General features: G+C 41.7%; 3 protein-coding genes across 5 annotated transcripts in view; all 3 read right to left on the reverse strand.

Moving 5' to 3' along the window:
• Window positions 1–8279: 8279 nt before the first annotated feature.
• On the reverse strand, window positions 8280–10412 carry LOC101834565 (protein CTLA-2-beta). The gene is made up of 5 exons (XM_040756230.1): window positions 10319–10412; window positions 9474–9588; window positions 9056–9178; window positions 8837–8947; window positions 8280–8456 (listed from the first exon to the last, which is right to left on the reverse strand). Exons 2-4 carry the CDS (start codon window positions 9558–9560, stop codon window positions 8858–8860), a joined length of 300 nt encoding a protein of 99 aa, XP_040612164.1. The 5' UTR covers window positions 9561–9588; window positions 10319–10412; the 3' UTR covers window positions 8280–8456; window positions 8837–8857.
• A 10605-nt stretch (window positions 10413–21017) lies between these two features.
• On the reverse strand, window positions 21018–22995 carry LOC121143793 (cathepsin J-like). Of its 2 annotated transcripts, none has more exons than XM_040756231.1 (5): window positions 22608–22995; window positions 22136–22258; window positions 21970–22026; window positions 21722–21862; window positions 21018–21393 (listed from the first exon to the last, which is right to left on the reverse strand). In XM_040756231.1, exons 1-5 carry the CDS (start codon window positions 22719–22721, stop codon window positions 21388–21390), a joined length of 441 nt encoding a protein of 146 aa, XP_040612165.1. In that variant the 5' UTR covers window positions 22722–22995; the 3' UTR covers window positions 21018–21387. The 2 variants fall into 2 exon arrangements, with proteins under 2 accessions (XP_040612165.1, XP_040612167.1); XM_040756233.1 differs by having other exon boundaries at window positions 21018–21396.
• Window positions 22996–70730: 47735 nt separating this feature from the next.
• LOC101843782 (cathepsin J) overlaps window positions 70731–72089 on the reverse strand; it is a 4083-nt gene continuing 2724 nt past the window's right edge. For both annotated transcript variants that reach the window (XM_005078428.1, XM_005078429.1), the window contains exons 6-7: window positions 71911–72028; window positions 70731–71085 (exon numbers count right to left, since the gene is read on the reverse strand). In XM_005078428.1, coding sequence (XP_005078485.1) covers window positions 70983–71085; window positions 71911–72028 — 221 coding nt within the window. In that variant the 3' untranslated portion in view covers window positions 70731–70982. The remainder of the gene's footprint in view (window positions 71086–71910; window positions 72029–72089) is intronic.

The following is a 72089-nucleotide window of genomic DNA, read 5'->3' on the forward strand; positions in this document are numbered from 1 at the left end:
TGTGCCAGTTCATTGTTTGAAAAATCTTCATTCATCAACCAATAAGAGAAACATGCAGTAATAGCATACAGAAGGGCAGTCCCCATAATCTTCCCTTTTCTGTCTAAATAAAAAGGAAGGTCTTATCTTTAACATAGTAAATGTCTATATCACAAAACTGGCATCAAACGAGAATTATAGTAAAAATATTTAGTTCATTTCCATTTGGTAAAATTTAAAGAAAATACTCTACCATGTATCTCATTTATGTGAGACTAAAGTTTTATCTCTAATTTATCTTTTATCATAACTAAGAAAAGCAACTATAATTATCTGTCTTCAACTCCGTCAAAGTGCCCAGAAGGATATACTATAAACTCCAGAATTGACATTGAAATCTTGCTGCATGGACTGTCACCCACAATTCCTCTGTAATGCCAGAGCATTGATCTTCAGCCTATTAGCCCAGAGTGTCTTACAGATTTTGGAAGGATCATGCTGCCCCTTGGAAGTTTAGCAGTCACTTTCCTATGGTTCCTGTGTGTCCAGTTTACACCGCATACAGTTAAGCAGCCCAGGAAAGAGCAGGTTCTTGTTCAAATGGCTATCCCTGCCCCACTGAAGACAAACTCCATGACGAGATTCTGTGATGCCCATCATCATCTCTTATGTAGTTTGTGCTGCCAGGAGCAAATGTGTCTCATTGTCATGAAAAGCTCTAAGTTAACAAACTATTTTAAATGCCATATTCTGTAATCTTTGAAAGTTTTTGAAAAATAATTATCCATCTGAAATATATCTCTGAGTATCTAGAAAAACTAACACAACTATGTTTTGACTATTAAGATGACTATTTATAATCTGTACATTACATTTTCAAATGAGTAACATACTCACAATACCTAGATAAGAGTAGAAATATACAAATGACAAAATTAACATTAAACTTGTGTCACTAAACAGAAATCCATACCAACGCAAGGTACTCATTTCTATATTATGTTTCCCTATATTTTCAGAAAGGAATTGACTGTGATCAACCATTTATAATCAACCCAGTTTAAATGACAACAAACATTTATAAACAATATTTGAGTATTTGGGTGATAGGGGAAGTCCTTCTGTGTATTTGTTGTCCTATTGGTTGATACATAGAGCGCAGTTGGCCAATAAGAAAGTAGAATATGCGGGACTAGGAGTTGAAGAGGACTCTGGGAAATGTAGTCAAGAGTAGAGTGTCACCATGTGATCCTGGGAGGAGAGGGTGCAAGTCTGGTGATCTTGGTAAGATAAGACCTTGTAAAAATATGTATTAGTAATTACAGGTTAATAATTAAGTCAGGGCTATCCATTAGGAAGCTATAGCAAATGGCCAACTACTTCAAAATTAATATAGTGTCTTGTGTATTATTTGTAGGCTGAGATAACAGAGGGACCCAGGCAGCTGGCACGAAGAATACATGTTATAATTGGGTACTGTTCTCTTCAAACTGTGTCCTATTTTGGAGAGCTGTCAATCCCATGGAGATCTTCAGAATACTCATATCCATTGTCTAATCTTGGCTGTTGTGGTCTGTGAGGCTGCATTGTCTCAGTTGTACTGGATGTTAGATCACCTGGACCATTACTTGATCAAACCATAACCTGGAGGGAACCGATAGGTTCCCATCTTCTGTGGAACAAAACCAGAATCTCTTTTTCAAAGCAACATGCCCTTAGATTCAAACTTTGAAGTCAAGATACCTTGAATATATATATTTGGCTCAGCAGCTTCTGGAAGCAAATCTCGTTCTGTAGCCAAAAAAAGGTTGGAGAATAATACATAATCCAGACTCTCTATTTTCAAACATTAAGTGGATTATATTACTCTAGTTTTCTAAGGACATTATATTATTGTCTTAAAATTACTATTCCAATCTATGACCATCTTTCTCCAGGGATTCAGAGATGGTTCAACATTTGATAATTCATCCATGTAACCCAACATACAAACAAACTGAAAAAGAAAACCCACATGATTACTTCATTAGATGCTGAAAAATCCTTTGATAAGATGCAACACCCCTTCATAATAAGGGTCCTGGAGAGATCACGAATAATAGGAACATATCTGAGCATAATAAAAACAATACACAGTCATCCAACAGCCAACATCAAACTAAATGGAGGGAAACTCAACGTGATTCCTCTAAACTAGGAACAAGACAATGCTGTCCACTCTTTCTATACTTCTTTAATATTGTACTTGGAGTTATAGCTAGAGCAAAAAGACAACAAAAGGAGATCATGGCTTACAAATTGGAAAAAAAGAAGTTAAACTTTCACTATTTGTAGATGATATGAAGTTTACATATGATAGTGACCCAAAAAAGACTACTAGGGAAGTCCTAGAGCTGAGAAACCCTTTCAAAAAAGTGGCAGGTTATAAGATTAATCCAAAAACTCAAAAGTCCTAAGATATACATAAGATAAAAGGCTGAGAAAGAAATCAGAGAAACATCAGTCTTTACAATTGCCACTAACAACATAAAATACCTTGGGGTAACACTAACCAAACAACTGAAAGACCTGTATAACAAGAACTTTGAGTCTGTAAAGAAAGAAATCAAAGAGGATACCAGAAAATGGACAGATATCCCGTGCTCTGGGAAAGGTAGGATCAATATAGTAAAAACTGCAATCTTGCCAAAAGCAATCGACGGATCGACAGATTCAATGCAAATCCCAACAAAATCCCAGCAATATTTTTGACAGACCTTTCAAGATTATTTCTCAACTTTATATGGAAAAGCAAAAGATCCAGGGTAAACAAAACAGCCCTGTATAATAAAGGAACTTCTGGAGGCATCACCATCCCTCACTTCAAGCTCTATTATAGAGCTATAGTCCTGAAAACAGCTTGGTATTGGCACACAAAATAGACAGGTATACCAATGGAATTGAATTGGAAACCCTGCTCTGGACACACACACCTATGAACAACTGATTTTTGATAGAGAAGCTAAATTTATTCAATGGAAATAAGAAAGCCTCTTCAGCAAATCACGCTGGCATAACTGGATGCTGATGTGTAGAAGACTGCAGATAGATCCCTTTCTATGTGCATGCACAAAACTTAAGTCCAAGTGGATTAAAGACCACAACATAAATCCAGCCACACTGAACTTCTTACAAGAGAAAGTAGGAAGTACCCTCAAAAGAAAAGATACAGGAGACTGCTTCCTGAACATAACACCAGTAGCACAGACACTCAGATAGACAATTAATAAAAGGGACCTCTTGAAATTGAGAAGCTTCTGTAATGCAAAGAATACAGTCAATAAGACAAAACAGCAGCCCACAGAATGGGCAAAGATATTCACTAACCCCACACCTGACAGAGGGATGATTTCCAAAATAAACAAAGAATTCATGTAGAGAGTGTCAAAAAAACAAAAGGATCCAATTAAAAAGAGGGTACAGAACTACACAGAGAATTCTCAATAGATGAATCTAAAATGGCTGAAAGACACTTAAATAATTTTTAAAGTCCTTACCCATGAGAAACAGGCAAATCAACTCTGAGATATCATCTTTCTCCTGTCAGAATGACTGAAATCAAATCACCAATGACAGTTTATGCCTGAGAGGATGTGGAGAAAGGGGATCACTCCTCCACTGCTGGTGCAAACTTGTACAGCCAGTTTGAAAATCAGTATGGAATTTCCTCAGGAAAATGAGAATCAGTCTACCACAAGATTGAGCAATTTGACTCTTAGACATACACCCCAATGTTGCACATTCATACAACCAGGAAATATGTTCAGTGATGTTAAACATTTTTTGTAAGAGCCAGAACCTGTAAGGAAAACCTAGATGTCCCTCAACTGAACAATGCATGAAGAAAATGTACATTTATAGAATGTACTACTAAGTAGCAAAAAAATCCAATTGAATATTGAATTCACCTCCAAATAGATGGAACTAGAAGAAACCATCCCAAGTGAGGCAATCCAGTCTCCAGAAGAAAAACATGATATGTACTCACTCACATATGGATTTTAGACATACAGCAAAGGGTTAAATGTCTACAGTCTACACTGCCAGAAAAAAGGAGGACCCTAAAAGAGACAAAAATAGTTCCCGGGAGAAGAGGAAAGGGACAAGATCTCCTGAGGTAATTGGGAGTATGGGGCAAAGAGAGAGGGGCTTAGGAGACAGAGAAGGGAAGAAGAGAAGGGGAGAAGAGGATATGAAGGAGAAGGAAGATTGAGTCAGGGGAATAGTAGAGGATAGCGAGAGAGAGAGAGAGAGAGAGAGAGAGAGAGAGAGAGAGAGAGAGAGAGAGAGAGAGAGAGATCATAATACAGGGAACCATTATGGATGTAAAGAGGAATCTATTACTAGGGAAATGTCCAGAGATCTACAAGTATGACTAAGCAATAGTAGAGAGGGTACCTTAAATTTCCTTCTCCAATAGTGAGATTGATGACTACCTTATATGCCGTCCTAGAGACTTCACCCAGTATCTGGTGGAAGGAGCAGCAGACACCCACAGCGAAAAGCTGAGGTGACCTCCTGGAATCCAGTTACAGAGAGGGAGCAGTGATGGGAAAAAAGGTCAAGACCAGGCCAGAGCAACCCACAGAAACAGCTGACCTGAGTAAGGGGAAGCTCATGGACTCCAGACTGCTAGCTATGAAAACAGCATTGGAGTGACCCAGACCTCTTGAGCACAGAAGTCAGTTTGGAGGTTTGGGCAATCTATGTAGATCAGTATTTATCCCTAGTACATGAATTGATTTTGGTAGTCTACATCACACAGAGGTATAACATCTCAGTCTAGGCACAGGGGGATGTTCTAGACCTTGTTATAAATGATATGGTAGACTTTGAAAATACCCCATGGAAAGCGTCACCCTCTCTAGGGAGCAGAAAATGTATAGGATAGGGTGTTGGTGGGGTCAGGGGAGGAGGGGAGGAAGAGGGACCTTAAATTGAAATGTCAAACATACTTGTTTCTAATTTAAGTAAAAAATATCAGATAGAAAAATAAAAGAACTACACACACACACACACACACTGACACGTAATAACAAACAATAAAAAATGGACCATGAGTTACGCATAGAGAAGGGGTGGATATGTGGAAATACATGGAGTAAGGAAATGGGAGAGGGAAATGGTATAATTCTCTTATAATCTCAAAACTTGAAAAACAAATATAGCTTTAAATAGCAAATGAGCTATTTACCTAGGAAGGTTTGTCTGTAGTGATATCTTGCTTGTGCAAGTAAAGCCTGCCAGGAGATCAGAGAATGGAGCTTGCCACTAGGAAACCATAGATGTCTGGAGGTTTGTACAGACAGACAGGAAGTGAGATAGCTTCGCAGAAACAGGATATAAGCAGGGAGAAACAGGAAGTTCATGTCTTGTCTGCTCAGATACTAAGGAGGTAAGGTGTGGTTGTGGTTTACTCTTCTCTGGTCTCTTGGCATTTTCCTATGTATCTGACTCTGGGGTTTTGCTACATAGACCATTTAAAAGCTGCATTTACATTTGTCTACACTTAAAAATGAAGCTCAATATCCTTATCAACAAGGGAAATGCAAATTCAAACTTCTCCCAGAGTTTCTGCACCAGAGTTAGAGAATCAGGCAATGAAAGCTTACGCAGAGTCATAGTCTCCTGCCAATAGGGGTGAGGACCACTCTGGACACTGGCAATTCTATGTGCAGGATTATCAAGAAACAAAGTTAAAACTGAAATCCAGCTATACCTCTGCTGAACATGACATGAGAGGCTATTTTAACATACCGGAGACATTCATGAACCTGTGTTTAGTGCTGCACCATTAACAACAGCTAAGACATGGGACCAGCATAGACACCCACCAGATGATGAATGGAAAGAGAAAACACAGTGTATTTACTCAATATACTTTCCTTCAGAAGTGAAGAAAAATGGCCTGATGACATTGGTAGGAAACACGTGGAAAAGGAGACTACTATGTTAAACAAATGAAACCATGGTATTAAAGACAAACAGTATGGGCATTATGATGTGTCAAACCTGGATATAAATATGTCTTGTCTTCTCAGGGTGGCATGGGTGTGTCATTAAATGAGGAGCGGAACACTGAAATAGAAGAAAGCCGTCATAAGTTTAGGAGACCAAGAATGTGATTTGTTGAGGATGAATAATTCATGCTTAGGCCGTAAAAGTAAAGACAGGTTACTAAATACCCTTCAGTAGGACAGAGGGCTGGGCAATAGCTGGTGTCCAGCCTATTTTGCAATGTATCAGGGGCCAAGGTGTAGGGGGTGATCTCCATTTTGGAGGATGTATTTGTGCCATGGTTTTCTGACAGGGACCTGGTGCCATGATGAAAGCAGGGTGGACTGACTCATGTACAGTTTTGGGAAGTCAGCATAAACACCTGTGCATATACGTCAGTTATATAGTGTACATATATAAGGGACATTTCTGTTCTATATATATAGGAGGGCAATCATGATGGATAACCTTCAGTCACAGAGAGGAACTGTAACAGTTGTGATGCTGTTGATTACTGCTACTGTTTGAATGTGAGCTACATCCCACTGCCTCTGGTTTGTGTTTTGATGGTGATGAGGCAGGAAGACACTGAACAGGAACAGAGTGACTGTGGGCACCCCAGGCATTAGTATAGGAGAGGTAGCAGAAAATACATGACAGGACACCCCTAGTCTGCCTTCAAATGCCCTACAAACACTTGGCTATTTTCACCTAGTAAATGCTTTGCCTTCTTGGTAACTATCTATGTGTGTTTGCAATGTTCATTGTAGAGACTTACGACACTGGAAATGTCAGTGTCTCCCTTACAGACTCAAATGCATGCCTGTAACAATGGTCAAGTCAGTGTGGGTTGATTGTGGAACCTTCATGGAGTCCCCAGGATCCCTGCACAGAAGGCTAATGCAGATATATTAAGCTACACAAAATATCCTATGATATTTCATTGAGGGAGAAATCGCTTTCGTGAGAAGCCAAGAAAGCCAAGTACCAAAGATCCACACGCTGCTCTCTGGGCTGCAACTGGACCCCAAAGAGAAAGCTTCTCCTCCCCTAGCTCATTTGTATCCCCATGCATTCTACATATTGTGAACACACCCAAATGGGCATGGTCAGCACTTCAATAGGCAATGCACTTAAGATACCAAAGTGGCAAGCTTTGCCCAAAGGTGTCTGAAAACCAGGTGGTGTAATTTGTGAACGACTGGGTATATAGGAATGAAAATCCCCAAATTTGGTGAATCACAGATTCCAAGAGACTCTGGGGTGAGGCACATGTTGCTTAGCTCAGAGCTTCTGCAGCCAGCCATTGAGAGGCCTCTCATGCACTGTGAAGGTGAAGTCTAACTTCAGTGGAGGTGCTGAGACCAGAGTCATGGCACACCCACCAAAGAAGGCTAAAGCTGACCATTTGGCAAGAGCCAGCCTCAGAGAGTCTGTCAGTTCTCCAGGGACCACATCTGAGTCATTCGCTTGTCTCTGTCAGCCATGGAATTCAGAATATGCTGCTTTTTCTGGCTGGTTATTGTTTTGCTTAGAACTTATTATGCCTTGCTATGGACCCGTAGTTCCATTTTGGATATGAAATTTAACTCCGTTCATTTGTGTGTTGTAAGTCTGTGATGCTCTGTTACTGTTAATTTCACAGATAGTCATAGTTGTTGGACTTCCTTAAATTTGAGGGAAGAAAATGGATTTTGGAGATTTGAGCCCTCCTGAAACTATGATGACTTCTAAGGTTAGGCTGAATGCAGTTGATGCAAGAGACAGTCATTACCTTTTTGCATGAGTGGGCTATGCTGGGTTCTTATAGAGTCACTTGAGCATAGCCTACACCTCTGTGATGCTATACCTCCTCCCTTAGATGGCCTCTAAGTGGTCACAGCACAGATACTACAGGGCACTGATGAGTTCATATGAAATGAGATTCATAGCACAGGATTAGGAAAGTGGACAGAAGGTGCCATCTCTGCACTGAATCCTTTCCAGTCACCAATTATGCTTGGTGAATTCATGTGATTTAACAAGTTGGCATCCCAGGAAATTCCCTGTCAACTTTCAGATCATTGTGGAAATTAGGCATGTGAGCCCCCAGAAACAGCTGAACCAGTGTTGGGAACCTGACCCTATAATGAGAGATTTGTGTACTCCTTCTTCTAAAACACCATCTCACAATCATGCATACCTCAAGCAGAAGGTTTTAATGACATAGTATCTTACTGAAACAATAACAGACAGGAGAAAACATTAATTTTAAGACACAGTGGTAAAAAAATGTAGTGATTTATTAGTGAGAATATGACTGATAATTCACATCACAGTGTTGGCATTCAGTGAATTCACCTTTTTATTCCACAAAGTGATGGAGAGGACCTCTCCTGCTCCTTCTTTCCCCCAGTCCATTCTCCTTAGCACCATGCTGCTCACATCTTGGACAGAAGCTCCTGAGGCAAAGAAAGAGTGATTGCGTTACTCCTAGGCTGTCCTGTTGTTCCCAGTCATGCACCTCCCATTTTTCCCAGCTGGAAGAAAAGCACATATCACATGGATTAGAAAGACTGCAGCACAGTAACTTTGTCACAGTATGTTCCCTGGAGCCCTTTTCCTTCATGGTCACCATATGTAATGCCAAACTACAATACCCCAATCAAAGAGAGAAGGTTGTCATCCCCAACCCGATATAAACTCTCTCCACACTTCATAGATCAGAGCACTTAATCAAACAGTGAACTGCCAGTTGTTCTGAAGATGATGTCAGTGAGTACTTCAGTTCCTTCCTGTCTTCCTGTGTGCAGGTAATGGCAGGGATGAGATGTTGTCATACCTAATCCATCGCCAGTGTGACTTAGCGGTTCTCTTCTAAATTCTCAAATTTAGGTGGCTCCTCTGTATACTTCATCCTTCCACAGCAAATTTTATTTGATTCTTCGTTTGTCTTCACAGAAAAACAACAACAACAACAACAAAACATTATAAAGCAAGAGACTAAGTGTAAAGATCTCGAGTGAAGTAACAAAGAATTAACAATCCATGTCTCACTCACCATGTCACTAAATTGATTGAGGCCCATAGAGTAGCTGACCTTGCCCTGCTCATATTCCGCATTGTGCTCGTCAATTTTTTTCTTATTCGCCTCCCACAGTGCCCTTCTGTATCCTTCTTCATCCTGGAGATGAGTGCAACAGAAAGTAATTTCTTCATATTAACTCCACACATGAGCTGACCAACAGTATTGTAGTGACAGGTAAAGAGGAGGCATGGAGGGGAAATCTCAGGTCACTATAGCCAGGCAAACTCCACACCTAGAGGGTCTGCAGGGCTTGTCTCCCTGAATTCATAGTGTATGTCTTAAGTCAGTCCTCGGTAGTGGCTGGCCTCTGGGACCACATTTATGTGAACGGACTCCTAACAGCAAGGGACATCCTCCCTGAAATCCTCTGGACAGTGCCCATGTTACCAACCTGGCTGTAGGTTTTTTCAAATTTCCTCTTCCATTCCTCCCATTCAGCATCCAAACTTGGATCACGTGATGGAGCAACTGAGGCCATTCTCAAGGAGTAAGACGGTATCAAAAACCTAGGGAACAAGGAATTGTCCAATAACAGTGGTCACCCCACTGTTGTGTGTGTACCCATATAAATGTACATATACTAAATATAATATTTATTTAATCTGACACTTCAGCCTTCTTCCAACACATTGCCACTAGGAATGAACATCATAAATCCTCCTCAATTAATGCGAAGCCCTCCATGGCAGATAACACACAGACAGAAGAAAATGCAGGGTGTATGGGAAACATGGGCACAGCCCGCAGCGACTACAGTCTAATGTCAGCGTGTTTATGAAGCCCGTGTGGGTTGTCTTATGTAGATATTCTGTGTCAGAGGCTGTGAGTGAAGCCTCAGCTTTGCTTTCTGAAATTCCAGCTGACTCTCTAAGAACCTGATGTGTTTCCTTGAGAGAGAAACAGCAGGGCCATCCAGGTCAGCTGTACTCAGTCTGAGTTTGCTTTCCTCCCTACAAACAAACCCTTACTTCAAAGCAAAACACGTAATGAACAATTTTTTAATTGATGCCAGAAGTTTTAAAGAATCAGGAAGGGCATCTCTGATAGTATGAGGAACAAAAGGTGGGGGAGTCAATGATGTAATTCTATTATTTTCTTAAAACATTAAAAACAAAACCAAAGAAACAAGAAAACAAAGTCAACAAAACCTAGAGAAAAGAGAAGCCCCAGGTAACCAGAACAAAGCTGTGAGGATGCTCATGGAGCAAGAGTCAGGCGGATAGAGGGTCTGTGTACCTTGCTTGTCTCTGCTCTCCTGGAGTGCAGCAGCTTCTGTTCAAGGCAGAAACCAGGACTGTGCTCTCAGGGCTACTTAAGAGCTATTTGTAGAAGACTCTAGTGGTGCATTAGCAGAGCAGCCTGTGGCTCCACCCTTTCATTCCCGGAACAATGGTTAGCCCTCCCTAAAGCCTCAGCCTGTCCAATAGAGTAGAGCCATAAGCTAACTTAACTAGTAAGGCAATGCAAGCAGGAAAACATGACACTGGAGAGCAGCCAGACCCTCACCCCAGCTGAGTCATAAAGGCTGTGGCTTTTATGAGAATTCCAAGACTCACAGATGTCCTCTTTTGCACAATTGACAGTCTTGAGAAATAACAAGAATTGTGGGAGAAGAACCCTCTGGGGACAGTTAGTGTGAGCCACAGTCCTACCTCAGGTTGCACATTCATGTGGAGAACATAGGCTACCCTAAGAACCGTGAACGTGCAGCTGATAGCACATTTGAAGAATCAAGCAATGTGGGCATGTCTGTGGCTACCTTGCCTGAAACTCAGCCTATGACAGTCAGCAGCATCTATAGAGAGGATAAAATAACCAGCAGGAAACAGAGGTGTCCGAAGCACTAGACCTCAGTGTCTCAGCCTATGACAAAAGGAGCATCTTCAGTGTGGATGAAATCATCAGAAGAAAACAAGAGATCTTAGAGATGCATGTCATCCAGCCTGACCATCAGTGTCCAGACTTGGGTTTTACAGCTTTAGAAAAAGTATTAGAGTTGCTCAAAAATAAAACAAACAAAACAACAACAAAAAAACAATCCTCATGTGTGCAAAAAAAGTAGATTACAGGGTTCCACTGGAGACAGAAAATTGCTGTGTGAATGGACCTTTCTGTCCAGCATTATCCCACCATCCTTTACCATAGAGGCTTATATTAATTATAAACTCTGTGTCCAATTGTTCAGGTTTCTTATTGCCTAGCTCTCTCTTAATTATTAACCCATATCTACCAATCTATGCATCTCCACATGGTCTTGGCTTACTGAGGAGTGTCCTGGCACCCTCCCTTCCCGATAGTTATGTGGAGTCTCTTTTAAGACCCCACTCTCTGCATTCTTCTTCCCAGACTTCTTCTGATCTGGTAGTCCTGCCTATTCTTACTGCATGGCTACATACATCCCATCCATCCACTGGCTGAAACAGATTTATTCATCAGCCAGTAAGAGAAGCATATATATCTACAGCATGCAAAAGTCCCATCAGTGCAGACTTCACCATTCCAATGACCAGCACAGCTGGGCATATGATTACAGAGCAGATGTAGCAAAAATCAGAAAAGATGATTTAGGTGTGGCTAAAAAATACAAAGAATGTAAATCTGGCTTGCTTCTATTTTAATATATCACATGAAAAGTTTTTTTTAAAAAAAAGTAGATTCATTCCCATTTCCCTTTGAGTTTTCCAAGGTTTTATTGTGCACTTGTCAAACAGGTAATTGACATTTAAGGGTGTTTATGTAGAGTTGGATGTGTGTGCCTTCCCCTCACTCATGGCGGATTGCCAGTGGCCAAGTCAGAGGAGTACCAGATGGCAATTGAGATCAGGGGGACCGGCCCACCAGGGAACAAAACTCTTAATGGATGAATCCCAGAAAGGCATGGTCCTGAGAGCCTCAACTAATGTTGTGTCTTTGCATGTTGGTTGCTGCTATCTTTCTCTGTTATCTGGCATGGTGGGAATGGGTGTGAAGAGATTACCCCATTGCCTGTAATATAGTGTGTTTATCTCAAGGAAATATCCCATTCTATGGGACATTTTTACCTGTGGATTATGATAAAGATGATTTCCTCCTATGCTGTACTGTTAAACTGATGCAATGATTTTAATCAACGATAATGTTAGTTTAAATGGGATTTTGTTTGTTGAGGGTCTTTCATAAATATAGTAAGGAGTTAGGTTAGCATTCAGTTTGGTGGAAAAGGTAATATAGGTAAAGGTGAGATAAAGTGTTGCCACTGCCCATGATAAAGCAGGGGCTGGAAAGGATATAAAGCAAAGCCAGGAAGTGTCATGCAGCTAGAACACATGGCTTTTTTTTTGAGGAGATGTATAGACTATGACTTAGGTTCCTGATTAAGAAAAACAATGGATTTAACAGCTGAGTAATACTCCATCATTTAAATGTATCACATTTTCTTTATCCATTCTTTGGTTGAGGGGCTTCTAGGTTGCTTTCAGTTTCTGGTTATTCTGAATAATGCTGCTATGAACATAGTTGTGTCCTTATGATATGGTTGAGTAACATTTGGATATTTGCCCAAGAGTGGCATAGCCAGGTCTTGAGGTAGATTGATCCCCAATTTTCTGAGAAACCATCAAACTGATTCCCAAAGTGACTGTACAATTTGCATTCCCACCAGGAGTGGAGGAGTATTCTGATTGCACCACATCCTCTCCAACACATGCTGTAGTCAGCTTTTTTTTTCCTGGCAGGTGTGAGATGGTATCTCAGAGTCACTTTGTTTTGCATTTCCCTGATGACTAAGAATGATGAGAAATTCCCTTCAAGTCTTTCAGTGATTTGAGATTCTTCTGTTGAGAATTCCCTATTTAGATGTGTACCCCATATTTAAAAAATTGAATTATTTGGTAGTTTGATTCTAATTTCTTGAGTTCTTTATATACTTTGGAGATCAGACCTCTGTCAGATGTGGGATTGGTGAAGATCTTTTCCCATTCTGTAGGCAGCTGATTTGTATTATTGACCTTGATTTTTGCCTTATAGAAGCTTTTCTATCATGGAAATATTAAGCTACACAAAGTAGGGATGTGTAGAGTGCCACCTTCCCGCCAGCCTGGTTCCAGAGCTGCATCAGTCCCAAATAAACACACAGGAGGCTATATTAATTATGAAGCTGTTGGCCTTTGCTTGTTTCTTACTGGCTATCTCCGACTTAAGTATTTATCTCATCCAATCTAAGTATTTCTCTTACTGGAGAAACGGTCCAGACCTCTTACTTCAATGACAGCTACATGATGTCTGCCTGTGTCTCTCTTTTCCAGAATCCTCCTCAACTCCTAATCCCACCTATCTTGCTTCCCTATTGGCCAACAGTGCTTTATTGACATATACACAGGCCTTCTCATTCAGGGATGTCCTATGATATTTTATTGAGAGAGAAGTTACTTACATGAGAAGACAAAAAAGGCAAGAGCCAAAGGTCTGCTCACTACTCTCTACTACTCAACTGGAACCCAAAGCAAGCGCTACTCCTCCCCCCAGCAATTTTATCCCCCTGCTCCAATACTTTCTAAGTACCTGTGGTCATGCCCAAATGGGCGCAGTCAGCACAATGGGTTGGTAAGATCTCTCCCTACACTTTTCAGTTTTAGGAGGTCCTATTTATTACTTGTTGCTCTAAGTGTATTTGATGCTGGTGTTATACTCAGGAAGTAGTCTCCTGAGCCAAAGAGTTCAAAGCTACTTCCCATTTCTGTTCCACCAAGTTCAGTGTAACTGGATTTATGCTGAGTTCTTTGATCCTCTTGGACTTGAGTTTTGTGCATGGCAATAGATGTGGATCTATTTGCATTCTTCTGCATGTCAACATCCAGTTATGGTAGCATCATTACTTAAAGATGTTTTCCACTGTGTAATTTTGACTTCTTCACCAAAAATAAGGTGTTCATAACTGTGTGGATTTATGTCTGTGTCTTTAGTTTCATTCCATTGAGCCATGCATCTCTTTTTATGCCAATTCAATCTTTATTTACAATGACCTCATGAAATTCCCAGGCAAATGGATGGAACTAGAGAAAATCGTTCTTAGTGAGGTAATTTATACCCATAAAGACAAACACGGTATATTATTAATTCATAAATGGATATTGGGAATGAATTATAGGGTAAGCAACCTACAATCCACAGCTCTTGAGAGCCTAGATAACAAGGAGTGCTAAATAAGATGCGATGCATAAGAAATGCATAGAGATTTCCTGGGTACATTTGAGGTGGAGGAGGGGGTTGGAGGAATGCAAGTTTGAGGGAACAGGATGGGTCTGGGAGGTGTGTTGGTGTAGTACATTGCAGAAGAGTAATGAAAGAGATATGTTGATGAGGTGTCCATTGTAATTATCTGTCTTCAACTCCATCAAAGACCCCAGAAGGATATAATATAAAATCTAGAATTGACATTGACATCTTGCTGCCTGAACAGTCACCCACGATTCCTCTGTTATGTTGGGGCATCAATCTTCAGCCCATTGGCCCAGAGTGTCTGGCAGATTTTTTCAATGAAGCAGAAACCTTGAAGGATCATGATGCCCCTTGGAAGTTTAGCAGTCACTTTCCTGTGGGTCCTGTGTGTCCAGTTTACAAAGCATACAGTTAAGCAGTCCATGAAAAAGCACTTTCTTGTCCAAATGGCTATCCCTGCCACATTGAATGCAAACTCCATAATGAGTTCCTTCGATACCCATCATCCTCTCTGATGTAATTGGTGCTGCCAGGAGTAGATGTGTCTCATTATCATAAAAAGCTCTAAGTTAACAAACCATTTTAAATGCCATATTCTGTAGGTCTTTGAAAGGTTTTGAAGAATACCTATCCATCTGAAATATATCTCTGCATATCTAGAAAAACTAACATAACTGTGTTTTGACTATTAAGACGACTATTTATAATCTGTACATTACATTTTCAAATGAGCAGCACACACATAATACCTAGATAGGAATAGAAATATACAAATGACAAAATTGACCTTAAACTTGTGTCAATAAACAGAAATCTATACCATTGCAAAGTATTCATTTCTATATTATGTTTCCATCCCCTTTTTCTAGAAAGGTATTGATTGTGATAATCAACCATTTATAATCTACCCTGTTTAAATTCAAACAAACATTTATAAACGGTATTTTGGAATTTGGGTGCTATTCTCTCCAAACTTCTTCCTGGTGTTGGGGGGGTGATGTCAATCCCATGGGGATCCTGAGAAAACCCAGAACCATGACCAAATCTTGGCCTTTGTGGTTTGTGAGGCTGCATTGTCTCAGCTGTTCTGGATGTTGGATCTCCTGGGCCATTGTATTAGGAGGTCTTGCCTGAACGGAATCCATATGCTCCCATCTTCGGTGGAAACAAAACAAGAATCTCTTCCAAAGCAACATATCCTTAGATTCAAATTTTGAAGTCAAGATAACACATATATGTTATGATACCTCTTTCCTGCCAGGCTGTTCCCACAGCCACCTTGCCCCATAGAATCACACAGAAGCTGTAGTAGTCATAAAGCTGTTGGCCATTGGCTTGTGTTTCTTATTGGCTCACTCTGTCTTAACTCTTAAGCCATCTCTTTTAACCTAAGTATTTCCATGTGCTCTTGCTGTGCCCAAGTTGCAAAGATCCCAGAAACCACCAGGAAGACAGACCCACCAAACTGTAAAAGCAAGGTTTTAATTGTTTATCTACCCATGACAGGGACCCTGTCTAATAAGCTGACACAGCAGCTTCCAGAGGGAGTGAAGTTTCATGTCTACTGTTCAGTTTTAAATCAAAAGTTACAGGATTACATCAGTAGGTATGGGTTGGTTTCTGATTGGTTGACATTTGGGAAAAATCAGGAGAATTGCTCAAAGTCATATTTTGGCATGAAATACCTGTGTACCAGGTATTCTCGTTGGTCAGTGCTGAGAAGGAACGTTCTGTGGTTTCTATGGCATGGTTTGTTACTTGCAAGTGGCCTGTTGTACACAGTTACCAACAGTTTTTAGAACCATATCCTGAAGTCTAGAGGGGAAGTTTTGGTCCCCCCTGGATTTTCTTTTGTAGCCATACAGTTCCCAGGAACCAAATATCTAGGAGGCTGTGGGAGGGAGGTCTAGAGTTTCCTTTGTTCAGTTTTGGCCCTAGACTCTGGGAGGCCAGAGGATCTGGAGTTTCCTAGTGTCAGAGGCTTAAATGTCTTTTCTGTAGCCTGTCATGGCTGCTAAAGCAGGGGGCAGAGTGAGGGTCTGGTCCCTTTATTTTTAAATTATTGGAAATGAAGCCTTTGAGTTTAGTTTACCCCTTTCAGTTCTATCTTACAGTGGTAGCCAGACCTGCATCTCCTTTGCCTGCTACATGATGACTGCTCAGCATCTCTCAGAGAAGACAGTGATTTCCTGTTTTTCCCTACTTATATCCCGAGTCTGCCCAGCAATGTCACTTTCTGCCTGTCTGTATAGATCTCCAGACCTCTATGGTCAGCTAGTGGCAGTTTCTGACTGGCTATGTCACTTCCTGGGATCACAAGACAACTTCTCTCTGCCTACACCTCTCAGAATCCTCCTTGTCTCCTAGTCCTACCTATCATCCTGCCTGGCCAGTCAGTGTTTTATTCATTGACCAATAAGACAAGCATATACATAGAAGAACATTCCCCATCATATGTTTGCATGTATGTATGTATGTGTGTGTATGTATGCATGTATGCATGTATGCATGTATGTATGTATGCATGTATGTATGTATGTATGTATGTATGTGTGTGTATGTATGTATGTATGTGTGTGTATGTATGTATGTGTGTGTGTGTATGTATGTATGTATGTGTGTATGCATGTATGTATGTATGTGTGTGTATGTATGTATATATGTATGTATGTATGTGTATGTATGTATGTATGTGTGTGTATGTATGTATATATGTATGTATGTGTATGTATGTATGTATGTATGTGTGTGTGTGTATGTATGTATATATGTGTATGTATGTATGTATGTATGTGTATATGTATGTATGTATGTGTATGTATGTATGTATATATGTTCAGCTTAGCAACTTCTCCAATCAAATCTCTTTCTGCAATCAAAAAAATCAAAGAAAACACAATAATATACATAATCCAAACTTTTTTCCAACTTTACTTGACTTATATCACTCTATTTCATTGTCTTTAAATTACTCTTCTAATCTGTGACTTTCTCCTTTTTCCTCCATCTCTCTCTCAAGGATATGTACATTTTTAAACACACTGTGACTGGTTCAGAGGTGGTTTTTTTTGTCTGAATCTGTCCATATTGTGTGTCCAAAATCCCTTTATGTCCAGCAGAATTTTTTTAAATGTTAAGCGAGCATGGCTAGAACTAATGTGGTTGCCTGCCTGTTCGGCTTTCAACCTGGCCGGGCAGCAAAAGGCATTATGGCCAACTCCCCCATGCTATGCTGCTATCATGTAGTGTGCAACTGGTCCATATTGTTTTTTTTTCTTTTTGTATGAGTAAAAGCTGAATCTTCTACCCAGTGCATTGTGTGGCCCAGAAATATTTCTGTGTACCTTTTTAGCAGGAGACCTCCGTGCTCTCCTGCCTGTGCGTACCTATCAGACGTGATGGGGCTGCTTGCTTGGGTGGGGAGTGCTGAGGTGCTGGGCACACTTTCAGATACTTTACTCCTGACCATAAGTGGGCATACAAGCACCTGGACCCACAGTGCGTGGTGGGCCACCGTGGGCTCGCTGTGGTCATTGTGTTAGGCTCAAAAGTGTTCCAGAGCCAGAATGCAGAAGGAGATTTTCTCCTTCTATCTCAGTCCCACTGGCCCAGTTTTCTCTCCACCCACTGGTCCCACAGTTGCTTAATGAATAGCCACTCTGTGACTTACTATCAGTTACAATTGTTTAGCCAATGGCTCAGGCTTCCTACTGGCTAGCTCTCTCTTAACCTGGAGTCTGAACATTTTTTCAAGCACTTTTGTGTCTTTCAGCCTTCATTGAGACGTTTAGTGTTATTCCAATGGTCCACCTTCACACGCTGGTTGGGGTTTTTCCATTGCCTCTTTTAATATCTTCCTTGGCTCTGCATGTTTACTATTTTGATTATTGTGTGTCTTGGAGGATTTAATCTCTGGACCTGTCTTTTTTTGTTGTTCTATAAGGTTCTTGTACCTTTACAGGAACCTCCTTCTTTGGAATTTGGAATTTTTCTTCTTTGTTTTTATTGAAAACATTTTCTATGCTTTTGGCTAGGGTTTCTCCTCCTTCTTCTGCTCCTATTACTCTTTTTTTTTTAGTTTCCCACATTGCATGGATATTTTTTGTATGAATGTTTTTAGATTTAATGTTTTTTTTTGACTGAGGTGTCCATTTCTTCTACCTTGTCGTCACTGTCTGAGATTGTCCCTTCCAAATCTTACACTCTGTGGCTGGGACTTAACCTGTGAGGGTTTTGTTTGACTTCTTAAATTTTTCATTTCATGTTGTATCTCATTTTAGGTTTTCCTTAGTGATTGTATTTCTACTTTCACATCTTGAACTATTGTCAGCATTTCAATGCACTACTTTTGTTTGTTTTTGTGTGTGTGCATTTTCACAGACTTCTGTTTTGGACCAAGGGGAGAACAGCTCCCGTGATCTGCTCCAGAGCTGCTAAAAAGAAAACCTCAGGAGAGTGGGTTTAAGAAATTTTTTTTATCTGGGAGTAATTAGAAATAAGTCTCTATCTATCTGACAGGTAAGTAATGAAACACAAGCACTTTCTGATGGTAACGTCTCATTTACTCCATCTTAATCAATCCTCTCTGAATTCTCTCCGCTTCCACACTGCTGCGTAGTTTTTTCTTACAGTTCCTGATGACCTCTAAAACAGCCTCCACTACTTACAGCTCTGCCCACTTCCTTTCTCCTCTGTCCAATTCTCCTCTTGCTCTTCTATGCCTAGAGTTCAATGAAATGCATCGCTCCACATACCCAAATGTGCGTAACACAGCGAAAGAGGTGCTAAGAGAAAAGTTCATCAGACCATGCGCCTTCCTAATGAAATTGTAGATAAAATTTAAATGTCCTTGTGAAAATCAGATGTAAAGTAATTGAGAGCACAGACTAAAGTACTATAGTGTGTTCATGGTGAAATCACCCTTCAGATTTCATATCACACTGTGTATCTTAGAGGGTTTCGGGATTGAATCCCACACAGCACAACACTACGCACTGCAATGGAGAGGCCCCCTGCTCTTTCTTCTTCTATTTCCCCCCTTGTCCAGCCTTGTCACCATCACATTGGTCACATCTTGGGGTCGAGGGAAATTCAAGACTTGTGAGTCATAGGACATATTCTTACTACCCAATAAACAGCAAGAATCCCATCATGTCCCATAAATACTATTTACTGTTTTCATTTTAATGATTATGTATTATAATCATTAATATACTGATTCATTTTAATGATATATATCAGTAGGCATGGTAAAAGAACTGGTATTGAGGAATGCTGAGAATAAGAGAGCATTCCCCAGAGAAGAGCTCAACAATTGGCCATCCTATACCAAAGGTCAGACCTGAAAACTTGGATACAATCAGCATTATATAGACTAAGCATGTTGTTTTTATGTAATTTGGAATACATGTAATAACATTTTTAATGAAAAATCAAGCTATGAATTGGAAGAGAGTAGGGAGAGGTATATCAGCATATTTGTATGGAGGGAAGGGAATGGGGAAATAATGTAATTATTGTTGTGCCCAAATTCTGAACCTCCCAAATCACCAAGAGACCCAACCCAATTCAAAAGCAAAGAGTCTTTAATTAATTAACGAATTAACTGTAGTAACTCAGGTCCCCCTTCCACAGCAGGTGGAGCAATAAGGACCTGGTGGGTCCGTGTGGCAGGGAATTTATTAGGGTAGAGCAAGGGGAGTGTCTGGGGTCTGCAACAGTTTCAGGATTGGTGCACTTCCAGGCTTGGGAGACCTGCCCTATGTTGAGTGGTCAACTGTACCTACAGGTAGGTTGCTATAGCCTATAGGCCCTCCCAGGGTGGTTGCTATGCTCTACACTCCACTGTTACCATAAAGCTCAGTCCAGAGCCCGCCAGCTAACTTCTGATTGGTTCCTTGCCACATGGAGGATGTCTGGCTTCCCAGTGACTGGGGCAAGGTCGGGCAAGGTCAGAAGCTCAGCACATCTTGCTGAGTCAGAGGCCTACCTCTTACTGGGTCTTTTCTACAGCCTGTTACGGCTGCCAAAACAGGGGGCTGGGTGAGGCTCTGGTCCCTTCAATTATAATCTCAAGAACTAAAAGATGTAGAAAAACAAATTTACGTCACTATTACTGGTGCATGATTTTCAGAAAATGCATGCATGGTTTAAAAACTAAGGATTTTTGATCAGTATGTGTTCTTTGAAAACACAGCTGCAATAAATGTCTGGAACTTATTCTAGTATTGTAGCTCAGCACTATGCTCCCGAGACCTCTGCCCTATGCACTAGTGGTTGCTTCTTTGTTCTTCTGAGCCTGTCCTACGTGGGAGATTTTCAGTTTTCTTTCCCATACACCCACTGATGCCATTTGAGTTGTTCTCCGTTTGAAGGTGAATAAAGTCTTTTAGTATTTTCTTAAAAAAAAAAAAAAGCAAAAGAGGTTCACAGTACCACAGAATAAGGGGCCATCTCTTTGCACTAGATGCAAGCAATTTTCACTTGTCAAATTCATGCGGGTTAAAACCATTGAATTCCAGAGATTTTCAAATAGACTTTTCAGATCAATGCTGACAGAGGGCCCCCGAAGGCCTAGAAAGAAAGCTTAATCAAGGATGCAATGCTGACTCCATGGTGATCAGACCCACTAACACTCCCTCCTAGAACACCAACCCACAGTCAGCTATTCCTGCAAGCAGAATTATGTGTTAACCACATAAAAATTCACTTCCACGCAAATGGAAAGAAACCAGAATACTGCATTTTAAGTGGAGCTTTATTTTGAGGACATAGCTTTGTGTATTCTCTTTTTAAAAGTTAAGTCTAAAAATCATTCTGAGAAACATTAATACAAAGGAGTTGAGAGCATGGGTTAAAGTATCTGTAAGGGGTTTTGTTTTGTTTTAGGGTGAACATGCCTTGGAGTTCACACCACACTGTGGCTCTTAAGGTATTTGATTGTTGGATCCTACGATGGGGAGCCCCCTTGCTGTTTCTGCTCCTCTTCCCCCAGTTCAGACATTCTTTTTTTCCCACCATCATGCATCTCCCATCTTGGGGCAGACGTCTCTGAGACAAAGGTGTAGTGGTTTCTCCACTGGTTGACTAACTTTATGTTGCCATCCATGTTACTTCTACTGAAATAAAAGCACATGTTGCATTAATCAGGAAGAATGCAGAAAGGTGGTTTTGTCATAATTACCCCCCTCCGCCCCCTCAACATCTGTCCTGCAAGGGCACTAGCCGTGTTTAAAGCTCAGCAAGCTGTACATTTACCCTGAGCAAGAAGAAAAAGTTTGTCACCTACAACCAAACATCGACTCTAGCCACAATCCACCGAGCAGAACACACTTAGGCTAGCGGTGAACTATGAGTTGTTCCACAGCTGACATGAGTGAGAACTTCATTTCGTTCTTTGCTTCCCAGAGGGCAGTTGAGTGTGGGAATATGACGCCCTCATACCTGATTCTGTACAGGAGCACCTTTCCCTGCCAAACCCTCAAATTTAGGGGCTTCATCCGTTGGCTGTGCTTCAGTGGTTTCCTCCTCTCCAAACATGGGGAACAAAAGTTTATCCATAATATTCTTGAATTCACTGTCGTTCTTCATGGGGAAAGAAAAAAAGCAAACAGAACATTGAAAACCATCAGACTAACTGTGAAAATGTGAAGCGAAGAGATATGGAGCTAAGCCATCTAAGCCACACTCACCAAATCATCAAAGTCGTCCATTTCTAAGTTGAAGCCGCCGTCATTCTGGTCGTTTTCCTTTTTGTAGAGTTGAATAAAGCAAAATGAGATGTTGAAAACCAAAGGGCTAACTGTGAAAATGTGAAGCGAAGAAACACGGAGCTAAAGCCGCCTAACCCGCACTCACCAAGTCATCAGCGTCTTCCGTTTCTGCTTGGACGCTGTCACTGTTTTTGCCGTTTTTCTTGTTGTAGAGTTCAACTTTCTTCATAAATTCCTCCCATAGTTCTCTTCTGAATCCTTCGTTGTTCTAGAAATAACGTAAGTGACAGCATTTCCTTCATGTTAACTACACACACACACACGCACGCACGCACGCACGCACGCACGCACGCACGCACGCACGCACGCACGCACGCTGACTAAGTAGGCTTGCTGGGACAGATAAAAGGGGAGTCCCGGAGTCTCAGAACACTATAGTTACCCACTCTCCACACCCCACATTTCAGCAATGCAGGCCACCTCGTGTTCCATAGCATACAACTTCAAGAAGTTCCTTGGCGGCAGCTGATCCCTATGGCCTAACTTATGCTTCAATACTCCCATCAGCAACGACTAGTCCTTCTGAGATCCCTTTGGGAAGCTCCCGTGTTACTAACCTGCTGGTTTTCTATTGGCTGCTCTTGCTGTTCTGCACCCAGGCTGGGATCAGAGGACTTAGAGGCTGACACCACCGCCAAGCCCAGGATGACCAGGAAGACAGCAGGAGCCATGTCTCAAGCACCTGGAGGAAAAAGGGGAGAAATCCTAGTCTGCACACGTCAAAGTTACTACAGTGTTTCCTTCTTTACTGAGAAATCAGAGCGGCCAACGGTTGGGGATTCCAAGCATTTATCTAAGCAATATGTAATAGGCTAAAAGGCACGGTTTGTTTGAAGAAAACATGCGGATGTATTTGTAGGGCCACCAACATGAGTAGCTTGCTCATGGCTCTGGGGATGGAAATAGTAAGTAACGTGAGCTTCAGTTATCAGACAGATGTCCGTGTACCCCATGATTCCAAAAGCTATAGCTGTAACTAAGGACGTAAGGCAGAGGAGTAGGTCTAGAACTTTTGGGAGTAAAAGAACTTCAAGAACTGAGGGACACTGGATTCCTTCCAGCATATTATATAGTAGGAGTTACCCTAGGTCTTGGACCCTGTCCCCTCTTGAATAATAACAGTGAAGCCTCTCCTTTCCAGTGGACGTAGGGAAGATAACATCTACCCATCCCTCTGACACACATTGTCACTGCGCCTCCGGGGTCTCTGCTCACTGCCTCAAAGAGGAAGGGGTCCACAGGGTCATGCCACTAGAAACCAGAACCACTAGTGTTGAGCGGAGTGACGAGAAAGGGCTTCACAGGGTCATGCCCCTAGAAGCCAGAGCAAGTGGAGGAGGGCAGAGAGAGTACTCGCAAGATACTCAGCTCCAGATGCTCCTGTCTTCCATTGAACTCTCCCCCCGGCCCCCGCCCCCGCCAGGATATGCCAGGTCAGGGGCACACTGCTCGGTGTTCCCTCTGAGCAGGCAGGAAGAGACCCGAGGTTTTGACTCGGTTTGATATGGAAACAGTGATCTCAGCTGAATGGGAAGCGCTGGGCATGGCTGCCATTGTGCAGGGGACCAACTGTCATGCCCTGAGACCAGGCTCGCACTTGTACTCCTGGGGATCCAGCACGAAGTTGGACGCCCGAGGGGCCTGGTTGGCTCTTTCATTCCTCCGCCCATCTTCCTCTGCTTCTCTACCAAAGGCTCCAGAGGGTAAGATTTTCTCATTCTTAATAGATCTGCCTCATTCTCCGGGGAGTCTCTCCAGGACTCTCCTCCAGTTCCCAGCCTGCTTTGGCAGAGCCAGGGCCTCACCTGAAGTGTCCAACGCTGCAATTGTGGAACTCCACTGACTCTGCTCTTCACTGGTTTCCTGGGGATCCAGAATCTATCCCTGCTGCGCGCTATTCCGTCTTTAAATCCCTACTCTCTGGCTGTGAAGCCCCACCCAACAATCCTAACTTCTTTATGGTTGGGAGTGCTGGTGACAGCATTGGGCCTCAGGCTCTATCACTCCAGGTGTTAACAGAAATCTGATTTCACCCTGTCCTGGAGGATGGAGTGATGGGTTGTCACAGTGGACTAAGGGAGGTGTGGGGGGATGTGCAAAGCCCCCCTTTTTAGGCTTTTATTTATTTATTTTTATATTTTATTTTTAAATTTAAATTAGAAACAAGGTTGCTTCACATGTCAATTCTAGGTCCCTCTCCGTTTCGCTCCCCTCCTCCTATGCCCTCCTTCAAAGGCCCCCTTTAAAAGACAGTAGGGAATGAAGCCTTGAAGCCTGGGATCCTTTAGTACCCTGTAGTTGTGCTTTCTTTAAGAAAAAAAGTGTTTCCAGGTCATTTTGAAGTATATTCAAGTTTATATTCGGTATATTCAAGTTTAATGTCTCCTGGTGGGAATACTTCCCCAGTGTCTGGGTTGAATCCGGGCGGGTTTAAAAAAATAGTTAGGGGAGAGGCTGGAAGCATGACTCTGCAGTTAAGAGCACTCGCTGGTCTTGCAGAAGACCCAAGTTCAGCTCCCCTGACCCACCTGGGGCTCCCAACAATCTTTTAACTCCAGTTCCAGGGAATCCAATACTCTCTTCTTATATCACTGGACACGAGGCATAAAAAATAGTGCAGGTAAATGCACATATACCCAAAACAACATTAAATAAAAAATTTTAAGACAAGGGAATAGTTAGATGAAGGCTGCCTTGAGACAGAGAGGAGACAGCCAAGGGCAAACCCTCGGGTGAGACAGGATGAAAGGACCGGATGAAGGTCTCCTATGATGCCTCCCCCAGTTATGCAACCTGCCTAGTCTCCTTGCTCAGAGATGCTCCAACCTCTCGTTTATTTAGCAACCGATTCTTATTGTAGCAACCAATTAATGATATACGATTTAGTCGCTAAAAGGTTGTGTTAATAAGTGGGAAAGAGTAAGTGAGAAATAAGGAAAATTTTTTCAGTTGCTGTATGGAAACCCACCTTGAGATTTATTTATGTTTAATACACTTCATGAACCCCAATGAGATAAAGAGATCTCAAGAATGTTTTAGGTAGAAGAGAACACAGGTACATAATGATAAATACTGACTACTACAATCCAGGTCTTAAAAACGGAGGTCACCAGGAGAACAAGGTCCACCAAATCAACTAAGCAGGGCTCACATGGCCTCACAGAGACCAAAGAGGCAAGCATAGGGCTCGCGTGGGTCTGTATCAAGTGCTCTGCATATGTTCTGGCTGTTAGCTTGGTGTTTTTGTGGGACTCCTATGAGCGAGAGCAGGTGTATCTCCGACTCTTTTCCCCCTATTGGGTTGCCTTGTCCAGCCTCAATGAGACAGTTTTTGCCTTGTCTTATGGTATCTTGTTTTGTCCTGTTTGGATGTCATCTCTCTGAGGCCTGCTCTTCTCTGAAGAGGAAACAGAGGGATTGGATCTGGGGGAGAGGAGAGGTAGGGGGAAGCAGGGAGGAGTGAAGGGGGGAAACTGTGACCAGAATGTATTGTATGCGAGAAGAATCTATTCTCAATATAAAAAAAGGGTTCAGAAATGTCCCAAATCATTAGGATTTTTCTCACTAACATAAAACACACGTTTGTTACAGAAATCTTTTCCAGTAAAAAGAATCTTGCCATCTCCGCAACAATATTTTTTTAAAGATTTATTTATTACATATACAGTGTTCTGCCTATATGCCAGAAGAGGGCACCAGATTGAATTGTAGATGGTTGTGAGCCACCATGTGGTTGCTGGGAATCGAACTCAGGACCTCTGGAAGAGCAGTCAGTGCTCTTAACCTCTGAGCCATCTCTCCAGCCCCCTCTGCAACAATATTTTAACAACTATTTTCTTTTACTTATTCCATCGAGATGAAATAATAATTTACGCATTTTTGTACATACCGTGATTTACAGTTTTATCTGATTGAGATTCATTTGACCACCACCCAGAAGCACCATGTGACCTGCCACTCTTTTCATTGAGTGGCATATAAAATAAATGAAAGTCCCATTTTAACTATTCTAGCTTTGGTACCCAGTGGCACTGGCCCTGTAGAAAAGCCATTCAAAAAGATAAATCATGGGCCTGCAAGATAAATCTTGAAAGGTGAACACATCTTCCAGGAAGCCTGGTGGCTTGAATTTAAGGGACTCAATAGTGGTGGGAGAAAACTGACTCCTGTATGTTGTACTTTAACCTCCATACACACACCTTCCCCCCAAATTTAAAATACATGAACAACAAAAATATAATGTTCCTTAAATGGAAAAAATTGGGTCCCCATATCATGTGTTCAACTTTGTTACTTTTTAAGGATGTATAGTATTTATCACCTAGTGTAGTGATTTGAATGAGATGTCCCCATGTTCTTGGATACCTACATGTTTGGTCTTCAGTTGGTGACACTGTTTGGGTAGGTTTAGGAGACCTGGCGTTGCTAGGGGAAATGCGTCGCTGAGTGTGGGCTTTGAGCATTGAAAAGCTACGCCCTTGTTTCTGGTGCTCTCTCTGCTTCTTGTTTGTGTTTTGAGATGTGAGCTGTCAGCCACGGCCCCAGATGTCATGTCTGCTACCCGCTGCCATGCTGCCCCCCTTATTATGAACGCTAATCCTCTAGAATCATAATCCATAAATAAACCATTACTTCTCCAAAATGCCCTGGTAATGTTGTTTTATTACAGCAATAGAATACTAACTTATACACATAGAGACATCAACTGTTTTTCTGTACATTGTGTCATGGATATGTTTCCCCAGCAAGTGGGCAAAGGAGATACAATACTTGTCTCCCCTACACTGCTAAATGTGGACAAAGCCTAAATTTGACCCACAGAATTTGTAATGCAAGGAAAGCAGTTATGGATGTTCAAACAAGAGAGAATGAACCATTACTGTTGCTATAAGTCATTGCGATGCCTGTTTATATAGAAAAGAATCTAATAAATTGTACTCAGCTCATCATCTTAGTTTAGACCTCTAAATCTTGTGCTAAGCCCATCTGTGCAAGTCTTTGTAGCATCCTGTTTCAGCCAACAAAGCTATTAAGTCAGCTTAGCACGGACATCCACCATTACTATCTGATAGTCCTCTCTGATCAGGAGATTTTTTTTTTCTCTACCAATGCCCCAGGTTATGTCTCCTCCTACGGCCAACAGCAAAATTCCTGTAAGTCTGTTTAGTCAGAATCCCTTTCACCCTGGTGCTTCTTAGCAGTTTTCTGTCTACTGGGCCTCCATCTGCCCCTTGCTATGAAACTACTTGCATAACCACATAGACGTGACAACTAGCACCCTCTTGCTCTCATGCCTCTCACACGGGGCTCTACGCAAACGACTCCTATAGTTGTAGCCTAGTCCTTAGCACAGTTTCCCTAGTCATTTTAATAAGTAATTAATTCTTTGGTTCCTAGATATGCCTTAACAAGCAACCATGCCCTTATTTCTCTTAAACACTTGTCTCCTACCCTTTCCTTTTCCCCGTGCCTCACTAGAATAGCAGACATTCTAATCAAAGGAAGACGCACGTTCTTGGGGATCCCGAGTCCTCAATCCTAGAATGTTAGGATCATGGTCTACTTCTTCTGATGTATCACGATCTGAGAACTAAGTTGGAAAAAGCAAATGTTGAATGACAGATGGAGGGTGGACAGTGAAGACACTGAAAGTGAGGCCAGTTGGTCCAATGCTTTGTGTTTGTTCTGTGGAAAGGAGAACAAGAGTCTATTCTTCTCCATGAAGCCCCAATAGCAGATCAAAGAAATTATCACAATTAAGTTTAGAGTAGTAAAACACGGAATGTATTTGGGTTCATTAATAGAACTTAGGTGAAGGTCTATTTGCCAGAGAATCAGTGACTCCAAGTGGCCATTGCCACTGAAAAATCCCACAGCATCCTGGATAACTGTCTTGGAATATTCCTTTAAAGTGTTTGAAGATGTGTCTCTACAATAGGTTTAATAAATAGCTGAATGGTCAATAGATAGTCAGGAGATGGTTAGGCAAGACTTCTGAGGAGAGAAAGGTATCGGGGAAGAAGAGAGGTGGAGCTCTCATCTGAATACAGAGGGCGCAAGCCAGGCAAGAGGAGAGGCAAACGCCATGAGCCACATGGCAGCATGTAGATGAATAGAAATAGTTTAATTTAAGTTATAAGGGATAATTAGAAACAAGTTTAAGCTATAGGAAGTGCTTTCATAATTAATAATAAGTCTCAGTGCAGTGTCATTTTTTTTTTGTGAGCTGGTGGCCCAAAGAAAAATCTGTCTATAGATAAGCTACAAAAACTGCATCTCTGGAATCTCCTCTACAACTTGGGGAATAAGAGCTATTTACAAGGTTCATAATGTTTCTGAAACTTACAAGATTCACGAGACCCTTCTCCAAAGGTTCTAAAACATATAATCAGCTCAAGTTGCAAGCTTGTTCTATAATTAGTGGATATCTGATCTTATTTTTCTAATAAATTTAATTTAAATTAGAAGCAATCTTATTTTACATATCAATCCTAGTTCCTTCTCCCTCCCAACCTCCCATACCCCCCACCGATCCCCCATCCCATCTGCCATTCACCCCCCAGGGAGGGTGAGACCTTCCATGAGGTCATCAAAATCTGTCCCCCATCTATCTAGGCTAAGAGAGTATCCCTCCATGGGGAATGGAATCCCAAAGTCCATTTGTGCACAAGGGATACATCCTAGTTCATGTGGAAATACATGGATTATTAGAAAATGGGTGAATAATTAAGACTGAGCAAGCCAATAAGAAGCCCAAGTCACCAGTCAACAGCTATAATTAATACAGTGTTTGTATGTTCCTTTGGGATTGATGCAGGTCTATGGCCAGGCTGGCTGGAAGAATGCTTGTTACAAGTCTCTTTCATTATTCTCTATCACTCCTCCCCAGATATAACCCAATCAATCATGTTCCCATCCCCACCCACCCTCTGTCCAGTTAAGAAATCTCTTTTATGTCTCCTTCCCAGTGAGTTTTGGGCATCTCCCCATGAACCATCCTTCTTACCTAGTCTCTCTGGGTCTGTAGATTATAGCATAGTTATCCTTTATTTTACAGCTAATATAAGCTTATGAGTGAGGCCATATCTTATTTGTCTTTCTCAGTCTGGGTTGCTTTACTCAGGATGATTTTTTTCTAGTTTTATCATTTGCCTTTAATTTTCCTGGTGTCCTTGTTTTTAAGAGCTTAGTAATACTCCATTGTAAAATGTACCACATTTTCTGATCAATTCCTCATTTGAGGGACATGTAGGTTGTCTTCAGGATCTGGTTATTACAAATAAAGCTGCTATGAACATAGTTGAGCAAGTGTCCTTGTGTTGTGATTGAGCATCCTTTAGGTATATGCCCAAGAGTGATATCATTGGATCTTGTTGTAGATTGATTCCCAGTTTAGAAAAAAGCTTAACCCATGCAGCAGTCTCCTTTGCTCACATAGCTGAGCACACCAATGTTTCTCACATTTTCAAACATCACACTGAATGTCATCATATATATATCTTCATGACAATAGACAAATGTTGTCATAAATTGGTTTCTTGAACTGCAACATCTTTCTGAAGAAAAGAGACACTCCCAAGCCAAACGACCACATGACATGTGATACCCATTTGCCAACATTTACAAAGTCACTAATTTCAACAAAGTAGCTGGATATATCCAAAATTAACTCACAAAAATCAGTAGCCTTCCTATATGCAAATGACAAGAAGGTTGAGAAAAGAAATCAGGGAAATAGTACCTTATAAAATAACTTCAAATAATATAAAATATCTTGGGGATAATTCTAACAAGGCAAGTGAAAGACTTGTGTAATAAAAACTTCAAATCTTTAAAGAAAGAAATTGATTATTTAGGATATAAAGTAGGTTTACAGATCAGAAGAGATCAATTGCAGACTCAATGATTTTCAAAGATTGCTTGGAGACATTTCCTATCTAAGGCCCACTATTGGAGTAGAAAAAAATAAGAACTGAATAATTTGGCCAAGACCCAAGAAGGGTACAAGGACATAAATAGTCCAAGAGAATTATCAAGTGAAGCTGAAAGAGACTTGGCTTTGGTGCAAAAGAAAATACAAGAAGCACCCATGGATCGTGTGGACAGAAAGCTTAGCTGCATTCTTGATGGAGCTGTCTTCTCTACATAGGTTTCTTTTCTTGGTTGATGGATAAAGCACTGTGGCCAGTGAGGCAGGATGATAGGTGGGACTGGGAGACAAGGAGGATTCTGGGAAGTGTAGGCAGAGAGGAGTCATCATGTGATCCCAGGAAGTGATATAACTAGCCAGAAACTGACACTAGCTAACCATAGAGGTCTGGAGGTCTGTGCAGACAGGGAGAAAGAGACATAGCTTGGCAGAAAGAAAATATAAGCAGGAACAAACAAGAAATCATGTCTTTTCTCTGCAGAGATGTAGCAGGCAAAAGAGCTGCAAGTCCAGCATTCTAGTCCAGCATTTCCGGTAGGCAAAGTCCATGTGGAAATACTTAGATTGATAGAAATGAGTTAATAATTAAGGCAGAGCTATCCAATAAGCAACCATAGCCAACAGCCAACAGTTCCATAATTAATATATCATCTGTGTGCTTCTTTAGGGCAGAGAAGGGCATAGGAGCCTGCTGGGCCAAGAAAACCTCACGTTACACATTCTGGGTATATTACCCTCTAGGCAATCCCCTTCAGAGATTTTGATGCAGAGGGAAAATATTATATTGGAATGGACATGTCTTCCACAGAACCAGAATAAAAATTAAAATCATATAGAAAAGTTTTCTGATTTGATTTTAAAAGGTAAATTAAGACTTTGTCTACTGACAGGAATGGACCCAGCAGAAATTATAGTTAGTACCTTTAACTAATGAGGAAATTTCCTTTTTATGGAAAGATAGTGAATATTGGCAAAGAGCTTGCAGTAACTTTTTGGGAACCATTAGCAACAACTATCTCAAAAGTGAGATAATAAAATTAATAAAGTAAACCATTTGGATTCTTCCATGCTTTGTAAGGAAAACACCAATCTCTGGAGCCCCTACATTCTACATTGATGCAAACAAATCAAGCAAGGCAGGATATAAATTGTGAAATATAAGTAAAGTAATTCAAAGCCCTTACAACTCTATACAAAAGTCATAATTCTATTTCATTCTCATGGTACTAGTGGATTTTACAAAAACTCTCAATATAGTTACTGACTCTTAGTACACAGGAAGAGGTTGTTTTTCACATTGGAACCACTGAATTTATTCCTGATTAGACAGAATTAACTTTGTTATTTATATAATTTCAGAAAGCAATCAGGAATAGGAATCATCATATATATGTAAAACACACATCAGATCCCAAATGGGTATGCCAGGCCCTCTAGCACACATAATGATGAAATCAGTTGGTTATTAATAGGAAGTGTAAAGACTTTCAATAAAAAATACTATGTCAATATCAAAGGTTTAAAAAAGGATTTTTCTATAACTTGACAACAAGCCAAAGAAATCATAAAAAATTCCCCTACTTCTTTGTCTATAGCCAAATTCCCTTACCTGCAAGAAGTAACCCTAAGGTTATGCAAAGAATTGAAATTTGACAAATAGATGCATTTAATTTTACAGAATTTGGAAAATTAAGGTATGTACACCATACAATAGATACATTTTCGGGATTTCAATGGGCAACTGCTTTGAGTTCTGAATGGCTGATTCTCTAATTATACACCTAATTAGAAGTCATGACCATCATGGGGATACCTGCACAAATTAAGACTGACAATGCTCCTGCATATGCCTCTAGTAAAATGAGACAGAGTTTTGCATATTATAATATAAAGCATATTAAATGTGTATCACACAAGCCTACAGGAAGGATAGGTGGAAGCTGAAAGATCTAATCACACTCTAAAAGAAATGCTTAATAAACAGGTAGGAGGAAGATTGTATAATGCCTTATTAACCTTAAATTTAAATTTTTCTTAGTGTTAGTGAGAAAGGAAAAACAGCTGCAGAGAGACATCGAAAAATAGAAAAAGCTTCTGAGTTAAATCACCCTGTGTTCTTCAAAGATGTATTGACCAAAGACGTAACACATATCTACATTGGGGAAGAGTTTTTGCTTTTGTTTCCATGGGAGAAGAAAAGCTATGGATATCATCAAAATTAATTGAGATTTCATTCAAACAGGAAGAACCTCTTAATAAGGAGAAATGATAGCTCATCCACTGTGGGAACACCAGACCTTGAGCAGAGACCCACTTCCCCTTCTGCCTGGGAGTAGGCAGCTGTAAGACAATGTTTAGTAAAAGCATGTTTACTAAAAATGATACAATAAGTTCCTGGCCACTTCCCCTTCTGCCTGGGAGTAGGCAGCTGTAAGACAATGTTTAGTAAAAACATGTTTACTAAAAATGATACAATAAGTTCCTGGGAAAGGCCTTCCCACGGAAACCGCCCTGACCTCGACCTTGTCCAGAGACTAACTGCACCTTCAAAAACCCACACACATCCACCTCTGGGTCAGAGCAGAACCAGCCAAGGGAGAGGAGAGAGCAGAAGTTTCTCTGGTGGGAGCTTTTCTTAGGAAGTTTTTCGTGAACCTTTTTGGAGCCTGTTTAAAGTTCTCTTTATGTCGTTGAACGAGTCTCTGTGTTGTCAATCCCCGACACCCTCCGCACGTTCTCGGACACAGGCCACGCAGCAGACGTGACAATTGGAGGTCCCACTGAGATCGTGAAAGCGAGGTAAGTGGACGGGGTTAAGAAACTATGGGGAATAGTTCCGGGAAGCTAGAATCATTGCAGTATCAACTAAAAAAGTTACTTAAAGAACATGGGACTGCAGTCAAGTCTAAAACCCTAGAAGGCTTTCTAAAATCGATCGAACGAGCCAGTCCATGGTTCATTACTGGGGGAAGCTTAAATATTCCAGATTGGGAGGAGGTTCGCCGTGATCTTCATAGACTTTTACGAAAAGAGGGATCTGAGTCCTTGCCCCCTACGACATTCTCCTTATGGAGATTAGTGAGGGGAGCACTTTTGACAGATAAGGTTCGTCACCGCCAGGTAGTTCAGGACACAAAAGAGGCTTTTTAGAGTTACAAGAGACTGAGACTCAAGCCTCCTTGAGTTCAGGGGCAGAGAGTGATGATGAAGAGACCGTGATTGAAACTAGAGGCTCCATTGTTAGTGAGGATGAGGAGGAGTCTCTTAGTAACAACAAAAAACGGGTAGACATCTCCGGGCACGACCCAAAAGAAGGACTCCGGTCAGAATCGGTTATATCCTTCTCTATCAGACCTAGAAAATGGAAGTAGCTCAGACTCAGACTCGTCACAGTCTGAAAAGGAACGGTTACTTGCTGAGATCGCGGCCCTTAAAAAAGAACTAAAAAAGATTCTAATTAAGGAAAGACAGGACAGGGAGAGAAACTCTTCCCCATACTCTGAAAAAGGGACTCCTCCTATGAGATAACCCAGTCCTTCTTGGACCTGGAGGGAAGACCCAGAGGAGGGGTCCAATGCTGCCCGGTGGTGGCCCCGGTAATGGAAGTTCCAGACCCGAACAATTCTCGACAGGTCATTCGGCGCCATGACCCTTTAAGTTTCAAAGATATAAAACAACTGAAAGAGGCAACTTTAAATTATGGAGCACAGGCTCCCTTTACACTTTCCTTAATGGAATCTTTTGTGTCTCTTAATTTGACACCTGGCGATTGGCAGCAGCTTTGCAGAGCAGCTCTGTCGGGGGGAGATTATTTGATTTGGAGAGGTGAGTTTCAGGAAAGATGCAGCCAGACAGCCCAAAGGAATGCACAGGCCGGACAGCCCCAGAGAAATGTGGAGATGCTTACCGGGAGTGGTCAATATGCCACCATTCAGCAACAAATGCAATATGACATCGCAGTCTATGCCCAAGTGGCAGCAGCGGCCCAAGGGGCTTGGAAAGCATTGCCTTCCAAGGAAGGAGGGGATCATCTGTCCAAAATCCTTCAAGGACCTTCCGAACCTTTTCAAGACTTCGTGAGACCGTCTCAGTCAGGTAGCAGAAAGAATATTTGGGGGCATTGGGCCTGCGATGCCAGTCATCAAGCAGATGGCATTTGAAAATGCAAATAAGTATTGTAAGGAAGCCCTTCGCCCCTATCGCAATAAAAGTCTAAATGACTATATCCGGATCTGTAGGGACATTGATGGGAACTTCATCCAGGGCCAAGTGTTAGCTGCTGCTATTAGGCCCCAAGTGGGGAAAGAAAGACCTACTCTGGGAGGGAGAAAAACATGTTTTAGCTGCGGTAGGGAGGGACACTTCCGTAGAGAGTGCCCTCAAAATAGTACTACGGGTCTCAAGAGACCTGGTTTATGCCCCCATTGTCGAAGGGGATATCATTGGGCCAATAACTGCTACTCTAAAACTGACAGGGAGGGAAATTTCCTTTCTGTTAATAATAATCAGGGAAACGGGAGGAGGGCCCCGCCCCAGGGCCCCAAAACCAATGTGTACCGGGCAATGACCCCTGCTCTGGGCAGTGGCAGGACTCATTTTCTCCCCCAGAGCAACCCCTTCATATCTCAGACCTCCTTAGAGCCACCTCGGGGAGTGCAGGATTGGACCTCGCTCCCTCTGCCCGGGCAATCCTAACACCGGAAATGGGGATCCAGGCCCTCCCTACTGGGGTGCATGGGCCATTGCCCCCAGGCACAGTCGGACTACTTTTGGGACGGTCCAGTACTATTCTTCGAGGCATCCAGGTACACCCCGGTGTTATAGACCAGGATAGTGAGGGGGAGATTAAAATAATGACATCAGTGGGCAGTGGGGTTGTTGCCATCCCTGCAGGAGAACGGATTGCTCAGATACTCCTTCTCCCTACAGCTCCTTGTGAGGCTAGAAAAATTAAAGAGAAAAGGGGCAACCAAGGTTTTGGAAGTACCGGCCCGGCAGCATTTTGGGTAGCCACTATGGAGAACCGCCCCCAGCTTACATTAAAGATAGAAGGCAAGTCCTTTGGGGCGTCTTAGATTCTGGGGCAGATTTTTCTGTCCTCTCAGATAAATTCTGGCCCCCCCGCCTGGCCGAAAGAGGAAGGGACAGTGACCCTCCAGGGAATAGGACAGGCTGTGCCCCAAAAAAGCCTCAGAATCCTAAAGTGGCAAGACTCTGAGGGCCACACAGGGCTTTTCCAGCCATATGTTTTGCCTGGCCTCCCTATTAACCTCTGGGGACGGGACCTCATGCAAGAAATGGGAGTGGTCCTCACCACTCAGGCACCCAAGTCCAAAAGCAGGGGCCCCCAGATGACGCAAGGGAGGGGCTGGAGCCCGGGGAGGGAACTAGGTAAACTAGAACAGGGAGAAGTTTGCCCTGTGGCATCCCTCCCTTTGGAGACCAGGGCCCCAGGGGATAGGAAGGGTTTTGGTCATTTTTGAGGGAACCTGAGAGATCTAAAAGGCTGGCCAGTAAGGCTATGCGGATGTGTTAAAAGGGGTACCAAGCTAGGGGTACCGGATTAAATCTCCAGGCCTTCGCCTGACACCAAGGTCAGGAAAGTAAGGGGACCCTGAGAGATTGCCCTCAGATGGGGGGTGGATTGGATTAAATCTCCAGGCCTTCACCTGACACCAAGGTCAGGAAAGAAAGGGGAACCTGAGAGATCACCCTCAGTTGGAGGATGGATTAAAAGTGAGTAAATTGAAAATTGGTAACGGTTAATAAAGGAGGTACTGGTATTAAGTAAAAGAAAAAGAAAAAGACAAAGGTATATGGAATGGAAAATTTTGTTTATATTTAAGTTCTATTTTGTGAGTCATCTCTAAAAACTTTTGGCCAAAAGCCTGGCCTCTCCACCTTGCATCTACAGAATTACAAGGAGTAGGTACGGCTGTACCCCATGACTGTAGCTCAAATGGAGGAATGATAAAAACATATAGAACTTTTTAACCTTTTAGTTCAAGGATTGGCTGGAGTTGTTCTTTTACATAGATTTCAATTAAGGGAGTTTCATTGCAACAGACTAATCATGACCTAGGGAAAAAGGATGACTGAAAGATGCATGTATGTTCTGAATGTATGGTGTGGCCACACCGGTATGTATGAAATGTGATTGTGAATGCGTGAGTGTGAACTGCTTATATGATTAAAAGGATACTTAAATCCCTTCAAAAATAGTTAAGAAGCTACCTAGATTGCTTTAAATATAGCCAAAGGAACATCCAGCCAGTCTGTTAATGTTTTAACAGAAAATTTAAGATGCAAATGAGGCCTTGTCAGCTAGTGAGAGCTCTACAGGTTAGATTGGGAAAGACTGCTCACAGACTTCAAATAATTTTCAAAAGTTATTTAGTAAGCCCAATTTACCTAGATAGTTAACCAAGGAGGGTAGACAAATCCTTCTACTGTTATGGTCCAGCTTCAACAGTTCAAAAAAGAAAACTTTTTTAGAAAATAAAAAAGGGGGAATAATGCCCCCAGTCCCCACATGACTCATCAAATAATACACTCCTCATTTAAAAATTTTATAATGTGAATGCCAGTGAGCTTCAGACAGATTCTGGCATGATGGAACTTGAGCAACCATTGCTCAGGTCAAATGGAGACATCCATACACTAGACAGTGGAGAAGACCCTAATTTGGGGTCGAGGGCATGTTTGTGTTTTCTTGCAGGAAAAGAATAAAGCTTCGGCAACTGTCAGACCATTTAGTGAGATGCATGGAGCAGAGAAAAACTGGACCTGAGACCATGGGAGCCTACCTAAGCCAGTTTGAGTGAGATCTCCTAAATCAGTGTTCCTGATCCTTGATGTCATTGAATCTACAGCCCAAGAAAGAAAGAAAACAGTCGGTTCGAGATTTCCAGTTTCTCAACAGACCTGCTGCATCAACCTTCCGGACCCATGAGTTTTCATCATGAAGCTAACAGAGAAAAAAGGACCCATTTAAAGCATTTGGACATTGGTATGGACTATGATGAGTGGCAAAAGCCTCTTTTCAGTATTTGAACAGGACATGGTCACTTGATGGTTCCTGTTTCTGGAATCACGACTAGGCCAGTGTATTTTTCTGGAGAAATGCAACTTGTCCTAATGCGACAACTATTGTTCATATTTTTCGTAATGCTACATGTGTAACATCAATGATTGTGCCCAATGTATCTGTGCAAGTGCACTTTCTAAATGCTTTCCTGAGCAGATCTTAAAACGATTGGAAACTTTATCAAATTGTAAATGTAAATCACATGCGGGTTACCCTTGTAACAGACGAAGGCTGGTAGAATGTTATGGCCCAGATCTGGTGATGGGTATGGTAATGGAGAGGCGCTATGTCAATGGGGGTCCTGGAAATGGTGGCAGTGGCGGTAGGCATTCTGGCTTTATGCCAAGCTCAAATGTGCCTTGTTCCAGAGACAAGAGATCCGTAACCAAGTATTGCTTAGCTTAGCCCATGGCAATCCCGATAGCCATGAAGGTTGGTTACAGATGATTTAAGGTTGGGGTATCTCCAATGACGGGCAACCTGTGGGGAAGACCCCTCCCACCTAAAACAGGGGTTCAAGGTCCCCCAAAGACGGGAAAGGGAGGGTGACCCTACTTGACCTAAGCCAGGAGTGCCTCATTTGAAAATAAAAAGGGGTGAATTGTGGGAACACCAGACCTTGAGCAGAGACCCACTTCCCCTTCTGCCTGGGAGTAGGCAGCTGTAAGACAATGTTTAGTAAAAGCATGTTTACTAAAAACGATACAATAAGTTCCTGGCCACTTCCCCTTCTGCCTGGGAGTAGGCAGCTGTAAGACAATGTTTAGTAAAAACATGTTTACTAAAAATGATACAATAAGTTCCTGGGAAAGGCCTTCCCACGGAAACCGCCCTGACCTCGACCTTGTCCAGAGACTAACTGCACCTTCAAAAACCCACACACATCCACCTCTGGGTCAGAGCAGAACCAGCCAAGGGAGAGGAGAGAGCAGAAGTTTCTCTGGTGGGAGCTTTTCTTAGGAAGTTTTTCGTGAACCTTTTTGGAGCCTGTTTAAAGTTCTCTTTATGTCGTTGAACGAGTCTCTGTGTTGTCAATCCCCGACACCCTCCGCACGTTCTCGGACACAGGCCACGCAGCAGACGTGACAATCCACTTATGTGGCAATCTTAAAAGTTGTAAGGAAAACTCACAAGGGTCAGGGCAGGGTTCTGATTTTTGCCTTCACAGGAAAATAGAAATGAATATCCTAAAAAAATCAAAGACCTTGGGCATCTAGACACCCAAAGAAGGAAAAGCTACCCAGAAAAAAAATACCAAACTAAGAAACTGTGGTACCAATATTCTTTGCAAGGTAAACTCTTAGCACCTTAACAATGAGATCAGTTACTGTGATTTCCATATTTTTTTGGGAGTTGTGTATTACTTTTAAAGCTATTTTCATTAAAACTTCAAGATATTATTATTTCAACATCACATTTATCAAATCTTGAATGTTTGAAAAATATGTTGCTTAAAAGTATTAATGTGCATTAACGTACCTTTTGCATTATATGGTTACTATGAGGAATGAAATGAAATTAAATATAGGTTATATGAAAGTACGTGACACATGGGTTTGCAAAGCACTTGAACAGTCTGTGCTTCTGTTCCAAGCATAAGAATATATGTGTGATATCTTATTCATGAAGTAGGATGTGTCATTTCATGGCACCATGGCTTGTTTGACACTCACATGTCGGTGGCAAAAAACAACTGTCTAAGTGTACTAAAGATTCACTCAAAAGGTGGGAAATTATGCCTGGTACCAGAAACCGAGGCAACTTCTTGGGGCCAGTGTGGTCATGGACCTTAGAAAACAATCAACGACTGTCACTTTGCTAGACCAACATAATTTCTTACTCTATCATAAAACGTATCCTTGTACCCACAGATTATGTAGCTACTGCCTCTCACCAAAGAAGCCACTCTTTACAGCAAATGCTGGACACAGTGCATAGATCCGTGTAGCCCCAACGGTTCCAAGAGACATATCTGCATCACATAGATCCTGCATCTATGGCCCAGGGAACCTTGCAGGAGAAGAGACAGAAAGATTGTAAGAGCCAGAAAGCCAGCAAGTCTGCTGTGAAACAGTCTCTCCCAGAAATATCTGCATAAACAAGAGTAGAAAAATAGCAGTATCAATGGGCATATTAATGTAGGAAGGAAAACTTTTCACAGGGTCCCATTATAGACAAAAAACTCCGGTTAACTAATGACTGCTTGGAGAATGAGGATTAACCTCTCTCAGGGATGAGTACCCATTTTGGCTGTCCAGTACAGAGTGATCTGATGGGGGATGTCCTTCTGTATACATGTTTCTCTTATTGGTTGATGAGCAAAACACTGATTGACCAATAGCCAGGCAGGAAATAGGCGGGGCTACGAGACAAAGAGAATTCCAGGGAGAGGATGCAGAGAGAAGCCATCAGAGAGAAGTCACGGAGCTGTCAGAGGAGTAACATGCCAGGTTACTGGTAAGACACAGCTTTTTGGCGACACATAGTTTAATAGAAATGGGTTAATAATTAAGACAGAGCCAGTTTGTAAGAAGCCTAAGCCACTGGCCAAACAGTTCATATTTAATAGAAACCTCAGTATGTTTATTTGGGGCTGAACAACTAAGAGAACAGGCAGAACAGAGTCTTCCACCTACAGTGATCAGCCATGAAACCATACACACACAAACAACAAAAAAGTACTCAGCAGGGTGTGTGTGTGTGTGTGTGTGTGTGCGTGCGCGCGTGCACATGCACACACACATATCAATTATAATCCAAGAAACTTCTAGCCTACAGTGTGCTCACACATGTATCAATTATAATCTAAGAAACTTCCACCTACAGTGATCAGCCATGAAACCATACACACACAAACAACAAAAAAGTACTCAGCAGCGTGTGTGTGTGTGTGTGTGTGCACGCGTGCATGCACATGCACACACACATATCAATTATAATCAAAGATAAAGATGATATCAACTTGAGCGAGGTTGGGAGGGATTCAAAGAGAGGTGGAGGAGAAAGTGATGTAATTCTATTTCAATTAAAAACACCTCTTAAAAAATAGAGCCTAACCCTCATAAACAAGGAAACTATTCAGCAGATTTTGCACTTCAGTGGTGCTGGATCTGCAACAGGATCTCACCAAGGGGGAGGAGGAAGGGTAGAAATAACAAACAAAGAGGAATGTGAAGGAGGCGGGGACTCAGCCCACACTCCAAATATGAACTTGATGTGAGAGCCTCACTAAGAGCTTGAATTGGAAGGAAAACAGCTTCTTGCCTTCTGACTAGAACGCTGACACATTAGTGCAATGAGGTGTTTGCTGACAAGTCACACCAGTCAATGTAAAACCCACACTCTCTCCTCTCACTTTCCCAAGAAAACACTGTGAAAGTTGCTCTTGGAAGACCCCTCACCTACTCCTTAGGTGAGCATTTTGCTCTACAATAAGGTATCTAAAGCACCATGGAACTTTAAAGTGTCTGTCCCTGGACATTTTCATAAATAGCTATACTCAATTTTGGTGATTTTTTTAACCCATCTTTTATCTTTCTCATTCACGTCTTTGTCCCACTGAAATCCAAATCCTTCTTATCAAGTCTTAATCAACAAAGAAAATTTTAATGTGTGTGTGTGTGTGTGTGTTTGTGTGTACGTGTGTGTGTACATGTGTGTGACAGTTCAGGTATGGAAATCAGAGAAAAACCTGTGGGAGTAATTTCTCTTCTCTTACTACAGAGATCAACTCAGATTGCCAGCTAAATGGCAATGGTTTTATCCACTGAGTAATCCAATCACCCCGTTTATTCTTATTTTATTTATTTCTATTGTCATCATTGTCTTCTTCATCTGGCCCATCGGGTTTAAATATAGCTGCTTGCATTGCATGAGCATGAGCGAGGGGAGTTATTTATGGGAGCACAAACAATTCAGCATTTGATTAATCATTGAAGAAAATTATCTCCCCAGTACAAGCACCCAGCAATGCTCTGTTGCCTGTATTCAAGTCTATTGATCTGCGTCTGTTTTGGTGCTGGTACCATGTTCCTTCTGTTGCTATGTCTTTGGAATATAAATTCAATTTTTTTTACTCTGGATTGCTTTGGCTATCCAGGGTCTTTGATGCTTCAATATTAACTTAAATAGTCTTTATGTCTATGGAGAATGACAGCCCTGGAACCCACGTATTGCTATTTAGTTGGGTGGTGATTTTTCACAGAGTTAATTTCAACAGTCCACAAGCATGAAAATTATTTCCATCTCTTAGTGTCTTCGATTTGTTTCTCATCCTTCCTTGGCTAAATTTAGTCCATTGTGCTTAGCTTTGATATCCCAGTGAATAAGAGGGTTAAAGACTCTTTCCCTGATTTCTTCCTTAGTCTTCTTGTCATCATCATAAAGCATCAGACTGAGTAGGAGTGCAGATAGTGGGAACCTTTGTCTTGTAATGGAGGTGATTCTGGTGTTTCTCATTTTGCCTAATGCTGACTATAAATTTGTTATAATAGACTTTTTAATGCTATGTTCCCCTTATTCTGTTCTGTTCAGTTCTTTATCATGAAGGGATGTTGGGTTTTGTCAAAGGTCTTTTCTGTATCAACTGAGATGAGCATGTGGTTCCAGTCTTTGGGTACATTTATGTAATTAACTAGGTTTACTTATTTGTGTCAATTCTTGCAGCACTGGAATGACTAAACTGATGATGAGTAATTAATGCGTTTGAATTCATTTTCCAATTATTCTATTGAGAACTTTTGTGCCTATTCATTATAGAGTTTGCTCTAAAGTCCTCCTTCCCTCTCTCTCTCTCTCTCTCTCTCTCTCTCTCTCTCTCTCTCTCTCTCTCTCTGTGTTTATGTTTGGTTTGTTTCATTATCAGTGTGATATTGTAATATTGGCTTCACAAAAAGTTTACATTCTTATCTTGTGTATTTCATAGAATAATTTTATTTCAGACATATTTTTATTTATCCTGCCCTCCAGCCTTCTCCAATACCAACCCAAAGGCGGAGCCAGAGCCAGAGGCAGTAGTTCATAAGGAATTTTAATCCTGCCTCTTCTGTTGTGAAAATCAATTTGTTGCAACGTTGTGAAGGCCAATACAGATTCTATTACAATAACCACCAGCTGCCATACTCCAATAAATGAGAAAGTAGGTTCGCCAAGCAGGATAAAATGACATCAAATTCTGATTTCTCATTTGCCACAAAATGATGTCTGTATGGTGACTTAGGCACACAGTAACTCTATCCACACAACACCCCGGTAGCTCCTCATGTAGGACTAAGCTCTTACTCTAATCTCACGTCTCTTTTTCATCCCCGATGACAACAGCTCTTCATTTTGCCACCTTCTCAATGCAAGACACAGAGTCTTAAACTCAAAGTTCCCCCACCCAACCCCATGCCTTACAGAATTGCCTGCCCTGTGTGAGTGTGCAGGTTGTAAGGAGAAATGGTCACAATGAAAGCAGCATTGTTTGGGCACTGACAAAGAACACCAATATGCAGGGGTCTGTCCATCACTGTCCACCACTCAGAATTTCCATGACTCCTGAGAATGGGCCCTGGGAGGGACCAACTCTGTGAGACTAAAGAGACAGATTTTTATCAACAGGAAAAGACATAGCCAGTAGCAAAAGAAGTCCTGTGATAAGAACACACCTGGCCGACTGAATCAGAACAACCCAGGTGTGCTTGGACAGAGATAAGAAGGTTTTGGGGGTTTCTCTCAGATCAATCATCTGCCTACACATTTTCACATGAACATTCTGCTATCCTTCCCGCCTGCCACCTTCCTCCATTAGTTACAAGAATTGAATAAAGCATTCATCAGGTGTGTGTCACGAAGTATGCTTCATTTTAGTGCTAAGCCACAAGGAACACGCCTCACTTTCTAAAAGCCTGAGCAAGTTAAATAGGTGCTTAGTAGCCTATGTACACCACTGATGCTCTAAAGACCTAGATAGGCAAGAGACATTTCACCCTGCAAGAATGAAGAAGCTCTTCCTGGGCATCAAAGGTTCTACTGTAAGGCAGACTTTTGAAAGCGATGGGGGTTTTGATATGTGAAAAGTATGTGTAACTTGCTTTAAAAGATTTGGGTTTACCGTCTCCTTACTATATGACACCAGATCTTCCTTCAACATCAAAAAGTTCCCAATCTTGGATGTTTGACCATCTTTAGTTAGCAAGGAGATCCCAGACATCTTCCAGGGTTTGAGGGTAGCTGGTCTACAAGGATGTTACTTGTCTGCAATCTTCTGAGGAGCAGGACCCTGCTAACCCTTCAAAGAGTAAAAACAGTTATGGATGCTTTACAGTCTCTTCCTTTCTAGATGCAACACAGACGGGCTTTGACATGAGATTGACTTCCTAAGCCAAAGAGTCAAATTGATCAGGACAAGAACAGTAACCTACTTATGAGGAGAAGGTCTCGCTGGCTTCTGGAAATCAATAACTATGGTCTTGGCTGCTCCTAAAAATGGGGTGTTACCCAAAACAATACAGAGAAACCCTGTCTCGTAAAACCAAAAAAATGGGGTGTTTCTGATACCTTGGAGGGAAGGCTCACCCCCTGATAAGTGTACTCTAATGCACAGGGCTTCATATATGTGTGTTTTTCATTCACATTTTCTTTCAGCTAAAGACACTTGTAGTTGGCCTTTGTATCTAGATGCATAAAGGTATTAAGATCAGACACGGCATAGTAAGAAGTCATAGAGAAAGTATTTCAGGTGGAGTGGGCTGGAGATGGCCCAGCATATGAGCTTCCGGGAACGTGAGGTCCCAAAACCTGTTACATCAGAGGTTGGGTAAATGTTGGCAGGGCCAGAGATATACAGGGTCAGGGAGCCACACCTCATGGTGTCAGAGGTGCGGATCATCACAGGGGTGGTTTATCAGAGGACCTGGGAGTGATCGAGGCCACTTACAAGTGAGCAAGGATGTGTAGAACTGGATTCATGTGCCACACTGTGCACGTTAGCTTTCACAACTGAGAAAAACACTACAAAAGTCACCCTTAGACCCGAGATGAACTGTGGCACCAACTGAGGGAAAATCTGAGTCAATATCTTCAAACTTGCATTGCAGCCTGTATACCTGTGGGATGTGGGTAGGAATGGACGCAGCCTCTGTTTGTCTGTGGAATTTGGTCTGAAAGTCCCTCACGGAAGCCCTTACCCTCCCTGGGGAGCAGACGGGGAATGGAGTGGGGTGGGAAGTTGGGAGGGTTGGGGTGCTGGGGGAGGGGGAGGGAGAGGGAACTGAGAGTAACATGTGTAAAAAAGTAAATATAAATAAATAAATAAATAAATAAATAAATAAATAAATAAATAAAAACTTCGTATTTTAAGTGTCTTGTGTTTGCCTTTCTCCCTAACATTCCTAGGTTGTTTTCCCTCCACAGCTTCATTTTCTTTCCTGGAACCATTATCGGTTTTGCACAATAGCTGCCGAGGCCTATGCCTTCTACCTCACCCCTACAGACCTGTGTGAGGTTTCTTCATCTTTCTGCATCCACAGAAGTCTCTCCCCCGTCACATTCTCTTTCATCCTAATATCGCTAATTCCGCTGTTTGTCTCTGCTTCTTTCACTCACGCCCAAGATTTAACACATACAGTATACAACGAACGTACTGTCCGTGCTGAAACTGCTCATCTGATAGGATGATTGTTACATAGGCTGCTTTTCTGCTATCACAGTGTATCGACAGTTGGATAGGCAATGTTCTTCCGGCAGTGGTAGCTGGTGCTTGGGAGAAGAGTAGGGACAGAGCTTGTGTGATGAGTGTCAGTACCCTGGGGGAAAATGACAATTCAGCCCTGTTGCCTACTTAGTCTTTCCCTGATGATCGCTGAAGCCCCCCACTAAAAGAGGAAGGGTAACTTTGAAAGACCCCTACCCAAGGCCCCCTAGGAAAAGAAAAACAAAGCCAAGCCATTGCCTAGTGGAAAAACCCAGACTAGGTGCCTCGCCCAGCTGGCAGAATGTCAAACAGGATCTGTGGTCACCAGAGCAGTCATGGGACCTGGATAATAATTGCTGAAGCATGCCGGAGTCTTTCATGAGGTAATACCAGGAAACTTAGTCCGTGGGAACTACCCCTGCCCCCAAGATGAGCCAATGAAATGCCTGTTGCTATGCTGATACTTATGTAACCATTAAAACTCTATAAATATTGTGCTCCCTGCAAGCCCGGTATGCTCTGCACCCAAGTTGCAGTAGCATCTGCAAACGCCGGTGTACTCAATAAATCACCTCTTGCATTTGCACCCAGTGGTCTGGCCCTGGTTCTTGGGCAGAGGGTCCAGTTCAGTGCCCGGCGCTTTGATGCCGAGGTCTTTCAACTTGAACCTTTAAAAAGAAGAAGGAAAATGAGGAGGAGAAGAGGAAGAAAGAAAGAAAATATGACCTTTGTCCTCCAACTGGAAGGATCTGGATCTTGCCAGCGAGAACAACCTGAGGTATGAGTCCTTTCTCAGAGGAAACGAAAGGAAACTCAGCCTCACAGACATATGGCCACCACTGGAAGGCTCTGAGCTGAGGCTCTAACATCTGGTCATCCTTGGGAGACTGAGCTGAGGCTCTAACATCTGGTTATCCTTGGGAGACTGAGCTGAGGCTCTAGGCCTGCAGTGGTAAATGTGGGAGATGCAGATCTCTGAGACAAGAAGTATGTGTTGTTTTAGCTTCTACAAACAGAATTTGTTTTAAGATAGCTCTTAGGCATGCATATGCATTTGCAAACTCTAATGAGATGCATGTGCTCGCTTTATTTTCATATTAGAATTAAGTTCAAGGCCTGTGACCTGATGGCTCAGTGGGTCAGGAATGACTGTGGCCAATCCTGATGATCTGAGTTTGATTTCAGTACCCACATGGTAGAAAGAAAAAGACCAACTCGTGCATATTGATTTCCCTTCACATACATGCCATGGATGAATGTATGACACACATCACGTGTATGCACAATAAAATAAATATCATAAAATTAATTCTGAAAAAATAATTAAATACAGCCCGAATATTCGATATGTCAGGATGTAGACTGCCTCAACATTTATGAAAGCTCTCCAATGCTTTTATGTTTATAATCAATAAGGAAATGCTTTTTCACACAGCATATATGGCAGAAGTGTGCTCAGGTCATTTTGCAAATTCTTCCCTAATGCCAAGCCAAAATGCAACGAAGAATGTTTTTGTTTTGTCACTTTTTTTAAATGAAACTAAAGTTCACCACTTAAACAAAAGATTTAAAAGTAGACATTCTAGCACAACACAATCTGAAGACCACTAATTGGACACCCACTTGTTGAGAAATGATGACAGGACAGTATTGAAATTGTTTTGTTTTCCATAATTAAGCCATTATGTTTCTGTAAGCAAGGAAAAATTCTCACATACGGTCACAAGTCTGACAGGCATGAGACAAATACCTCCACCCTGAGCACAGATGTTTCAGCAGGTAACATTCCTTCACGTTGTGTGGCGTGGCTACATGTAGATCCCAAACAGCATGTCTTGTGTAGTGAATGGAACTCAATACATGTGAACTTTGCCAGAAAAACATGGCGCTCACTTATGCGTCATTTTGTATTGTTTTGGTCATCTTACAGCCAGAAGACTTTAGTGTCGACAAGCTTCTTGTGACCTAGACGCTTAGATTATGTGATGAGTCATGACCTAGAATCTGAGAACAAGAGGTTTGGAAAGAGACGACACAGTCAGGGCTGCCTGTGTGAAAGAAATTGAAGGACAGAAAATTAATAAGCACAACAACGGTGACGACAAAGGTAGCTAATAATGTACCCTGTATCGACGAGAAACAGAGAACGAGCTTCAGAAATTCAGAATGAAAGGGTAGGTGAAAGAAGAGAGAAAAAACAGTGGCACAAATAAAAGCAAGCAGAGCTTAGGGCCAACCGCACAGTTCTCTCACAAGGAAGAGAGGGAATGCAGGCTACGGCCGGAGTCAACCAGACACAGCGGTCAGTTCTGCAGAAGCCTGTGAACTCGCTGTAGAAGCCTGTGAACTCTCTGTGAAACTCCCTGTGAACTGTGGAGGGGGTGGAGTCGCAGGATGCTTTCCCCCACAAGGGTGGTCTTCTAAAAAAGAATTGCATCAACTATGATAAGAGGATGCACTTCAGAGCAAGGGAATTCCCTCCTGGCACGTCCACATACATCATCTCTCTGGGAAAGGAAAAGGCCTGGGAGGAGCATTCCTAACCCTGCCTCTTTCATAGGACCGAAGATAACATTCAGAAGACATAACACCATGTGCATTCCCTCACTGTACTTTTGTGTTCGCTTAAACTAACTACTGGGAACGTCACCTCATGTATTGCTCATCTTCGTCATAAGAAAGGGAAGCGCTGTTCACATGGCTCCTCTGCTCACATGCCTCCAGTCTCCTGACTCCGTCATGACTTTCATCATTTTCCTCAACCTGTGGAGACACAGCCTTGTTGCCTGAGGTGGCTCAACACAGTTCTACCTTCAGAGCAAGCCTTGGGTCATCACGAAGCTCTAATCCAATTGCAGCTTCTTCTGAGACCGTGATTTCTCAGCCTGCTTTGTCAGGCCAGAGAGCAAGGGCTAGCATACATTTTTACAGAGAATTATTATTTAAAAGTGAACTTTTCTAGGGTCCTGAGACCCTAGTTTACTGTGTAAACTGCCTCAGTTTGGCCTCCCACAGTCCCTGGGTGAGATTCTAGAGCACTGGTTCTCAACATGTGGGTTGGGATCCCTTGGAGGTCTACCCTTTCTCAGGGGTTGCCTAAGAGCATCAGGAAACATGGATATTTCCACTATGATTCATGACAGTAGCAAAATTACAGTTATGACATAGCAACGAAAATAATTTTATGGTTGGGTATCACCAAAACACGAGGAACTGTGTTAAAGGATGGTTGAGTTAGGAAGGTTGAGAGAACATAGAAAGATCAGACACAGGCTGGGGGATTTGGGGAGCATAGTGTCCCCAGGTCGGGAAGTTTCTAGGGAGAAAAGAAAATGAAAAGCTTCTCTCAGTGCTGGGCTTGACCCAGGATGTGACTCAGACTCTGGAGCCACCTGTCACCCTTGATTGCCGTAGACAGGACCCTAAGAAGCTAAGGCTGCTCATAATATCCACAGAAGCACTCTGCCAGAGGAGTGATTATTACTTGGTAGTCCTTCGAAAGTCCTTGGGAAGGTAACCTTGTACAGATCTTCATCCTGTGGAACTCTCCCTGAACTAGGAAAAAAGTTCTCTGATGTGGGTCACCCTACTGGGTCACCCCTTGAGGGAGGGGGTGAGAAGAGTCACCAACGACTCAGGCACTGGGAGTCAGCGAGTAGCAGAGCCAGCGTGCTGGAGATTCCTTTATTAAGGAAGTTAGAACTGCCTTTATACCCACTCCCAAGACCCTGCTGACTCAGGTGGCTGACAGCTGTGTTGTCCTTTCTTCATTGTTGTCTCTAGTCAGGCGTCTCTCCATCAGCAGTCTCTGGGTGTAGAGGCAAGCTTGGCTTAGGGAGGAAGTGCCCACCGGCAGGCTGGCCTCAATTTTTCCTACAGTTCTCAGCTACAGCAGCTGTGCCAGGGAGAAATGAAATGAGGGAGTTATGGAAGGTATGGCAAACCTAACTGTGACCAACAGAGGGCCCCCTCATCTGCAAGAAAGAACACTGGTGGTTTCATAGTGAACTAAAAGTTAGACAGCAGCCCACAAGCTCTGCTCAGTGTCTCCTGCTCATCATGTCGTTAGCATTCTTGTCTCCAAGGACTCCTAGGAAGCCATTCTGAAACCTCAGGTTTGCATTTTTATTCCTCGTGTTGCCATTCATCTCACTTCCTATACTTTATGTATGTTTTTTCTATATCTCATCTTTAAAAAATGTGTTTTTGTTACATTAGACTGTCATCTAATTTTGTGTTTCTCTTGGGGACCACGCTTAACCATTTTCTTTTGTTTCTTCCCTCTTTGCTTCCTCATCTGCAGTTTCCTGCCCCTGCCTATCTACATTTTTGCAGTGGCTTTTGAGAAAATGCTGTTGTAATATTTGGTGCAGCCACTGGGAGGTGGTGGCGCACGCCTTTAATCCCAACACTCTGAAGGCAGAGGCAGGCAGATCTCTGTGAGGTCGAGACCAGCCTGGTCAACAAGACAGCCTCCAAAGCCACAGAGAAACCCTGTCTCAAAAAGCAAACACAATATTTGAGGCAGCTAACCTGGGACTCTCCTTCTCGTGTCCCCAGCATGTTCAGCTCTTCCTGTCTTAGTTGAGCATTTCCCCTAAATTTCAGTGTTTTGGGACTTTTACTTGCACCCTAAGGCTGCCCCTGAGACTCCCCTACTTTCTGTGTCTGCTCACCTGGCAGTTTGTTTCAGGTTCTGTAGACGCAGGATGATTCTGTGTTTCTCGAACCTTCCGTGTCTGTCTTGTAGAAAGCTTCTCCTTAGTGATTCAATCACATTGCAGGTCCACTCAGTATCTCTAGGTTTTTATTTTCCATGATTCAGTCTTGGCAGATTGCATGTGCCTAATTTAATCCATTTCCTCTGGGCTTTCTAAGCTTTCGGTGCTTAATGGTCCATTTATTTAGAAGTTAAAGATACACGACCGATGATCTAAGCACACTCCCCAGTACTCACATGAGAGAGGGCTGTTTCCTGAACTCCACATGTACACAGTGGAATGTATGTGAAACACACGAACACACAAAGAGCCACAAATGAGATACAAACTAATTAACAAAGTTATAGAACATGTAACATGGGAGGAGAATGATGGGAGACATGGGAGGGGGAATGGGGGTAGATATGATCATGTTTCATCTTACAAATGTGTGAGATTTTTGCTGGGCGGTGGTGGCGCACGCCTTTAGTCCCAGCACTCGGGAGGCAGAGGCAGGCGGATCTCTTTGAGTTCGAGGCTGGGCTGGACCGACAGCCTCCAAAACAATACAGAGAAACCCTGTCTCGTAAAAACCAAAAAAAAAAAAAAAAAAAAAAAAGACAAATGTGTGAGATTTTAAATAAACTTAAAAGTATATTACAAAGTTGTAATTGTCTTCTAGGTGGCCTACTGGACATTAGGAGTGTGCTAACTGGAATGGATCATTAACTTTCGGATCACGAATCATGAATCAGTCCCGCCATAGACTTTCTTATTGACGACAGCTGTGCTGGAGGCGCTGCAGTCAGCAAGGGGGATTATGGGATACCCCCCACCAGTTGGCAAAGATGATGGGTACCCACTGGAGAGGCAAAGCCCTGAGGGGATTGTCTCAGGGATGCCAGATGCTCCTACTGTGCCTTCCCCTGCTTTCTGCTGCTGTGTTCTTATTGTATTCAGCATGGTGTGATTACTATGTGGAAGGATCCCACTATCTAGTATAAAGTGATTTTTTTTCCCTCGTGGGAAAATCCCACTCTTCACTGAGCGATTTGCTTGCAGATCATAATGAAGATGATTTTTATAAGAGCAACGATGCTTAGCTGTAGCTGTATCATTAATTTAATTGAACTTACTGAGTCAACCTAAGAGATACAGGTGGTTAAGACAGTGAGGATTTTTAGGAAATGGTTTATCCTACTCTGACAATTGTTCCAACGAGAGATACCTGTTAAGAGAAGCTTTCCTTGAGAGGAGCCTTCCCGCCCGCCTGGTTCCAGATCCGCATCAGTCCCAAATAAACACACAGGAGGCTATATTAATTATGAAGCTGTTGGCCTTGCTTGTTTCTTACTGGCTAGCTCTGACTTAAGTAATTACCCCATAATTGTTAATCTAAGTATGTTTCTTACCAGAGAATAGTTCCGGGATCCTACCCCATGGCATTACATCTCGAACTCTCTTGTGTTTCTCCTTCCCAGAATCCTCCTGGACTCCTTGTCCCTCCTATTTTGGTTCCCGATAGGCTCAACAGTACTTTATTGACAAATGCACAGGACTTCCCCCAACAGATACCAAAGACAGAAAATAAGACACCCTCCGTTTTGCTATGTGTGAGAATTTTTGAGGATGAAAAATAAGAACAAGGAAGTTTCCTGAATTTTAGACCCATGAATTTTGTCTGTGGAAAAACAGGCTAATGATCAAATAAAGCAATTATGTCCTTACATCCAAGGTTAGGTCTGAGTTCCTTGATCATGTAGCCTACAGAATTAATCACATGTTTCAGTATGCACCCTAAAAAAAACCAAACAAACATGCAAAGAAACCAAAGTTGTGAAAGGAAACTAAATGATTCTATTGCGTGTGTTAAGGTTTTGAAGAGTAGAAATAGGAAAGGAATCTGCTACACTGAAACCACAAACAGCTGCCTGTCAGTACAAAAGGAACTGGATGAAATATACTTGGCTTGCTTAAAACTTTGTTAATCAATAATAAAACTATCATTGGTTTGGGGGATGGAGATGTTATGGTGGGAAAATTAATACAAAGGGAAATGTTTAGCTATTTGTGGGCTACTAAGAAAAACATGAAACTTGTGATTATAATGTGATTTCTTTCTGTGTAAATATTTTATTTTAACATCCTCCTCCTCAAATAAGTCTCCTCTGTGTGTGTGTATGTGTGCATGTGTGTGTGTGTGTGTGCATGTGTGTGTGTGTGTGTGTGTGTGTGTGTGTGTGTGTGTTCACTATTCACTGACTCCATATCGCCTCTTTGGTTTGTCTGACCTGCTGAAGCTGACTCTTCAGCTTCATTTTATGTGTAGTATTAAGTTGGCAGCATAGCTGAGGGGAGCTGTACTCTGAGATGCTATAGCATTCAAGTCCAATGTCAATACCAATGTTGGTCAGTAGAGGCACTAGAGTGGATTCTGGATCTATTGGTAAATTATTTGGTGTTATGGTTTCACTGTCAACTTGGCTGGATTTAGACTCATGAAGGAACACATCTTTGGCTGTGTCTGTGAGAGTGATTCTAAAACTTTCTGACTGAAAACAGAAGCCCTGTCCTGAGTTGTGGGTGCCATCCACCGTGGCAGGGGATCCCAGGCTGAATGAAGAAGATGAGATACATGGAGTACCACCATCTACTTCTTTCTGCTTCTTGACTCATGCTTCTGTTGCTGCCTATCCTGCCGAGATTAGCTGTCTTTCTTCTTACACTATTAGCTAAAGTAAGCCCTCCACATTTAACTAGCATTATGCGAGGTGCTGTTCACAGAAGTAAGGGAAAAATGGTCACTATGGGAATTAGATAACCAGTAATGGGGCCGTTGCTCTGAAAAACCTGATGATGCACTTCTTGGGCCTTTGAAAATACTTTGAGGGCTGCTCGTGTATGTAAGAGTTTGGATATGCCTGCTGGATAAACCTTATATTGCTAAAGGTACAGCTTAATGGGCTACTGATGGGCAATGTCCTTCTGTATACATGTGTCTCTTATTGGTTAATGAACAAAGCACTGTTCAGCCAATGAGGCAGGAAGAGAGGCGGGGTCTAGGAGACAAGGAGAATTCTGGGAAACTTAGGCAGAGGAAGTCACCCTGTGAGCCTGGGGAAGAGAGGACACACTGGCATTCTCCAGTAAGCCAAGACCACGTGGAAATACATAGATTAATAAGAATTGGTTGATAATTAAGACGGGACTATCCAAATAAGAAGCCCTAGTCATTGGCCAACAGTTTCATAATTAGTATAGTATCTGTATGTTTATTTGTGACACACTTCCTCCAACAACAAGGCCACGCCTCCTAATAGTGCCACTCCGCTTAGGGGCCATTTCTTTCAAGCCACCACACTACCACAACCGTGTTGATATGCAATTGTCATGGTAACAGAATTTAAAAGTTGGACCATTAATAGGTAAAACAGGCATGGGTAGTGTATGTCAGAATTTCCTTACTTTTTAAGTTTACATAATAGTTGTTTCATGAAGACGTCTTGTTTTATTTATCTGTTCGTATTTCAAGGTGCTTCCTCTGTGATTGGGAAAGAAAGCTCTGATGATACACATGTCCCCAGCACTGACTGATAGGCACAAAATTTAAATTTCACTTAGTAATATGTAAATGTAGGAGAAATAGTTTGAGTAAGAGAACAGGGAAATCCCTGGGCAAACCCTCTCGGCATTGGTTCACACTTGGGTGGTCATGCTCAGTTCAGACTACCAGTGTGCATCTTTTTGCAGTTCTAACTTGGTGAGGGGTCCCAGACAGAAAATGACATTAAAAGTTAACAATGACAATTAGCCGAACCTTGAGCAGCAGGGAGTCCGTGCAGACTGAAGCTGCTTCAGGCTCTGACCTTGAACCAGTAACACCACACCTGGGAAACAACCTCGTGGTGTATTTGCCTTTAGGAGGCAAACAGATATTTGTCTTCGGGGTCAGAAAGCCTGCTTTGAATCTGCTCCAAAGTCTAAAGTCTGGGTAAAATGCTGTCTTTCTGACTGAGAAGCCTGTCAGTCTGAGTAATGTAAAAATATCCTAGTGTTATTTCTACTTATCAAAGTGGCGCAGGATCATTTGCCGGACTATCCTCAGCGATATGTGTGCCGGGTAAACATAAAATACATCACCAAAGGGCTGAGGGAAGAGCCTCACAGCTGTTCTTACTAGGGAGGTGTAGCAGTGGCACCTGAGAAAGTTACAGGCAGGAACAACCAGTCATCCAACCTCCAGTCGATAACCTCATGGCTTTGCCAAATGGGGCTCCCTGAGTGGGTCGACATATTAAACACTAGTTGTCACTCTTGTGCATTCCTATGGGTCCCGTACTTGATGGTCTGATCTATGCCATTTATTTGGGATTCTTCTTTATCTGTGGTGCTAATCCCTAGAGTTTGTCTTTTCTTTACATTCCAATGATCCTGCATATATTTTTTTGTGTGTGGTTTTGCCTTTGTTTTTGATTTAGCATTTTTCTGTCATTGACTGGTCCAAAGTTTCTGCTTTGTCTTCACGATTTGATATTTTGTCTTCTATTGATCCATTCTACTGGTGAAGCTTCCTGAGTTTTTAAATAGGGTTTCTGAATTTTTCAATTCCACTTTCATTTCAATCTCTTTATTGATTCAGTTTTCAAACCCTTTATTATATTCATAATTTTGTTCTTTAAACTATTTATATTTTCTAGGACTGCAGTAGGAGTTTAATTACATCCTCTTTAAGGTCATTCAGGTGTTTACATGTGTCCTCCTCAAGTCCTTGAATGTTTTTGATTATGTTAACAATTTTCATTAAATATTATTTTGTAAGGTATAGTCCTCCTTGGGAAAGACATGTAGTCCTATTAGTTCATATTGTTTGTATTTTTGTGATCAGAACTGGATATGTGGATTTGTTTCTCTGGTTGTGTATTTGATATGAGATGCTAGGCTGCCTGCCCTACCCAAATTTGGTTAATTTCAGGTGAGGTTAAGAGGGTCGAGCATGTCACAGGCCTTCAGATAGCAGCATGACATGGGGGCTGTATTTGTAGTGTGAAATTGCTGAGGTGATCCTGAAGAAAGTATCCAGCTGTAACTTCTAGCTAGTCCTATGTACAGAAAAGCAAGTTGGGGAAAAAGAAAATCATAAGACTCTCTTTTATATTTATTTTATTTTATACAAAATTACATATCCATCCCCCCATTCCCATACTTCCCACTGACCCCCCAATCCACCCATGACCCATTCCCCAGGGATAGTGAGGCCCTCCATGGGGGATCATCAAAGTCCATTACATCATTTGGGGGAGGGCCCAGACCCTCCTTCCGTATCTGGGCTGCAATGGTATGCCTCCATAGGGAAAGGGCCCCCAAAGTCCATTTATGACTTAGGAATAAACCCTGGCTCGACTATTAGAGGTTCCATAGACTGCCTTGGCCTTGGAGTTGCTACCCACATTCAGAGGGTTTGATTTGGTCCAATGCTGGTCCCTCACTTTACCATTAGGGTCTGCGTGCTTTCATTAGGTCAGGACAACTGTTTCTGTGGGTATCTCCAGTTTCATCTTTGTTCATTTGGTCATCTCACCTCCCTCTCTGTAACTGGATTCCGGAAGTATGGCTCAGTGCTCAGCTCTGGGTGCCTGTTTCTGCTTTGATCAGCTACTGGGTCAAGGCTCTAGGAATGGTAACCAAGGTAGTCATCAATCTTATTATAGGGGAAGGACATCAAAGGCAGCCTCTCCACCACTGCCTAGATTCTTAATTGGGGTTATCCCTGTGGATCCCCTACCATTTTGTCTGTGCCAGACCTCTCTCCAAACCTATAGTGGCTCACTTTATCAAGGCATCTCATTTCTTGCCCTCTTCTATTCCTCCCCTGTCTCAGTTCTCTTGTTCTCCTCTCCACTCCCCTTCTCCTCTTTCCATCTCCCTCTTCTATCCCCCCATGCTCCCAATTTGCTTAGGGGTTCTTATTTCCCTTCCCTTCTTCGGGGGACCATGAGTTTTTCTCTTGGGGTCCTCCTTGTTTTCTACCTCTTCTGGTGGTGTGGATTGTAGGGTAGTAATCTTTTTCTCTATGCCTATAATCCATATATGAGTGAGTACATACCATGTTTGTCTTTTTGTGACTGGGTTACCTCACTCAGGATGGTTTCCTCTAGTTCCATCCATTTGTCTGCAAATTTCAAGATTCTATTTTTTTTTCTGCTGAGTAGTACTCCATTGTGTAGATGTACTGCATTTTCTCTATCCATTCTTCAGTTGAAGGGCATCTAGGTTGCTTCCAAGTTCTGGCTATTACAAACAATGCTGCTATGAACATAGTTGAACATATGTCCTTATTGTATGAATGTGTATTCTTTGGGTATATTCCCAGAAGAGGAATTGCTGGATCTTGAGGTAGACTCATTCCCATTTTCTTGAGAAACCACCATACTTATTTCCAAAGTGGCTGTACAAGTTTGCACTCCCACCAGCAATGGAGGAGTGGTCCTCTTTCTCCACATCCTCTCCATCATGGACTGTCATTGGTGTTCTTGACTTTAGCCATTCTGGCTGGTGTAAATTTCAAATTAAAATCAATCAAAAGATATGAAGAGGAACATTTCATATTCATCACAGGAAAAGTTCATATTCATCACAGGAAAAGCCCATCAAAATGAATTCTCATTTCTGAACATCTATGCCCCAAATACAAAGGCATAAAAGAAACATTAGTAAAGCTCAAATCACACATAAAATCTCACACACTGGTAGTAGGGTCCGTTAACACTCCACTCTCACCACTAGACAGGACCTCCAGACAGGAACTTAACAAACAAACAAAATAACTAACAGAAGTTATGACCTAATTGAGATTAACAGACATCTATAGAACATTCCGTCCAAATGCAAAAAAAAAATATATCTTCATCTGAGCTCCACATGGAACCTTCTCTAAAATCGATCACATAATCAGAAACATAGCAAACATCCACAGACACAAAAAATTGGAATAACCCCCTGAATCTTATCAGACTATCATGCTTTAAATTAGAATTCAACAACAACACAAATTTCAGAAACCCTATAAAATCATGGAAATCGAACAATGCGCAATTGTGCCATCCATGCGTCAAGGAAGAAATACAAAAAAGAAATTAAAGACTTCCTAGAATTCAATGAGAATGAAGACACAACATACTCAAACTTATGGGACACTCTGAAAGCAGTGCTGAGAGGAACATTCATAGTACTAAGTGTCCATATGAAGAAACTGGAGAATAGTCACACTAGAGAATTAACAGTACAACTGAAAGCTCTAGAACAAAAAGAAGCAAACTCATCCAGGAAGAGTAGACACCAGGAAATAATCAAATTGAGGGTTGAAATCAATAAAGAAGAAACCAGGAAAACTTTGCAAAGAATCAATGAAACAAAGACTTGGTTCTTTGGGAAAATCAGCAAGATAGACAAACCTTTATACAACCTAACCAAAAGTCAGAGAGAGACATGCTAATTAACAAAATCAGAAATGAAAAGGGGGACATAACAACAGACACTGAGGAAATCCAGAGAATCATCAGGTCATTTTTGAAACCCTGTACTACACAAAATTCAAAAATTCAAAGGAAGTGTACAACTTTTTGGATAGATATCACTTACCAAAATTAAATCAAGAACAGATAAGCAATTTAAACAGACTTATAACCCCCAATGAAATAGAAGCAGTCATCAAAAGTCTCCCAACCAAAAAAAGTTCAGGGCCAGATAGTTTCAGTGCAAAATTTTACCAGAAATTAAAAAAAGAGCTAATAACATTACTTGTCAAACTGTTCTATACAATAGAAGCAGAAGGGGCATTGACAAACTCTTTTTATGAGGCTACAATTACTTTGCTACCCAAGCCCCACAAAGACACAACTAAGAAAGCAAATACAGACAAATATCCCTCATGAACACTGATGCAAAAACACTCAACAAAATACTGGCAAATCAAATCCAGGAACACATCAGAAAACTCATCCACCATGATCAAGTAGGCTTCATCCCAGGGATGCAGGCATGGTTTGACATATGAAAATTCATCAGTGTAATCCAACTGAAAAGGAAAAAACACATGATCATCTCACTAGATGCTGAAAAAGCCTTTGACAAAATCCAACACCCCTTCATGGTAAAAGTCTTGGAAAGATCAGGAATAACAGGATCATACTTAAACTTGACAGAAGCAAGATAAAGCAAACCAATGGCCAACATCAAGCTAAATGTAGAGAAACTCAACGCAATTCCTCTACAATCTGGAATGAGACAAGGCTGTCCACTCTCTCTATCTCTTCAATATTGTAACTGAAGTCCTAGTTAGAGCAATAAGACAACAAAAGGAAGTCAAGGATATACAAATTGGAAAGGAAGAAGTCAAACTTTCACTACTTGCAGATGATATGTTAGTTTACATAAGTGACCCAAAAAACTACTAGAGAACTCCTACAGTTGATAAATACCTTCAGCAAAGTGACCAGATACAAAAATTAACTCAAAAATCAGTAGCCCTAAAATATACAGATGATAAATGGCTGAGAAAGAAATCAGAGAAACATCACCCTTTATAATACCACAAAGAACATAAAATATCTTGGAGTAACACTAACCAAACAAGTGAAAGACCTGTTCAGTAATAAATTTGAGTCCTTAAAGAAAGAAATTAAAGAAGATACCAGAAAATTGAAAAATCTCCCATGCTCTTGCATAGGTTGGATCAACATAGTAAAAACGTCAATCTTGCCAAAAGCAATCTAAAGATTCAATGCAATTCCCATCAAAATCCCAACCCAATTCTTCACAGACCTCAAAAGAACTATACTTAGCTTATATGGAAAAACAAAAAACCCAGTATAGCCACAACAACCCTGTACAATAAAGGAACTTCCAGAGGCATCACTATCCCTGACTTCAAGCTCTATTATAGAGCCATAGTCCTGAAAACAGCTTGGTTTTGGCACAAAAACTGACAGCTAGACCAATGGAATTGAATTGAAAACCCTGATATTAACCCACATACCTATAAACACCTGATTTTTGACAAAGAAGCTAAAGTTATACAATGGAAAAAAGACAGCACCTTCAACAAATGGTGCTGGCATAACTGGATATTGGCATGCAGAAGACTGCAGATAGATCCATATCTATCACCATGTACAAAACTGAAGTCCAAATGGATTAAAGACCTCAGCATAAATCCAGCCACACTGAATCTGTTAGAAGAGAATGTGGGAGGTACCCTTGAATGAATTGGTACAGGAGAATGCTTCCTGAACATAACACCAGTAGCACAGACACTGAGATCGACAATTAATAAATGGAACCTCCTGAAACTGAGAAGCTTCTGTAAGGCAAAGGACACAGTTAGCAAAACAAAACAGCAGCTGGCAGAATGGGAAAAGTTCTTCTCCAACTCCATCTGACGGAGGGCTGATTTCCACAATAAACAATGAACTAGTCAAGAAGCTAGTCACCAAAACACCAAACAATCCAATTAAAATGTGGGGTGCAGAACTAAATAGAGAATTCTCAGTAGAGGAGTTTAGGATGGCTAAAAGACACTTGAGAAAGTACTCAATATCCTTAGCCATCAGGGAAATACAACTCAAAACAACTCTGAGATATCATCACACAGACTCTCTTAAAATCTTCCAAATGTGGATTCAAGTTGAGCCTGGGCAGATAGTTTGCAGAAGCAGCTCCTGCCTGGGTATAGAAAAGAATTGTAGAAAGGTAGAGAAGGGTAAGGCTACTAGGAGAGCTCAAAATTGTGCTGTGGTTCTGGCCCTAGATGGGCAGCCAGAGGAGCGGGCGAGGAGTCTGATACAGGTGAAAGTTTTGACTTAGACCAGGCAGCCGTGTGAGCAGATGCAAATCCTGCTGGAGGATAGCCTAGAAGGATGGTGGCAACAGGAGGGAACTGAGGGCCATGATCTAGATTTAGAAAGACAGGACACGGATAGAGCTTCTGGATGTGTCTGCGTCTGAGGGTTGCGTTGCATGGAAAGATGGAAGTGAGTCAGAAACATCAATGGAGATCCCAGATGCAGCCTGGAAGAGCAGTGATGATTGACATCACGGGGCGAGGTTCTTGGATCAGAATAGGTAAAGAGTATGCAAAGGTTTCTGCCTCCCGGGTCTGGGTCTGGGGATTTGTAGCAAAAGGATAAAATAAACACGGGAAAAGGGTCTGCACTATCTATTTTGTGGGGAAGGGTTAAATCCTAATTATGTCATTTGAAAATGAATATTCTGTTAATTCTGAGAATTCCATGTAATTTAATTTGATTGTATACACTCCTCACTCCCCCATTATCTCCTTCCAGATCAATGACCTCCCATCTCTTTTTAACCGCTCCTCAAAACTTGTATCTTCTTTTTGTGAAAACATAATAACCTATCAATTTAAAAGTGAGTTTTCCATGTATTGCTTGCATTGTCTTTCAAAATATACTTGTTTGTAACTTCAAAGTCTGTAACACGCATGTTCATGAGATTCAAGTATGTGGATGAGCCCTCCTTATCATTGTTGAGACTAGAACAGGAAGACAATGCAAGTCCCAATTCCACGGTGTAGATAATTTCAAACTAGAATTTATGAAGTTGTCATGAAGACACACTTGTAAGATAGGTTGTGTTGGTTGATTAAAGAACTATATTTGTTTGCCTTAAACACCTGGCCAAGAATGCCATCCCCCATTTGTTTTCTAACCCAAGGTTTTCCAATTCTACCATCATAGTGACATCCCTGATGGCCACCTTTACCACCTGCTACCAGGGAAAGTTGGTCCTCTTCAATATCCTGAAAAAACCTGTCCTTTAGAGGTCAGTTCAACCATGCCAAGCCTTGCACCTGCCTAAATCATAGACCTGCATCAAGATCTCTCTTCCTAAATTCTATGATCTGCACCCATCCCTCTCAACACATGAGGCATTTCTCACTGCATATTCCATCAAGTTCAAGGTCTGACCTTCACCTAGAAACTGCCCTTCTTTGACTATGCTCTGGGACCAAATAAACCCTACTCCTTTAGGGTTTTTACCGTAACTACTCACCTTCCATCTCCCCTCTCTCCTCTGACTATCCCTTTCCAGACCTTCATATTTTTTATTTATTTTTTTCTTTTATTGAAAACATATCATTTTCTCATGTAATACATCCTGGTTACAGTTTCCCCTCCATCTATTCCTCCAAGTTCCTCCCCTCCCCAGCTTCTCTCTCCTCCCTTTTTGGATGCACTCCCTTTCCATCTCTTATTAGATAATAATGGGATTCTAAGAGATAACAACCAAACACGACAAAATAAAATATAGTAAGATAAAGAGTCCCAATATCAGGCACAAAATTTCAGACACCCACTCATTCACAAACTCAGGAATCCCATAAAAATACTAAGGTGCAAGATATATATTCAGAGGACCTGGTGCAGACCTGTGTTGGCCTTGTGATTGGAGCTCCAGTCTCTGAGTCCATATGTGTCTATTGTGAAATGGGTTGTCACCTGATTTCTTTCTCAATCTGTTGGTCATTTGTATACAGGAGGACTACTGACTTTTATTAATTAAATTTGTATCTATCCACAGTGCTGAATGTGTTTACTAACTTTAGGAGTTTCTTGACGGAATTTTTAGGGTAACTTACATATACTATCACAACATATGCAAACAAAGATGCTTTCCATGTCTTCTTTTCCAAGTTTAATCTCCTTGGCTTCCTTCAGTTGTCTTATTGCTCTAGCTAGGACTTCAAATACTATATTAAAATACATTCAATAGTTCTGGAGAGAGTGGACAACCTTTCCTTGTTCCTGATTGATGTTGGATGTCTTTTTGAATGCTATGAATATGTGTTACTTTTATTGGCTGATGAATAAAGCTGTTTTAGTCTATGACAGGGCAGAATATAACTAGGTGGGAAATCCAAAGTTAGATAAAGGAAGAAGGCAGAGTCAGGGAGATGCCATGTAGCTGCCAATGGGTAAGATGCCAGAACAATACCAGTAATCTTTGGCCACATGGTGATACACAGATTATTAAAAATGTATTACATTATAAGAGAGAGCTAGATAGTAATAAGCCTAAGCCACTGTCCAAACAATTACATTTAGTAGCTTCAGAGTAATTATTTTTTAAGCAGCTGTGGGAATCCTTGAGCAGGGGAAAAACGTGTCTTTAGTCCTAGCCATGCACCCTTAGCATTTTAAAAAACTCTCCTGGTCAGAAAAGGATTACAGATACACAATAAGGACAGATTCAGATAAAGAAGGCCTCTATAAAGAGGTGTTTGATAAGTTTGCATGGACGAGAGAGAGAGAGAGAGAGAGAGAGAGAGAGAGAGAGAGAGAGAGAGAGAGAGAGAGAGAGAGAGAGAGAGAACTTCAGGACGGCTGGCTGAGAAGACCAACCACACAAAATACCCCAGTCAGGACTTGAACATAATTCTAAATTTTCTCAGGGTCCCCATAAGATCACCAACACTCCCAGTCAGCATGAAATAGTCTAGAAAACTATGCCCAATTTCCCAAATATTGTTTATAAATGTTTGTTTTCATTTAAAGAGGGTTGGTTATAAATGATTAATGGTCACAGTCAATCTCTTTCTAAAGAAAAAAAGAGGTGTATGATATAGAAATGAATACTCCATTGGTATGGATTTTCGTTTATTGATACAAACTTAAGGTACATTTTGTTATACTATGTACATTTCAACTCTTGTTCAAAGTATTATATTTATGTGACTCATTTAAAATGTAATATATGATTAAGAAATATAGATTAATAGGTACTCATATCTAATAGTCAAACTTACAGGCATGTTAGGTTTTCTAGATACACAGAGATATATTTTTTCCTTTGATAAATATGGAGTGTCCTTCCCTATGTATTTTTTTAGTTTTGTTTGGAGTCTATTTTATTAATATAAAATGGCTATACCAACTTTCTTTTTAGATCCATTTCTTAGAATATATTGTGCCTATATAGGCATCTCTTTCTTTAAGTTAGAAAATTTTTCTTCCATGAATTTGTTGAAAATATTTTCTGGACCTTTGAACTGGGATTTTCCTCCTTACCCTATTCTTATTAGTTTTAGAGTTTTTTCATAGTATACCAGACTTCCTAGATGATTTGTGTCAGGAGTTTTTTAGATTCAACATTTTTGCTGACCCATATATCCATTTCTTTCATCATAGCTTCAAAAGCTGAGATTAATTCTTCCATCTCTTGAATTCTTTTCATGAAGTATGTCTCTGTAATTTCTGCTTGAATTTTTCATTTGCAGAATTCCTCAGTTTGAATTTTCTTGATTGATTCTATTTTCATTTTCAGGTCTTGAGCAGTTTTATTCATTTCCTTCCACTGTTTTTGTTGTTATTTTTTGTAATTTTTTTGTGTTTTGTGTGTGTGTCTGTGTGTCTGTGTGTCTGCGTGTGTGTTTCCTGGATTTCTTTAACGGATGTATTCATTTACTCCAACTTTTGTTTGTGTTATGATGTATTTTTTAAATAGTTTTTTTTCATTTAATCCTTAAGGACCTCTATCATCTTCCTGAAGGCTGTCTTAAGGTCTTTTTCTTCTGCCTCAGCTATGTTGGAATATCTAGGGCCTGCTGCGGTAGGATAGCTGGGCTCTAATGGAGACATATTTCCCTGGCTCTTATTGACTGTGTTTTATGCTGGCATCTAGGCATCTGGGATTAGGATAATTACAGGTCTAGATGCTGATTTCTGGATTTGTTGTTGATGAGTAGGAGTTTTGTTCCTTGGCTTTTGTTTCTTCTCTGGGTTTTCAGAGAGTGTGACACCTGTGTGTTTCCTGATAGGGATTTTTTTTAGACTTGATAGGTGTGGCCACTGGCGGGTTCCAGGTAAGTGTGTTTCTGGGTATTGGGAGCTGCCACTTAGGAATGGGGATAGGTAGGGGTCTGAAGGAGTTCAGGAGAGATGAGAGCAGAAAGTTAAACCAGGATCTGTTTATTTTGATTCCTTGGAATGGGGGAGAGACAGTGAGGAGAGGGTCTGCTTTGTCAGTGGCGATGGGACTGGGAGCGTGGATTTAGAGGAGAGAAGGAAGGCAGAGATCTACAGCCAGCTTACCTGCTTCCCAGGGATGAGTGGCCTGTGAGTTAACAGGAAGTGCTTGATGTGTTTGGGGGCTGGGTTTAGCGGCAAGTGGGGAAAGGGATAGTGGATGGTCTGTGGGATAAAGGGGAGATGTGGCAGGAGCGGAGGAAGGCTGCGGCAGGTGTTCTGTTGTTGTACCAGGGATGATACTAGGGAGGTTGGATCTGGAGGAGCAGGAGAGGTGTAGATCAGCCTTCAGACGATTTACTGTCCAATTTTTTTTCGAGACAGGGTTTCTCTGTGGCTTTGGAAGCTGTCCTGGAACTAGCTCCTGTAGACCAGATTTTCTTGTCAACCTATCATTTCAGATGACTGTATATGGATACAAGGATAAAGTCCTCTTCCCCCATCACCGTATCTCATTTTATGTTTCAAAGCAAGGCAAACAACATACACTAGGGGGCAGCAAATCTCTCTAAAAGGGCCATTATTGTCCCTGATGAGTCTCTTGACAATGCCCTGTTTACAAACCAGCTACAGATTAGAGCGAAAGAACTGGTATGGTTTAATCCGAATACATTTCATCTATGAGAAAAAAAAAGATTAAGGCAAGAATTGTTTTGGGTTATTATTTGTCAGCTTCCGACTTTGTACAGTTGCTGGCACTTACATGTTTATCTCTGGCTGTGTCTGGCCCCTTCATCTCACGTAGCTGCACTGTGTAAATCACATCCTGGAGTATCTTCTAAGTGCTTGTTAGAGTGAGTGTTGTCAGGGGTGTGTCAGTGCTGTTTGAATTCCTGCAGCACCTGTCTGGATCCCTAGTGGCCTCTTTTCGCTTTCTCGAGAGGGAAGATCAACCCTCTCCAGGCTGACTGGCAAGTCTGTCCAAATCCGGACGAGTCAGGTAAGAACACTGAACGGAGTTGCGCCTTTACCAGCAGCAGGGTGTAAGGGTCCGTTTCCACATACCCGCATCAGAATTTGCTGTCATGTGTACTCCTGATCATTGCTATTCTGACTGACATGAGATGGGATCTTTACGTAGCTTTAATCTCTATTTCCCAGGTAGCTAAGGATTTTGAAAAATTTCTAAGGTGTCTGCCATCCATTTCTGTCTCTTCTTTTGAGAGCTCTGTCTGCTTCAAAAGTCCATATTTCTAGTTGGTTTGTTTTCTTGTTTATTATTGTATATATTCAAGATACTAATCCTCTGCTGGATGTTCAGACGGCAAGTATTTCCTCCCACTATGAAGGCTCCTCTTCATTCAGCTGGCAGTTTCCTTTGCTGAGTGGAAACCCTAATACGAAGTCCAGTTTGTAAGTAGTTTGGTCTTACTTCCTATGCTACCCAGTCCTACCCAGAAAGGCCTTCCCTGTCCCACAAGGTTGAAGTGTACATCTTACTTTTTCTTCCGGAAGTTCCCATTCATCAGGTCTTAGGCTGAGGTTTCTGATTCATTTGTTGTGGAGTTTTCCTCAGGGTGAAATATAAGGGTCGAATTTTATTTTTCTTCAAGTAAAGTTTTCCATTAGTACTTGTTGAAGGTTCTGTCTCTTCTCCGATGTAAAATTTTGGACGTCCTTGTAAAGCCACTTAGCTGGAGTTGTGCGGATTTATATCTGGCTCCTCCATTTTAATGCATTGTTCTATGTATCTGTTTCATGTGCCAGCACCAACCTCTTCTACTACTACAGCTCTCTACCGTAACTGAAATCAGGAAGGGAATGTTGCTCGCAATGTTCTTTCCATCTGTAAGCTTTGATTGTCTTGGTCCTTCGTGCAACCGCACGAGCGTTTGGGTTGTGGTTTTATATGTCGGTGAAAAACAAGCTGGGAGTTTTATTGTGATGGCGCTGAATCTGTACAGCGCTTCTGCAGGGACTGCCGTTCTCACCTTAACTCTCCCGATCCGCAGTCACGGAGGGGCCTTCCCATCCTCACGTGCCTCCCTTCATTGTTCTTTACCGTTTCCGCAAGTTTTCCCCGGTTTTCATTTACTTAGTATTTATTCCAGATATTGCATATTTTATGCCCACTGTGAATGGGGTTATTTATTTGATTTCTTTTTTTTTAAGTATATTTTCCACTGGTACGTAAGGCCAGAGATCTGTGTGTGTTCCCTTTATGTATCTTGCCACTTTGCTAAATGTCTTTTTACCAGTTCTAAGAGTGTCTTGCGGAACACTTTGAGTCTGTTGCGGGTGGAATAATACTCTGTGCTAACAGGAGTGCTTTCCTTCTTTTCCTATTCGCACCCCTCTTCGGTTTGCAATCCCTCTTTTGAGACGGCAATCTAACTACGACATCTCCCCCTTCCCTTGCCTTCTTCCATAAGCGCCCCCCCCACCATGTAGCCCTGTCCAATTTCCAAATCCATGGCTCCTTTTTTTTTCATTAACCATGTGCACATGCATTTGTTTATACGTTCATTCTAAATGTAACCCGCTGAGTTCAAATAATGCTACTCGTATTTATGTTTTCTGGGTTTTTTTTTTTTTTTGGCACTGGACAATCAGTCAGTGTATCCTTCCTCAAGGAGGAGCACCTCTGCCACTCCCGGGTTTACTCGGTTGCCTGTAGCTCATTGCTCAGGCTTGCGGCCTCATGGCTCTTCCTCATCCCTTGCTCAGCTCACGTTTGGCCAGTTGTGTCAGTGAGACTTCACAGGCATAGCGTCCGATGTTACGAGGAGGCACAGTCTCACAGGAAAGCCTAAGATCCACCGAGTCCTTATAACCATCTTTCCGTCCCCCAACAATGCTTCCTGAGTCTTAGGCGCTGGAGTGTTCTGCGCATGTATCCACCGAGACTAGGCTCCACAACGCTGCCTTCTCATCAGTTGTGGTTTTTCTGAGTAGTCCCCATCGGTCGCAAAGAGAAAATTTCTTTCTTCTTCTCACAATTCTTTATTGATTCTTTGGGAAATTTCGCATCGTGTACCCCAATCTCATTACCTTCCAATCCTTCCTTATCTGCCCCTTATGCTTGTTCCTACAAGATAAACCCCCACACACAATTAACTAAAAATAAGACAAAACAAAAAAAAAACCATACCTCACTCCTCCATCCTTCCAACATCTCTTCATTCATCCTACCGGCACTGGGAGCTACAATGTGTCACACAGTATACCTTTTTGTTCAGTCAAACCCCACCTGCAAAATATTCATCACAATGAGTCTTTGGTCTGGTTCAAGACCCTGGCACACCATCATCTCTGGACCCTCACGAAAACGGTTCTCAGAGATACTGTTGATGCTCCATATCATGGAGATCCCACTAATGTTACACAGAACCAATGCCTTCACTCACTCCAGTTGGTCATAGATGGGGTAGATGTCAGGGTGAGCCAATCTAATGCCTAGGATGTGGGTCTGGGTGGTAGCTGAGCTGGTCAGTCTGGGTCACAGAGACCACCCTTCTCAGGCAAGGGGTAGAGCCAGCTCTCATAGGCCCAAGATATCAGGCAGGGGGCAGCTTTCCCACACCTGTGGTAAGGGCTGGGGCCATCTCTCGGGTCCAGTTCTCCTGCTGTAGTGTCCAGTGAGGGTGAGAGCTAGCTATCTCTGGGCTAGTGAGGGATGGAGCTGCCTCAACATTGGCCTTGGACTTCAACAGACATGACTCCTATGACCCCTGTGGTAACACGGGCTATGGACATCATCACAGACTCCAGCGGCAGCAAGAACACAGACCTAGGCACGGCCTTGGCAGTGGCTCTGGTCTCCACTTCACCATAGCCATTGTGTCAGCACAGGTAACCCAGGTGAGTATGGCCATAACAGCGGAAAGGTCCTTGGACACCAATAGAGGAACAGGTGGCTGTTCAAACCCTGGGCATCCATACAGCCATCAGTGGTGACAGGAGCAACGGACATCAGCTCAGACCATAGCTTCTGCTGCACGATGGACCCAGACATGGCCCATAGCAGCATCCTGGACCTGGATGATACCATGGCCCCATGTGGCAGCACAGGCCATCCAGATTGACATGGCTCAGGTGGCAGCATGGCCCTCAGACACCAACATGGCCACGGGTTGCTGGCCAGACTCCAGGGATCTGTGTGGTCTTTGGTGGTACCATGGGCCATAGACAACTAGCATTGCATGTTACAATGTGGATGCACAAGTAACATGAAAATAAAAGACCCAGTGACTCATATTGGGGTTCAAGCTTCAAGCTGAAGATCAGAAAAGCAAAGCAGCTGGCCACTATATCTCACCTCTACTGAAAGGCGATCCTGACTCCTCAGACTGTAATCCCAGACTGTTATGCTCTCCTCAACTTGGCTGGAGAATCCTGAGACTTCAATGCCTTCCTATGCTCAGTGTGGCTGGAGAATGAGCTCTAAGATCCCGTTCCTGTCTTAAATACCTCCCTAATGCTGGGATTAAAGGAATGTGATCCTAGGTGCTGGGGTCAAAGGCATGAGATCTGTTACTCTTCATTCTTGTATAGGCCGTGGTGGCCTTGAACTAAGAGAGATCCATCTACCTCTTAATCCTGAGTCCTGGGATTAAAGGTTTGTATAACTACTACCTAATCTCTAAAGCTTTCTGAATCCTCAGGCAAGCTTTACTAAATTATAGATAATGTATCATCACACACATACCTTGTATTCCCTTTGTTCCTATTTTTGTCTTACTGCTCTAGCTAAGATTTTAACCACTATATTGAATAGGCTTGGAGACAGTAGTCACCCATGTCTTGTTTCTCAGCTTAGTGAGACTGATTTTTTTTCTTCATTTAGCACAATGTTGACTATAAGCATGATATACATAGCCTTTATTGTGTTTAGGTGTGCACCCACATATTACCTTATCATAAAATGATGTTGGGCTTTTGTCAAAGACAGGTTTTGTGATTTCTGTAGGTTTTGTGATTTCTGTCTCATGTCAATATGTGTGATTGATAACCTTTGTTGATTTCCATATGGTGACCTACTGAATCTGTGGAAGGAAGACAACTTAGTCATGATAAATGATCTTTTGATATGTCTTTGAATTAGATTTGCAGTATTTTATTAATAACTTTAAGAGTTTTGTGGCTAAGAGAAAGGGGTCTCTAAATTTTGCAGCTGATGCTGTTGTTGTTGTTGAATCTGGACATGGGTTGGTATGAGGGTTATACTGGCTTCATAAATAGTTTGAGAGGGACTGAGCAGTTGAAAGATGTGGTAGTTGAGGGGGTAAAGATAATGAATAAATGGTGTAATTATCTTTTAATTTTAAAAAAGAAAAAATGAAGTGTTTTTATTTTGGCAAAAACTTGAGTGATATCAGTATAAAGAATACTGATGATATTTTTCTATTTGGAAAGTCTGCAGTGAGGCCATCTGGTCCTGAGTGTTTTTGTATGGAGGGGTAGACTTACTTTTGTTAGACACTTACTACTGCTTCAGCCTCATTGCTGGCTCTGTTTAATCATTTACATATTTTGGTTTTATGTTTGGCTTCTATCTCAATGTTTACTCATTTCTTTCATATTTTTCTGTTTAGTGAAATAGAGGTTTAAAAATATGTCCTTATGTTCATTTTGGATTTTATTTATATCTTCTGTCATGTCTCCTTTTTGGTTTCCAATTTTATGAACTTCTCTCATTCCCATTAATTTGGCTAAAGGTTTGCATTTTTTCAAAGAATGAAATTGGTGTCATTTATTTCTCATATTTAAAAAGGGTTCTTTCTATAGCCATGCATGCATACAGCGTATTTTGATAAAATCCACTCACCGTTCCTTCCTTTCCAATGCCCCATTACACCCTAGCTCCTTTTCTTCAAAGTGTTACCTGTTACACTTATGTTTTTTAAAGTTTCTATTCCCTACTGAGTTCTCTTATTGCATGTGGAGTATAGGTAGCCTCTCGGAGCTCACTTCTCCAAACAAATGTGACTCTCCCTCCCCCATAAGCCATCAATGGTTAATAACTTCTTGGATAGGGGGTGAAAATTCATTTGAGCCTCTCCCATCCATGCTAGGATCTTGACTGGCCTTGATCTTCTGCAAATCTTATGCTTGTCATTCCAGCCACAATGAAACACTCAAGACAAAAAAAAAAAAAGATCAGACATATAGAAGCAGAGAATAAAATACGAGTTGAAGAGGATTCACTGAAAACTTGAAAGGAAAGGGAAAGGGAAGACAAAGATAAGGGGTAGAGTTTGGTAAATCCAACTGAAGGGAGAATGCTCTAGCCACTTGCACTGCTACAATCTAGCACGAGTATCTAGAAACTTCTAGATGTCTACAGGAAGACCTTGAGTAGACTCATAGAAAATTTAAATTTGAGTGTATTTCAACAACAATTGCACTGATCATGTCAATTCAGCGCATATCGTGTGCGTGTGAACAGAATTCAACATGTGCTCCAGAAAGAACAAATCTTATACCTCAGTCAAATAAAAGGTTTAAATAAAATTCAAAAGCAGAGCGATTTGGAAATCATCTTTGCCCCTACACCTTTTAATTAAAGTTGGTTCCCACAAAGGGTAGTGGAAGACACGGGTTGTGGGAAGCTGGGGTCAAATCTGCACAGACTAGTAATTCATTGTCCATTGAGGCTATAGGCTAAGGACAGCACTTACTGTTTGAGCTCATGCATACAAAACTGGGTGTGAATAGATGTGAAATTCATAAATGCACACATATATACACTATTTCTCCACACTTACAATGCCTATGGCAAAGTTCAGTGAATCAGACATTAAGGTCCAGTTTTAACAACAGGATGGTGTCTATTGCAGACTATATTGAAATGCCTCTCTTGGCATTCTTGTAGGCAGACTATACTGAAGTGCTTCTCTTGGCATTCTTGTGTGTGGAAGCGCTGAAGATTCTGTAAGTGTCTCCGAAACCACAGTCTTGTAACGACAGACATGGCGACCCTAATGTCTCTGACACAATAACTGGGAACCTAGTATAGGGTTGAGGTGCTGGACAATGGAGAGTCACAGCTCAGCCCTATGCAGTGGAGTAGCATATTGCACAATCACACTTCTCAGAGAAGAGAACAGAAATGTTCATAAAGTCTTTTGGAAAAAAGGTTGCTGGAATAAAGAACCTCGTAAGCAGACCATAACCAAAATGGAATAAAAACCACTCACTCTTCCTCCTGGAATGCCACCATCACACTCAACGCTGTCTTCAAGATAAATTGCATGTTCGGCTATAAAAAATAAATCACTTCACAAAACAGAGAGAAAACTAGAAATTACACTTGAACTTAATCTTTATAAAGACACACACCACTTGCATAACCATTAGAATTGAAAATTAAGTCGCTGCAGGAGTCATGAAGACACATTGGTTACTGTAGCCAGCAATGCTGAAATAGAGTGAGCAGGTCCCAGAATCAACATTGCAGGGTAGCTCTTCAGGAACTCGGCTGTTGAGCACATTCAGCAGTGGAAGGCACTCCGCTGGATACTTCTTCTGCCAAGTCCTCCCTTGTGACCACCAATGCTCAGAATATGTTGGGGAAGCTGGCGAATGAAGCAATCGCACAGTGGTTGTTTCGATCTTTAGCAATCTTCATGTAGCCGTTTATGCCCCATCCTTCACCCCAGCTGGAAGGAAACAAGTTTTTAATTTAGTAGAAAGATCAACGCATGATTGACTTCTTACAATAACTGGCAAGAGGCCAACCTAACAGAAGGATCAGAAAAAAGCCGAGGGTCTACTCCTGAGTACAAAGAGGTACCTCACACAGGATTGTGAAGACCATGGCAGAGAAAAGGTAGTTCAGTCCTAACTAAGGTGTCAGATTTTAGAAAAGCAATGATGCAAAATAATATTGAAACACCCCACAAAACAGTGATGGGACGGAAATGTTATGATAACATATTGTGAATATGTTGTTTATGGTAGAAGAGAGCTCAGAGGCTAAGGATTGGAAATCAGTGTAAAGAGCCATTTAAAAGCCAGATTAACATTGTAGTGTCCCCACAACAAGTTCTCAAGTCATGGACACAGGACATACCTGGAACAAGCTGGCTAACCAAACTAGACAGCAAACTCCTCCATCAGTGAGAGGCACTGCCTCAATATAGAACTTGAATAATGATTGAGAAACAACATCAGGCCTCTACACATGTGCAACACACAATTGACCCATTTCAATTATCTGTGAAGTGTGATTGTGACTTTTATGTGTCGTAGACATAAAAGCATGCTTGCATGTACATAACCCACTTACACGTACATGGGGAAATCAAAAGAGACTTTGTTCAACTTGAGTGGAGCTAATTTTCTAGGCTGAGAAGTCAAATATTAACTGCAAGGTGATAATCTCTTTGTGAATCCTCCGGAAGGGGCACCCGGTGCTTTTAAACATGGAACCATCTCTCCAGTCACCAGAATTTCAAATACAGATATTTTTTGGCAGTTTATACCTGTTCTTGATCAGCCAGTAGTTATTACCATCCGTTTCATTTCCCTCAAAGCCGTAGCCAACCACCAGAACTGCGTGATTGGTCACATAACTGCTGCAATTTGGCTCATGATAAATACCTGAGAGATAAAACAGAAGTTGATGTGAGATGCACGTGACAACTGAGAGTGACCACTGCCA

The sequence above is a fragment of the Mesocricetus auratus genome, unplaced genomic scaffold, assembly GCF_017639785.1.
Source record: "Mesocricetus auratus isolate SY011 unplaced genomic scaffold, BCM_Maur_2.0 Super-Scaffold_100013, whole genome shotgun sequence".
Classification (NCBI taxonomy): Eukaryota; Metazoa; Chordata; class Mammalia; order Rodentia; family Cricetidae; genus Mesocricetus; species Mesocricetus auratus.

Bases quoted from the DNA above. Each gene is read 5' to 3' on its own strand.
- LOC101834565 (XM_040756230.1), bottom strand. From the start codon at position 9,560: ATGGCCTCAGTTGCTCCATCACGTGATCCAAGTTTGGATGCTGAATGG. The intron at 9,179-9,473 runs GTTGGTAACATG...ACTCATCTCCAG, and splicing joins TTGAAAAAACCTACAGCCAG to GATGAAGAAGGATACAGAAG. The intron at 8,948-9,055 runs GTGAGTGAGACA...TTTTCTGTGAAG, and splicing joins TCAATCAATTTAGTGACATG to ACAAACGAAGAATCAAATAA.
- LOC121143793 (XM_040756231.1), bottom strand. From the start codon at position 22,721: ATGGCTCCTGCTGTCTTCCTGGTCATCCTGGGCTTGGCGGTGGTGTCA. The intron at 22,259-22,607 runs GTTAGTAACACG...CGTTATTTCTAG, and splicing joins AGCCAATAGAAAACCAGCAG to AACAACGAAGGATTCAGAAG. The intron at 22,027-22,135 runs GTGAGTGCGGGT...CTCTACAAAAAG, and splicing joins CGGAAGACGCTGATGACTTG to GAAAACGACCAGAATGACGG.